The 72,089-nt window shown below is 43.1% G+C and overlaps 2 protein-coding genes across 2 annotated transcripts; both read left to right on the forward strand.

Annotated features, from left to right (window-relative positions):
* The first annotated feature begins 27,996 nt into the window (after nt 1–27,996).
* On the forward strand, nt 27,997–32,889 carry LOC144270102 (uncharacterized). Its single transcript, XM_077826341.1, has 2 exons — nt 27,997–28,706; nt 32,437–32,889. The coding sequence occupies exons 1-2, from the start codon at nt 28,104–28,106 to the stop codon at nt 32,560–32,562; spliced, it is 729 nt and encodes a 242-aa protein (XP_077682467.1). The 5' UTR covers nt 27,997–28,103; the 3' UTR covers nt 32,563–32,889.
* LOC144270371 (uncharacterized) lies at nt 29,247–32,346 on the forward strand. The gene is made up of 2 exons (XM_077826831.1): nt 29,247–31,604; nt 32,308–32,346. The coding sequence occupies exons 1-2, from the start codon at nt 29,247–29,249 to the stop codon at nt 32,344–32,346; spliced, it is 2,397 nt and encodes a 798-aa protein (XP_077682957.1).
* Nucleotides 32,890–72,089: the final 39,200 nt, after the last annotated feature.

Consider the following 72,089-nt stretch of genomic DNA (forward strand, 5'->3'; position numbering starts at 1 on the left):
CTCTCATTTAGGGAAGCTTTTTGACACTTTGGGAAGAAACTAGCTCCACGGAAGTAAAAGGAAAGTAATAAAGATGGAAAAGTGAGGGGAAAATACTAAGTGTGCTATGAACTGCTTCCCTAACACTGTGTGGGAGGGCAGGAGAGAGGGACAGAAGGAGAAGGGATAAAGAATATGCAGAGAACATCAAAATGTTTGTCCAGGATATCGAGCCTTCAGTAAGGCAGTGAAGCTAGTGAACAGAGAACTGGGCTGGGGCTCAGGTGAAGAGGTTCTCTATCCAGTTCTACCTCTAACCCGCTGTGTGACCTTGGGTGAGTCATTTCACTTTTATGTGCCTCTGACTCTCCTCCCGCCCTTCATCAGCCTTGACTTTTTGGATTTAAGCCCTTTCGGGGCAGGGACTATCCTTCACCTTGTGTCCATGCACTGTCTAGCACAACAGGGCCTCTGGCTCACTTGATGCATCAAGGTGGTATCACAATACAATTACTTTTTTTAAATGAACAGATAAGTGAAACTATCACCACAAACATGTGTGTCAAACTATACAAACCAAGTCCTTTCACAACAAATGTGTCATGTCTGATCTACTGTTTGTTTCTACTGACAGCTAGAGAAAAGCCCCTCTGGCAGGCAACCGGTTTTTCTTTCCTTGCCAAACACATGGTATTTACCTCCATCGTGGAGATTTTGTGTTCCCTCATTCACATTTGGGAAGTGCGATGACATCTTGAATGAAAGGTGCTCTAGCGGGCAAAGCTGTTGTTAGAGAAAAACTAAATCTTCATAAAGAGAGAAGAAAACACTTGAAGTGTGACAGCTGTTTATACTAGATTCAGTCTCTCTAGTCTCCTCCCTTAGTTTTCCCACATAAAACTGAAGTTTCAAATGTGTTCATAGCCTCATGGGCCCACGCTTTTTTCTTTTTTGTCTGGTCTTGAAATAAAAACCAACTTTATTTCAGATACGTCTTCAATCTTCCCCACATTACAAACACAAAAGAGAAAAATAGACTCTCTGAATGTGGAGTCTTTTGTCATGCTCTCTCCCTGCCTACCTACTCAAGACTAAGCAAAGAGAGTTACTTAAAAGCATTTTTTGAGACTAGCTAAGTCTGACAAGAGGCTTCAAACAACAAAAAACACAATGATTTTGGAGACTGAAGAGCTTGTTTCAGTGTAATTTAAATTAATAATATTGTTCAGCCCACATTATGATCAGTCCAGCTCTCCCACAGCAAATGAAATCACATTTAGAAAAAGTATGGCCTGGCGATTTCATTACCCCGCTTTAGTGGTGTAAGCGGAGCTTCCAAAGCAGTTTTCTTACATCCTCTCAAAATCTGGAGGACATTACACTGAAAAAAATGGTGCCCTCTCATTTGCAGTCTGATCAAAGTCAATGGGAGTCTTTCCATTAGCTTCAGTGGGCTATGGATCAGCGCCGAGCCGTAAATATGTTTGATTTTGTCCATCATGTTTTATTAAAGCTTATACAGCCAACATTGAAAGTAAGTAAGAGTAAGGCAATGTACTTACTGTATCACTAACAAAAACATTGTTAAAGGGGAGTTAGGTTTGTTTAGCAGTGCCTCATACTCTTCCAGACCATGGGAGTTGGAAGCCAAAAACTGAAATCTCTGAAATCCAGGAAATACACACGCGCACAAACCCAGAAATATTAAAAACCCAGGAAAAGCAAAGTTAAGAGAACGCCTTCCACACCACACTCCTACACATCCTTAACTGCGCCCCAGCCGATATGGCAAAAAGGATTGGGAAGAACAGAACCTTTCCCATGCCTAATGAAACCTACTATTTTCTGTGTCCGCCTGCAATGCCAAATCATGCTTGAAAAATGCCATTTGTTTGGATTGTTGCCACCGCTCTGAAGGGGATACTTCTTAGGTGCTGTCTTGTGTCTAACTTCTCCTGTAAGATTCAAGATATCCTCTTTCTCACATCATTCTCTGGCTTTTCTAGTTAATACTTTTTAAAATAGGTTAATCTCCAGTTTTAAATCATTTAGCAGGAATTACATGTACTGGGAAAGAGTTGAGTATGAGTGCATCACTTCTCCTACATAACAGGGAAAAGTCAATTGTGTATGATGTGGGGAGGGGGAAGGAGTGAAACCTGCAAGTTTTGTGTCCCTTGCTGAGGCAGCAGGGAAAAGAAAATAATCCTCAAATCTAAAATGACAGATGAAAATCCAGAGAAAAGAGATAGTAGCTAAATTAATTTTTTTCACCTTTCATTTGACTTACTTACTTCTAGCCAGTTGTGAGCAAAGCTCATATCAGTTTTCAGGAAAGCTTGAATGTAAGCTCAGACGAAGGCTAGGACAAACCTGTCAGCTGAAATGTGAACTTCCACGTAGGCATTTTCAATTTCCAGCATCACAAATCAATGCTGGTAGGTATTAAAATTCAGCTCATCAGTAAAATATGATGAGGCAAAATATAAGCTTGTTCTAAAATGTTTTCAGCTTAATCCAATTTTAAAATCAGGATCAATTCAGACATGTTCCCTGTTTGGTAATTCAGGTATGGACACTGGTTCAGTTTATATTTAAAGCTTTTTTGTACGTTGTTTGTGTCTATTTGGTTCCACATAATACACTTGACATTTTGACAAGAACTACTTTCTGTTACAGACAAGATGACTGCACTTTTTCTTTTTAATTGGTCGTTTGCTTCACCAGGTCATAAAAGTGATAATGATTGTATTAAATATGATGCATGTTCTTTAATAGGCGGTCCAGGAGTGTTTTCTCTCATAATAATGTTACCTAAAACTGTAGTATGAATAAAATTTGTGTGGTAAGTGTCTGTAAGAGAACTAATGTATCTTATATGACAGTTATTGACAGTAAAAAGAACTCACAACTGACAGCACATCCTAGTTAATGGTACCTTTTGGCTCAAAGGAGATACAATGAATAAATGTTTAGCATAATTTCTTTTTGTTTGAAATGTAATAAGAAATTTGTAGTGACCAATCACCTTCAGTTTCAGATTTTATCACCAGCTACTTATCATCTTTCCTTAAATTCCACTTATAGGTGTCTTGTACTGTACCTTTGGGAAAAATTTCATTACAGAATCCTATATTCAAGTCACAAGACAGTCAAGTAGTTCCAAAATGAAATTCCAAACTGAGAGGTGTGTACGCAGGAGGAGGGGTGATATTTTAAATCTACACACTGGAACATGAACAAGTATAAAGAGGATAATTGTTCGCTCTGAGATACAAGGATGCAAGTCCCAGCAATGGATCCTAGGGACATTAAAAAAACCTCATGAAAACAGAGCTCAAGTGGTTTGTGACCAAAAATCAATTTATAAAACTGTTTTCTGTTGGACTGTTCCAATTTTTTTATTGTTAAACAATGTTAATAAACGACTATTCCAAGGCAACTGCTAAATGAATAGAGCCCCTGAACAGACTTATGCACAGGCTCAACTTTACACCTGGTGCATAAACTTAAAACACATGCAAAGGTCTTAGCAGGATCTGAGCCCAAAATTGCAGTAAGTAACTAATTTTCCAGGACACTTTACAGAATTATAAGAAAGGCAGTCCCTGTCCCAAACATTCTACAATCTAAATAAGGCAAATAGAGAATGTGACGGTGACAAACCAAGGGGTAAGGCAAAGACAAAGGCTGGAACAAGTAAAAGAAATTAGTCATTTTATAGTAAGCATATCATCAACATTCTGATAGTTTAAAGCAGTGTAGAACACACAGGTGTGGGAGTCAGGAAAAAGCTGGGGTTAGAGGAAAGATTGACAATGCTTGGTGGAGTAGATAAGAGCTATTATGCCAAGGGTAGGGAGCAGTAGGAAAAATGACCCAACTGCAGGAGAACGAGAAGGCTATGAGCTTGAGCCTACAAGGTACTGAGCATTCCAGCTCCAACCCAACAAAGCACTTAAGAAGATGCTTCCCTTTAAGAGTGTGAATACCTAAGTAGTGCCATTGAAGCCATCAAAGCATTGCCTTCCCCCAGACTATTCAATGTGCTTAAAGGGAAGTATGTGCCGAAGTGCTTTGCTGGATCAGGGCTAGAGCCCTCAGACCTTGCAGGATGGAACCCCAATGGGAACAACAACAGAGTGTAAAGGTGAGATGCGAAGTAAAGGGAGTTAACAGGAACCTTAGAAGGGAGGATGAGGACTTCTGACTTCGTGCTGAAACAGGCATGGAACCAACAACATGGTCAGTGTATCAGAGAAGTTATCCCTTCAGGCTGTGGCTGGTCATTAAGGTTACAGAACTCATTTTGAAAACAACAGGAAAAAAAGCTGGAGTCTTGGCAAAAACTTTCCTTCTTCATAAAACAGGTTTCTATGTATATGGGAGCTATTATTGATCTGTTATTAATGATATGGCTACTCATAGGTAATGCAAATGATTTTAATATGAAGTTACATCCTTTATTCTAAAAAGCCACACAATATTACAGGGCGAGATTACTCACTTTTCTCCAAAATTGTTCTTCTCTAGGACATTTCTAACAACCAAATCAGTAGCAGCTTGAGTGGTTTTTCGAAGCAGAAAGGTAGTATTTTAAGGTCATAAGCCTGCAAAAGTTAGACATAACCACCTGCAAAAAAAATCCTAGACTGTCTTTGATCTGAGGAATAATGGCTCATAAGAGAAAAAGCTTTTCCTGTCTCTCTCTCAGTCATGAAGAGAGTTATCTACATTTTCATTCAGTGGCAGCTAATGATTCTGTTTATCATTTCAGAGTATTTAAATGTAAATAATTCTTCAGTAAGCTGTAGGAAGGAGACAAGGTTGATTAATCATTAACTCTTGTGCTAAATTATGATCAGGCATCATTTTTTAAACATGACCTCCCATAACATTTACATTAATGAGAGGATGGGAGAAAGGAAAGTTAATACTTTCCTGAGTAAACAACATATGAAGTCAGAAAGAATAAAGAAAAAATTGAAGAATATACAAGTCTTCATAAAAAGAGAGAGGTGGCTTATTGCTCACAGTGGAAGTATATTGTACATACAATTCTGTAAGCTCCACATACAGTCAATAATGTTGTTTGAGCTGGTCAAACTCTTTGTTGAAATTTTATCAGACTACTTTCCTCCTTTTTTCTGTTCACAATAAATCGCTTTCTCTGATGCTACAATAGATGCTATATAAAAAAGTTAGTGGTACAAATTGATGTATCCATTAATTTTTACAAATTAGTAATTATTCAAATATCTTTATGAACAAATTTTGGCCTACTGCTTATTCACAAACTTTTTTTCACATGTACTCAACAACTGCTGCATTGACAGGTGACTTTAGTTACATGATTTATTTCTGTTCCCTCCTTAAATGATCTACATTTTGTAAATAGGATGTCATTTTTTCTGTTCGCAAATTGTCCACAGGCAGGTTGTGATTTTCATGACTTTGGTCACTGTTTGTAATTGTTTAATAATATTTTGTGCAAATGGAAAAAGGCCTTTTCAAAAGAGCTGGAAGAGCTTTTCTGGTGTAAATACTGTACCCTCCCAAACATGTGTGAATATTCCTGGCACTTTTGTCTTCCATGTTTTTTTCTTGTGAATAAAAATTAGCTCAACTAGCTGTTCACTAATAAATAAATAAAAGGGGATGTGTTAACAGCAAATCAAATTATCAGGTTTCATTTGCAAGAACACTCTCAAATATGTTATCACGATATTCACTCAGCGCCAATAATTGCCTTTTTGTTTTGTGTATTTTTCTTGCAGCCTCTCTTCTTCTTTCAACAGGTTTGTCAAATTTCCATTCACAATTATAAGTCTCCATTACTCTATGGATCTGGTTTTGTGCTGGCATTTTAATTCCACAACTGACACACCAGCGTAGTGGTAGTTGTGAGTCTTCTGAGTTGTTCAGAGATGTTAAAAAAAACAGGAAAGGGCACACTATTGTGGGAATTGGGGGTTCACATCAGAAGACAAGCACAGAACAAAATATTGGACAAAAATAAGACTGAAAAGGTATTTATGCTCTGGGCCTTCAGAATCCCTCTGTACCTTAAGGTCCAAATCTGTGTCAGACACTAGTGAAATCTGCCGCAGAAACTGAAACCTCTGCAGCCTGTTTTTAATTTTCTCTTTGGCTCAGCAACTTAGTCTGACAAAAAAAATTAATGAAGTGGAAAAAAAAAACCCACAATCCAGGAATAATTAGCCAGACTAAAATGAAACAGCAGCACCCTTATTTCCTTATGCATCAGCTAAAGGAAAAACAATAATATTAAACTACACTTTCAATAACTGTAAGTGGGAGGAATGTTGTTCAGGTTAATGATGATAGTTTCACATTGAAGCAAAGGGCAGTTTGAAGCCCTGAATGACACATTAGGAAGATGTACTTTGGAGCAGAATCCTGCATGCACTTTTTTGTGAACAATGGTTCACAGCAGACCACAGGAGTAGCTCTTTAAGGAATGAAGTCTTGCTAGAAACATATGCTATATATAAAACTTAAAGGGGTTAACCGAGTAAAGTTTCTTCTTTAAAGCCAGTTTTATAGAGCTTTGTATGTAGTTAAAAGTTCAGCAAACACTGGAACTTAATGATTTGTAACCAAAATGAAGTCTATGTCTTGTATTGATTTTACTTTAGTTACTTGGAAACAATATTGATCCTTAAGAGATACATTTCAACACTTTGAGTTCAGGGCACAGAGCATTTCCATCCCATTGATTAACAGATGCTATATATAATTTTTGCTTTTAATGAGACATTTTCTCTTCCATGAGACTGTGTTCTCAAATGAAAGACCAACTCTGGATTCTGTATCTAACAAAAAACAAACCACAAAAACCAACCCAAACATTTTAACTCCATCTTAAATTAAACTATGAAAAATTATTTTCCTGCCTGCCCAAAATAATAAGTTATTTCCTGAAGCTGTCTTGTTCTGTCTGTATCCACCTGATTTTTTAATCTTAATAAAAAGACTGGAACCTCTCTGTCATTTTCCTCTGGGTTTGTACAGTTGGATCCATGGCAGAGCTTCCTATGTGCCACTGCAACACAAATATAGATGGATCTAATAATCATTTAAGATATCCCAATTGAAAGACGAAAGACACCCAGCTGGGTAAAGCTCTAAATGCCAGGTATCATTATCAGTGTAATGCAACTAAAAGTGACTGGCAATACAAAGATATTCACCAATAGCTTGGTAAGATTACATCACGGCAAATTCAATAAATGATACAGGTGTTTGTTTTTTATATATATAGTCTTGACATCTTCAAATTTTTTACAACTCTAATTAGAGGGCATGATTTATGTCAGTGGCTCTCACACTGTGGGTCGGGACCCCAAAGTGGGTCACAACCTGTTTTAATGGAGTCGCCAGGCCTGGTATTTGACTTGCTGGGTACTGGGGCCGAAGCCCAAGCCCCATTGCCCAGGGTTGAAGCCCCACCGCCCGAGGCCGAAGCCCAAGGGCTTCAGCTCTGCATGGCGCGGCTCAGTTTACAGGCCCCCCGCCTGGGGCTGAAGCCCTTGAGCTTCGTCTTTGCCCCCCTCTCCCCAGCCTGGGGTGGTGGGGCTCAGGCTTCTCCCCGCCCAAAGCGGCAGGGCTAAGGTAGGCTCAAGCTTCGGTCCCCCCTCCTGGGGTCGTGTAGCAATTTTTGTTGTCAGAAGAGGGTTGCCGGGCAATGCAGTTTGAGAACCCCTGATTTATGTGATTCCTTATGAATTAACATTTTGGGTTGTACATAGAAAGTTATGTATTAACATACATACAAAACATACAAGCTACCATAATGAAGAGTCTGAAACTAGAGAACTCATGCTGTGGCCCAAGGAAATAATGGAGAAACGCAGAGCACACTAAGAGTACCACAAAAAGATGCAACCGGGGCGTGATCCAATACACCTTGGACGTCAATGGGAGTCTTTTCACTTTGTCTTGCAGACTTGAGACCACTGGTCCCTCTAAGATGTGCGCGTGTGCGTGCGCACACAGATCCTAAACCCCGCGCACATGGCGAAACACCATGCGCACAAAAATTTGCACAGAAGCACAATTTGCTCAGAAGAAATTTTTTGCGCACACAGCCTGTCAAAAATTAGACGGACCATTGCCCCAGGAGAGGAATCACTGGGATCTTCTGGATGAATTTAAAAAACATGAGATGCGTAATGCGTGATGTCATGTTTGAAGTACAGTAGCTAAAATGATTATTTGTATTACTGCAGCACCTAGAAGTCCTAGTCATGGACCAAGTTCCCATTGTGCTCAGTACTGTACAAACAGAACAAAAAGATGCTCCCTGCACCAAGAAGCTTACAAAGTAAGTGGCCAGTGTTTGCTTTCCAAGAGCAGAAATAGAATGAATGAAAGGAGTGGGAAAGGGAAAAAACAGGAAACATCAATGGCAAATGTTGGAAGAGACAGAGCAACCTCTGTCCAGATTTCCCTTTCCTATGTTAGGAAGAGGAGGGAGGAGGAAAGATGAGAGAGGAATAACAAGAAGAAGAAAAAAAAGTTTACTCTCAGCTTTCTGGAAAAAATTTAATATCCCTTGTCCCTGCTTCTCAGGAATAATTGGCAAATATCAACCTTGATTTCACCTGCCTACATCAGAACTACTGCCATAAAGGAAGGTGATAAAAGAGCAATAAGAAAACATAACTAGAATAATGTGTTTAATTATACACTCAATAAAGGTGGATTTGCAAACATTCAGGTTCCTTTAATCACGGGTTTCTCATAATGACTTACAAGAGGAGCAGGTACTAAGCATTTACTGGATCCATAGAAGGGCGCTGCTATATCCTTTGTTCTCATGATGGAAATGCCTAGAGTGCCAACTCATTCTGACCATACTTCCAGAAAAAAAGTTTCACCTAAAGAAATACCAGTTCCTGACACTGAGGTCCCAGCACAACAAATTACTAGAGTACCTGCTTAATTTTAAGGACACAAGCAACTCCATCAAAAAGAGTGGGATAGATGCATTGATAATAATGGCACAAGCCCTGTGCTTAAAGTTAGATGCTTGTGCACGCTGGTGAACTGGGGGCGGGGAGGGGGGCAGGCAACAGACCATGTCTGAATTTGCTGTTTTAAGCCCTGAACCAGAGGCCATTGACCTCAGTGGAAAGACTCTCACTGAAGTCATAGAATCATAGAATATCAGGGTTGGAAGGGACCTCAGGAGGTCATCTAGTCCAACCCCCTGCTCAAAGCAGGACCAACCCCAACTAAATCATCCCAGCCAGGGCTTTGTCAAGCCTGACCCTTAAAAACATCTAAGGAAGGAGATTCCACCACCTCCTTAGGTAACGCATTCCAGTGTTTCACCACCCTCCTAGTGAAAAAGTTTTTCCTAATATCCAACCTAAACCTCCCCCACTGCAACTTGAGACCATTACTCCTCGTTCTGTCATCTGCTACCACTGAGAACAGTCTAGATCCATCTTCTTTGGAATCCCTTTCAGGTAGTTGAAAGCAGCTATCAAATCCTCCCTCATTCTTCTCTTCTGCAGACTAAACAATCCCAGTTCCCTTAGCCTCTCCTCATAAGTCACGTGTTCCAGTCCCCTAATCATTTTTGTTGCCCTCCGCTGGACGTTTTCTAATTTTTTCACATCCTTCTTGTAGTGTGGGGCCCAAAACTGGACACAGTACTCCAGATGAGGCCTCACCAATGTCGAATAGAGGAGAATGATCACGTCCCTCGATCTGCTGGCAATGCCCCTACTTATACATCCCAAAATGCCATTGGCCTTCTTGGCAACAAGGGCACACTGTTGACTCATATCCAGCTTCTCGTCCACTGTAACCGCTAGGTCCTTTTCTGCAGAACTGCTGCCTAGCCATTTGGTCCCTAGTCTGTAGTGGTGCATGGGATTCTTCTGTCCTAAAGTCTGTGAGCTTTGGATCAGGCCTTAGTAGTCAGTGTTTATATAGGTAGTATTTCAGGTGGTAATTTCATGACTGAAGAGCATTATCCATGGGAAGTAAATCAGCAACAGGGAGGGAGGGGGGGTCCAGACACATTTCTATTCCAATCACTTTATCACCTTTAACTGCAGTTTCCAAAGGCGAAGAGCCTTCAAGAAAACAACACCAATGGCTTCCCCAAAACATGCCACTGAAAAAGCAGTCATTCCACTGCTTTGTTAAAAGCATAGTGTGCCAAAAATATATTTGTGACTTCATGTTGATTTATTTGACACCCTCTAAAAAAGCCGCGTGCCCGAGGTGTGTGAGGGTTCAGACTCAGAAAGTCACTAGCTTCACTTGCACTATTTTTTCTTGCTAAATGCTTGAACTTGGGGCTAATTTTTCTTCCATCCTGTGCAGCATTTCAGTGTTCTTAGATCTTACCCCTTCAAAGAGCAGTTCAGTCTCCTCTTGGGGACAAAAGTTTAAGTTACTTCACAAGAGATTCTACAGCAAGAATTCAGACAGCTATATCTGACTGAAATGTGCTTTACTCTGTATACATGCTATAATCAAACATATTGACTGACAAGGGCCATTGCAATCAGTTTACTAGAAAAAGCTTCTTTAGCCCTTTGTAGCAAGGGTTCTTAGCATACTTCACCTGATTCAGAAGAGATGATATTTTATTAATAGGTTTGTTTCACCCTGTATGTAATACAATGGTTCAACTGAGATCTTAAACATTTGGGGGCATAGCCTCCCCTTGATACGTACATGAAACTCCTGATAGCTCTAATTAGAATTATAGGCACATAAAATAAAGTAGATTACATGACCTGTGACCTCAGTCATCACAGCATCAAAAAACTAATAGTAATTTCTATTAGAGGACAAATTACTATTAGTTTATTAGAAGCTTTCAGTGCAGCTATGACAGAGATGGCCCACTGTTATAAAAGATGGAGACTTAAAGCAAATGCAAAAAAAAGACAAGTTCCAGTTGTTTCCATCTAAATCGCACAAAGACCAATGAACAGTTCAACATGAGGGTATGTCTATACAAGATCCTCAGGTTTAATCCCAAATCCCCCTTCCATGCACACAGGCCAGGAACCCCACTCAATTACTGCCAGAATCCCTCTGCAATGCAACTCAAAGCTCAGACATTTTGCAGTGTGGACATAGCTCAAGTCTGGGTCATCAGACTTGGTCTGGAGAGTCCACCAATGCTATCCCACAGTCCCCTGGGGCTGCCTTTCCCAGTCCTTCTATACCAAAACTTCCCACTGGCTTCACAGGAACTGGAAGCAACCTCTTGGTTCAAATTAACCTGCTCAGCATTTAACCCTTTTCAACTGGAAACACAGTTGATCCTCACTGGTATTAGCATGGTCAGCACTAGGAAGTCCTGCATCAAGTGCACTGCTAACTGGCCAGAGGAACACAGCCAGATTCTAGTTAATATCTGCTGTGAGGCAAGCAAGAGGTTTGACTTCAGCAACAGCACCAGAAATGATCATGTCTGCAAAGCTATATCTGAGCAGCTGGCAGCGCTGGGGATCAACCAGGCAACAGAATAGCACAGAGCACGAAGCAGGCAGCTGAAGACAGACTACTGCAAAGTGAAAAGATTCTAACAACATGTCTGAGAATGCCCCATCTTCCTGTCACTTTTAGGAGGAATTCAACCAGCTACTGCAAACTTTAGTGAGCACTGAGCCCACAGTGGTATATGACAGTCTGCTGAGTGGGGATGGCACCCCAATAATCCCTCAGTCGCAGGCACTGCTGGAGAAGAGCCAACCACAGAGCAAAGGGCAAAGGTTCGGAGGCCAGGAATCAGAGAGGCTACACCACCGGAGCAGCTACAGCACATCCTGGGTCTGGTCTTGGAGGAGCTGTTTGGGGACAACCCTGGGGAACCACCCACTGCAGAACCAGCATCAGAACAAGCACCAGAGCTGGACCCTGATAATAGGCAACAGTGCAGCAGAAATGTAATATATGGATTTCCAGCTTATAGCCCTATTAATACAAGCTGAGGCTTTACTGTGCTTCCATTCATAGCAGAACCCAGTCCATTCACCTAGCATTCCTTCTTCTCCCCAACACCACATGGGATTCAAAATGGTCATCACAAAACGAGGAAAAAAGTTAGACAAGCAGTTATGAAATTTTTACTAGTTACTCACTGATTGATATAAGTATGGATTGGGGACCAACAATTAACATATTCATGTACCTCTTCCATCTAATACAATGCCCCTTAGAAGTCAGCCACACGTGCACTGTCCAAGACCACCTGTAAACTGAGTCGCAAAAATCCGGGCTGTTATAAGTCCAGAAAAAAACAGAGTATGTATCTGGTCCATAGCTGGCTTAAACATGAGTCCAAATTACAGCAAAGAGTGGCTGTTTGTGCATGGATACAGGATGCCTGTACAGCGTCTCCATGCTAAATCAGCATCTTGTTGATTTTACCATGAATTTTCATTCATTGCTGGCTGGTAATTAAAGTGATTTTCTCACAGAGTAGGAACTCCAGAGAGTCCACACGGCATGAGAAGAGCTTGGCGGAGAGGGTCATGGAGCATGACCGCAGGTTGGAGGAGGAAGACAGAAAGCCACAGAAGGAGCTGTTCAAACTATTATTTGCACTTGTGGCTACCAGACTGCAGGTCCACTACCACCTTCAGCTCCTGCTCCAGCCCTACGCCCTGAGTCCCTTCCACGCTATTGTGTTCTGCAGACTATGCAGCCTTTGGATAACACAGAGGTTGGCTGGACCATGTTACAGACAATGAAAGTAGCACATGAAACGGACAAGTATATTCTGTGTATTCATCCACTCCAGTCTTGATGTAGCCCCCCACTTGCAAAACACACCAGAAAGGCCCAGGAGAACAGAGGGACCGGGAACACCCAGAAATAGTTGGCCATGTTATTTGGTAACATGCACCTGTCACTGTTTTTGCACAGAGTTTGGTTATTGTTTGTACATTTTTATGGCAATTGGTCTCCCTTTCTGTGGTATGTAAATACATGTGTAAAATAAAGTGTTCAATTTATACATAGGGCTACACTTGCAAGTTTTATTATATGCAATGTTTAAAGTGGCACAAATGTTAATACAGGTCATCCTATGCCCTTTCTCGATAATGGGTGTCACGGCACTGGAGGGTTGGGGCAAGCTGATTATAAACCTCCAGGAACATCTGCTTCTTCATGCAAAAGTTCTGGAGGCACTGCTGGTCTGCAAGATGATGGGATCCAATTAGTCTATGCTTGTGGCTCTGCTACAGAAGCACCGGTCTACACAGGAGGAATCTGTGGCTAAAGCAACAAGCATGAGCCGCATCAGCTGAGTCGCAGCTAGCATGTTGGTGTCCCCCCTTGAGTGCCTACACCAGGTCAAAAACTGCTGTGAAAACGTCCACCTGATGCTCTGCCTGATTCCCAAAATAGGACGGAGTGTCAGGTGGAGAAGTTCTTCCACTGGGTTGGAATCCTGTTGAAGGCTCCAGGTGCTGGAGTGTGGGAACACAAAATGGCTAAATGGATGTGTTGTGGGCTAAAACCACCCAGAACACTTCCAGTCAACTTCTGCGGGACGGACAGACAACCTGCTATGAACCAAGCCCTAGAATAGCTACAGCTGACAAGGGCACTAGGAACCTTGAGATAGGGCAGCATATGTCCACAGAAGCTATTCTGACTCAGGTCTGTGAAATGCAGTATGGACAAGCCAGCACGGTTGTGAGGCCTGGCTTTTCAATGCTGTGCAGATACTCAAGTGCAGACTTGGAAATACCAAGTCTGCGGGCACAGGTCACACAGACTGAGACTTACTACGCTGTGTAGACATACCCCTAAGCCTGTACAACCCAAAGCCTGTGTATTTAGGTGTTACACTGGACACATCTTGACATTCAAAGAACAAGGTCTTGCTGAATAAACAACAAACAACCAGGTCAGCAAATGAGCTGGTTCAATGACCAGACACAAAGAAGCTTTGGTCTTGCTTTGTGCTATTCTGTAGCAGAGTATTGCTCCCGGTGCATCTCAGCTCCTCTCACACAGGATTAGCGGACACCCAGCTGAATGAGACTATGCATATAACAACTGGCGTCACGAGACCAGCCAATCTAGCCTGCCTGCCAGTCATGTCCAACATTGTCCCTTCTGACATCACGCAACAAGTTATCTTACAGAATCTACTCCTTCAATTGGAAGACATGCCACATCTACTCATTTAAAGAGGTGTCTAATCTACCATCTCAGCTCAAAGCACTCTGTTTGAAGATCTTTAAAGGAGGTGTCCAATGTCACCTCCAGTTGAGGTACTGGGTGGCAGGAACAAGCTTCGAACATAGCCAGTGCACAGCTCATGATAGATCCAACAGTCCAGGCCCCTGGTTTTGATCTTCCACACCACATCGCTTCAGATGCAGTGCACTTAGATGTGCTGCTAATGCCTGTAAGTGGGGACGTCCTGCCTCTCCCGTTTACTGCTGTGGCTAGTTGGAAGATCTAGATTGGATACTTGCAGTATCCATTGCCAAGGGCAGTCTGGTTTTGCATGGACTTGCAAAATTCCCTTCCCTCAGCTATTGAATGGTTAAGACAGTCTAACTCATTTGACTTGAACATCTGTGTGAATGCAATCACAATAAAAAAATGACAAAGATCAACATACACATTGTTATAGCAAAGTATGTTAATTAGCCATTTTCACACTTAGATTAGGGTTGACATAGGACATGGCAATGTTAAGTAGAATACTGATTTCTTCCTACCTGAAAACAGACAACACACCAGACGCAAATGGTACGAGAGTCAAATGTCTTTGGCCGGCGAGGCGTGGGCACCAAGCGAATCATAATCTTAGTACGTAAAGACAGCAAAGGCCGAGCAGGCCACTGACTCCATTCTTCTCTATGGGGTATTTGGTGTCTGACCTTCATAAAGTACACCAGAATTCTGACCAGCTTTTCTGCCTTACATCACTTAGACTGGTAAAAGAAAAGGAATCTCATATATTATATATATGACCTGTATTAATGTCAATACTTGGCAGTAAATGGTAATTCACCAGGGTCATCCAACAGTATTTAGTGACCAAAATTATGAAATACTAACTGAGTACCATATTGCATGCCAGATACCACTTTAGTTGCTAATCAGTTTGGAACTAACTAATGTGTTAGGAATTAGCACTGAAAGAATAAATGCTTGCTTTTTCCAAATGGTGTACTAAAGCAAATGTCACCAAAAAAGTCAAACATATGATAGCAACATGAACAATCGTATTCTCCCTGGAAAACTGATTAAGAATATAAAATGTGTATTTAGTTATATTTTGGCAGTTCCATTCATGCTAATACAATTAAATCCCATCAGCAATTCCATCATAACCCCACTTCAGATTTACAATTTTTCTATAGAAAGGTTTTCTAGGCCAAAAATTGGTCTGTATTACTGGCCTGATTGTTGGAACCCCTATCAGAAACCCCTATCCAGGACTTGAATGGTCAGGCAGACTTCGCTCTCCACTACACAAAAGTACATTTTTCTGTGCAGTTCTTTACAGTTCTACAAACACAAAGAAATAGCAGGAAAGGGAAGATGATTAACTAGAACACAGCCCAAGTTAAGATGACTGAACAGTTAGCAAGTCTCAACCCTCTCCAAACAAACCCAGCAAAGGGGAATGGACACACAATCAGAACTAGCTATCTCCCAATTAAATGCAACACTTCCCAAGTGTCTATAGGTGAGCACTCTACAAACAACTGCCCAGACACAGCCAATTAATCCCTAACTCTTTGGCTGTGAACAAACACAAACACGCAAACTTTTTTCTCTAAACTGTTATTATATTTTATAGGTAAGGATTCATAAACCATATAGTCACACAGATTGCATTAAACAGCTTTCCCGACAGTCCTGTAGAAAGGATTTTTTAAAATTCCCATTGAAAATGTTTTATCTTTTAAAACTGGTGTGTATGGAAGTTCCTCAATCTATTCTGTCCATCCATCCATCCTAGGGGTTTATACCAGTTCCCATCACTGAAGCACTCGAGCACCTTCCACATAAAATCAATAGCAATAGTGAAGTCCCTAGTTGACTCCATATAGCCTGTCACTTCTCCCTTTGTGGGGTCAAAACTGTGCTTGGCGTAGGGAGAGAAGGGGGTATCAGTGTTGTGTCGTTCTTACGGCGGAAAGGTACTTTTGGCTTTTCTGATAGATTATGGTCTCTTTTTTCAGAGTCACCCCAAAACAGCACCGCTCACATTTGCAGCCATGACCTGAGTAGGAAGTTACCTCAAAGGACATGAGCAGGCTCCATTCTTGCAAACAGGCCCAGGCCATAATTGGACATAGACAACACTTCCCTTGGATAATGCCAGTCCAGTATCTCATGTGAACATCATATTAGCCAGACATAGGGTTGCCAACTTTCTAATTGCACAAAACCGAACACCCTTGCCCTGCCCCTGGCCTGCCCCTTCTCCGAGGCCCCGCCCCGCCCCACCACTGAAAGGAGAAGGGTTTAAGACGGAGGGGGAGGAAAATTACATGGGGCATTCACACTACTGTCAGCCCCTATATACTGTCCTACCCCCACAATGGCAGCAAATCTCACCAGTGGGAAACAGCTGCCAAGTGAGCCAACAGATACTAACGCGGCCTAGAACAGCAGACATGTTAGTGCAATAGATATGTTCTTACATCCGGCTTTTCTGTTACATCATGGCTCTCAGAGTTCCTGTACAAAGGTGAGTAAACGTTATTATCCCCACTTAACAGATGAGGAAACTGTGGCATACAGACATTAAACAGCTTGCCCAAAATCACCCAGCAGGTCTATGGCAGAACTGGAACTAGAATTCAGATTTTCTGAGTCCCAGTTCTGTACCTATGCCACTAGGATACAGCTACTCCCTAAGATCTAACCACTCGTCCTCAGGATGTTTTTCTAAGTGTCAGAACAGTTGTTATTTTCCTTTTAAAAGCCCCACCTACTGAAATCTGGGAATTCTGTGAGAATCTCAGCTTCCAGTTTTAAAATGAAGGTAAACCTCTGGCTGTCCAGATTACAGAGAAAAACTGGAAGATGTGACCTCTAATGGCTAGGAGACCAGAGAGCAAATAAACACACCCCATGCTTTAAGCAAAATCTCATGACTTTTTGGGGCCCTGCCCACGACTTTTGTTTTTGTTTTTTAAAAACACTGGGGTTGGCAATACAACAATACTTTAACAAGACTGTAGAGTTTTCATTAACACTACCAATACATTACAACAATGTACAAGACACACCGTCCAGGTACTCACTCTTCTTGAGTGTCTGACTTACTGTTGTTTAATCAGTTACATTATGAATTATTAAGGTATTTTGTGTGCAAAGTATCTAAGGTTACTGAAGTAGGCCAGTGCACACAGGGAACCAAATCTTGCTCTCACCATCACTGGTGAAATTCCATGGCAGACAATGAAGGTATATGGGTGTAAATGAGAGCAGAGTTTGCCCCATAACTTGTGACGGAGGCTCGGAAGAGGGGAAAACTGATTCCCCAAGTTTTGGGAAAATCAAGTAAATCACAAGTCTGCAATTCATATGTGAATGGTGCGCGACACAGTTGAAGAGTCAGAAATTCAAGGTGGAACAAAAAATATAATAAGGTTATTAAATAATGCAAACTCTGTGGCAACAACTAATAAACAGATCAGTGACCATCCTCTCGGAAAGGACAGAACTACCGAACAAGTCGTTCCGCAAAGGTCTGAAGAAGCAGAAAGGTAAGTGTCAGGGAAATGTTCAGAATAAACAAAAGCCAAAGTGAATGGGAGGAGAGACTAGATCCTGCAAGATACTCATAGCGAGCACCCCAGTTCTGCCAATGGGGCTCTGTGCAAATGCAAAGGGTCAGCTCTCAGGCACCTAATTCTAGGATCAGGGCCTGAGGGCTCTCCACGGGGTCAGGAGTTGGAGATGTTACATGCATAGTTTTCCCCAGTTACCAGTGGGGAATCCATTCAATAGTTAAATTCTGCAGCTCTATATACTTTAGCAAGGCCCTCCTCTGTGCTGTGGTTTCCCCTCTGCAAGGGCAGAGACAGACATTAAAATAAATCAACGTACTGCAACAGTGAGAAAAAATTAAACTGAGATGATGATGCAATAATAAAACACACAACTGAGGATATTGACAAAAGTCATTAGGAATAGATGACCAGACACCAGGAAACTCCCTTGGCTGCACACAATTACTGGAACATTCAAGATGAGTTATCTAAAAAAGACAGCATGCTAATGCACAAAGACAAAATGCTAATTCCAGGCTCGGTGAGAGATGACGTTCGTGGAAGAGAACATTTGGGCGAGATAAATGCAAATACCAGGCAAGAGATGTGATGCACTAGCATAGAAAGGCAGCTGAAATTGAAGTTCTAGTGTCAAGATTTTCAATCTGTGCCTATATGACAGAAATCTGCAAAAAAGGAAACAATTTATGAATTGGGAAATAAACGAGGGACTGGGGCAAGTACTGAAACACATTTATGTGGGAGGGGAAATGATGAATACTCAAGATAGCGTGAAAAAATAAACACAGTGGTCAGTAATAGCTGAAGATACAGTTATTCCAGAACTATCCTTACAAGGCACAAGTTTTAGGAGAAATGAAGTGTGAAGGCACGTGTGTCCGTTTTAGAGCAAAGAACTGTACAATTTTAAAAGGAATGAGATTTCAGATGTGTTTATCTGGATATCTACCCAGAAAGACAACACCATAGAACCCCATCCTTCATTTCATACACACCTAAAAACTCCCAGGAAAAACCTGATCCTTGTATAGCTCAGTGGTGGCAGTAATTGATTATTAAGGGATATGTATTAACCCAGATCTGCACAGGACTCGTGATTATGCAGGGTTAACTGCACCTTTGACCACCCCTCCCCTCTGGACTTCCTTGAGGGCACCGACTTAAAGATTTCAGGCTTCCAGCTATCCCTTCTCTTGGGTGAAGATCTGTGTCTCTATCCCTCCCGACCAGGTGTTTAGACTGTGTAAGCTCAAAAGCTTGTCTGTCTCACCAACAGAAGCTGGTCCAATAAAATATATTACCTCACCCACCTTGTCTCTCTCGTTGTCATTAGTAAAGCAAGACTCACCCTCACTAAGTTATTTTAATATTCAAGCATCAACAGTTTTTAGTACATTCCCTCCCCCCACACACACACACAAGAAAAAGGAAATCTAGTACTGAAAAATCTTCATATTCAAAACATAATGGTGAATTTATGTTATTAGTGCTTTTATTGCTAGGTTGTATTCTTCAGTGGCCTTCTTAGAGCTCATCAAGATGCTATTTTAACTGAGGACTCCACTGTATTTATGTCTATATAATATTAACCTGATTTTCAGAGGTGGTGAGCACCTACAACTCTTTAGCAGCTACAGGTATTAGCCTTTCTGTGCCTAACTACATTCTGCTGGCTACCACAAAGCCTCACCAATCTACTAGAATAATTTGAGGGGGTCAACAAATAAGCACATGAACAAGGGGGAATCCAGTGAATATAGTGTACTTAGATTTTCAGAAAGCCTATGACAAGTTCCCTCAACAAAGGCTCTTAAGCAACATAAGCTGTCATGGGATAAGAGGGAATTGGAAAAGATTCAGAAAAGGGCAACAAAAATTATTAGGGATATGGAATGGCTTCCATACGAGGAGAGATTAATAAGAGTGGACTTTTCAGCTTGGAAAAGAGATGACTAAGAGGGGATGTGACAGAGGTCTATAAAATCATGATTGGTGTGGAGAAAGTAAATAAGGAAGTGTTATTTACTCCTTCTCATAACACAATAACTAGGGGGGTCACCAAATGAAATTAATAGGCAGCAGGTTTAAAAACAAACAAAAGAAAGTATTTCTTCACACAACACACAGTCCATCTGTAGAACTCTTTGCCAGCGGATGCTGTGACGGCAAGACTATAATAGGGTTCAAAAAAGAACTAGACAAACTCATGGAGGATAGGTCCATCAATGCCGACTAGCCGGGATGAGCAGGCTCTGTTTGTCAGAGACTGGGAATGGGTGACAAGGGATGGATCACTTGATGATTACTTGTTCTGTTCATTCTCTCTGGGCACCTGGCATTGGACACTGTTGGAAAACAGGATACTGGGCTAGATGGACCTTTGGCATGACCCAGTATGGCTGTTCTTATGTTTCATGGCTCAGTCACAGAAGACAAATACAATTATCCAAGGCTACCATGTTATTTCCTGTTTGATGGCTGGCACTGTGCTTTATATTGGGTGGGGATCAAATATTTGTGGGAGTAGGGGGTAATTAAGAGTGCAAATGTGTGTATTAAATAGTCCCAAACTACATAGCATTACAATTTCTCAATAGCTACTGATTAGTTACTGTATAATTACAGAGTAATTGTGCCAACCTTGATATCTTATGAAACCACAGTAAGAAACCTGTTTTTAAATTATTTTTAAAATTCCATATGAAGGATGAATAAGAGGAAACTACCAACATCCCATAACTTTGCTCATGTAAGTAGTGTTACAGATACCACAACCACAGGCAGTATCTTTGTGGGCCTATATTGTATTAAGTTTATGAATGGTCTATGCGGCATTGCAGGCCAAGGAGTGTATGCAGCACCATGGAGGGAGGTTACCACAGCTCCTCCAAGAACTAAAAACTGTGGGAGTTATCAAGGCAAATCACAGAGACCTTAAACAATTTCAGAGTGGGACCACGCCCCAGGAGGAGATTTTCCTATACTGGTTCAAGCTGGCTTTTCTAGAGACTAGGAAACAAAGAAAGGGTCTTTGGTATCAAAGGATGAGCTTGGGGTCTTCCTTTTTATCCAGCAAACAGACAGGGTTTTGAATTCAAGGGGGATCCCAACCATTACTGAAAGGTTGGAAAGACTTTAGCTTATACCCCTGTTAGGCTGATGCATGATCTCTGGTAAGCTTTCAGCATGCCTATAGAAACTCGGTTTTTATATGTTTTCTTTGTAATGCTTTTTCCCTAAGAATAAATGTATTTTGCTTTGTGAAGGCAGGTTGGTAACTGCTATATACTTTAGTAGGCCCTGGAGAAAGGTTAACCACAGGTGCTGGACACACTTGTCCAACCTGCTGGGGAAATCACAGGGGGACTGCAAGCCTAAACACCTGGTTGGGAGGGAGAGAGACATGAGTCTTTACCTGAGAGAGGGGATGACTGGAAGTCTGAAACCTTTAAGTGGGTGCCCACAAGGAAGTCCAGAGACAAGGGGCAGTCAAAGGTGCCTTTAACCCTGAAAACATGAAATATGGTCCCATGGACTTCAGTGGAATTATTACTCAAGTGAGAAAAAAGTTATATACCATGTGACATTTTTGCAGGACTGGGCCCAAATCTGCTGTACAGTGCTACTTTGCAATAGGAAAATGTGGCCCTCCAGCAGAGACCTAACTGAGCACTCAGGAACACAAGGGGAGCAAGAACAGCAGAATCTGGCTCAGAAATTTCACCTCACTGACAAATAGAAGAAAATGCATTAGAGTTCAAGAAATCCAAATGGAGAACAGAGAGCACGTGTTATTAAACTCCAGATAGTTAGCAGCAGTGCAGTTGCACTGAGAAGGAAAAAATTCTCAGAGGGTATGCATGATTTTTCCTACTAAAAAATCTGAGCAATTTGTGAGTTACATTCGTATCCAGCAGGCGCACTCAGCTTGTCACTGAATGGCACAAATAATTTTCACTAGATCTGAGGGTATTGGTTGAATTAGCCTTTTTACCTGTTTACAGATTTTGTTTACAGATACTGTTCAATGTACCATCTGTTTTACCAACATATTGCAGGTATTGATCTGAAAACTCAAGCTGTATTGATTGGGCACACAGGTAACATGGTATGTTCCTCTTCCCAGACTGGATGTCGGTCATGTTTCCAGTGTCAATACTCATTATTAGAAGCTGCTTCCTGTAATTATCCTGCAATATTCACTTAAAATTCACTGTTCCTATGAGCATTCTTGCCAGCAACGGTGCTCTCTAGCATATTCAGACATATCTAAGGCAAAAGGGTTGGAAACAGTTGAAGCCAATTTGTTTTGGGCGAGACTGTGAGTGGCCCTTAAATGGGCTAATGGGGACAGGCAAGGAAGCCCACCTCTTGTGCAGCTTGCCTAGGTTTACTTGGTCCTGCCACAGCACAGAGGGCTTGACTTCTTATGGTCCCTTCCAGCCCTATGTTTCTGTGATTCTATGATGAAAGCTGATCACTGTGAACAGGGGTTGCTCACTCTCTCCTAAGGCAGCAGAATTCCCCACAACAGGGTTGGAAGGAAGCAGGACCATGACCTATCCCCTTTCACTCTCTCTTACACACACTCCCACATGCCAGCCAGCAGGGCAGGGTTGGCACACCTGAGGATGAGCAATCTGTTCTGTCTATTAGACTGGAGCAAAGTGTAATCTCCCCATGCACACCCAGCAGCCTCAGGAAAGTGTGTGCCAGCTGAGACTCCCACCCTGCCCCCTCGGCAGGGCTGAGTGAAAAAGGCACAGTCCAGTCCTTCCAAATGGGAATCTTCTCACAGCAATAATTTTCCACAAATGCTTGGGGAAAAAACCCTAAAGGCACCGTTCAATACCCTCTCAATAGTCCTGCGATGGAGAGGAGCAAGTGAAGACCCATTGACTATGACAAGACATACAAATAGCAAACTGCATCACAAGGCAGCCTCGGATAAGCATCCATCAACGAGCATTCGAGCCCAAGCAGCTGCATCTGGTGGCAGAGTTATTTGTAAATCTATAGGATTCAAAAATAACTAAGTGTTGCTCACAAGAGAACCAATTTAAACATGCCGCATCATGCATGTCTGAAAAACATTTGAAAAAGGGGTAACATAATAGAGGTTATTGATATAAAAACACAGCAACATGCACTATGCTTCATTTCATTTTCCTTAAACACCATATTAGGAACAGCAAACCAAAATAAAAGGTAGGATCTGAAGCAAAATAGAGTAGGTTATTTTTATGGCTGTGTTATAGAGCTCTGTGAGCAGATGCCTTTCCCAAACTCTCCAGTCTAAAGCAAGTCCACAATGACGGGGAAGTCACAATTCATACTCCCTGGGATTTGGCTTTAACAACAAAAATTAACAGCACGGCAACATTCAGACAAAGCCACCTCCGCATGCTTGTCCGCTCATAGGGCTCCTTCCTCGGGACAGCTCAGACCACCACCACAGAAAGTCATTTCTGCCTGCTTTATGGGGTATGGACCTGCACCAGGCACTCAGAAGAAAGCACTTACCCCTTTCCCACCATCTGGCCTTAAACCATTCAGATCTGGTTAGTTATGAACACAGCACCACTGAGACTGTCTAATATACATTGGCCCCAAATCCTTTGCCACCAAAATCTTTACACCGAGAACATAACAACTCTTCCCCATGTCTCCGTGTGTCTGAGATTCTCCTGTTGGGAAGCGAGCTGTGTTATACAAATTAACGAGGACCAACCTTACAAATTCAACTTGCCCCTAAAGAAGTGAGCCCATATGAGGAATGTGTGAATGCCCATAGCGATTGGGTGTTAACTTACAATAGAGCTAAGGGATGCTTTGAAAAAGATGCTTCTATATTAATATGTGTAGCCCCTCTCCTGTGGTGAGGCTCAAGCCTCTTCCCGGGTGCTTATTACTTGGAGAGGTTTCTCTCCTCTCATGGGCTGTGTTCTGGATTTGTTTTGGTTATGCCTGGGCAGTGCCTCCACCCAGGGTAACGTCTCACCATGCCTGAGACAAAAGAGGTGCTAGCCCTTGGGAAAGTGAATATTGGTACCATTGCTGGCAAGGAATATAAAACCCAGTAAACAGGATATAAAAAACACCAAAATAAACCCCAGCAGAGAAATGACACATCCCAAAATCACCATATAACAAAGGGGAACTTTATTGGGAACAGGCAAATAGGATCTGGGGAAGCAAATGTTTAGGTTCACGGTACAATGGAGAAATCCAGTCCTAAGCCCTGTTGCAGTGTGGATGGAGGGCACGATTTACAATTATGTGTAACTTAATTTATTAATTAGATACAGCAGTGAAACATGAAATCCTTGTCTATAATTTAAGTGAAAAGGTATCTGTGTGAGTTGGGAAAGGACTTTACATTGTTTGAAGGATCTTCAGTTGTCTCTTTCTCAATTACCTTCATGTTTTTCCACAGGCAAAAACAAAACAAAAACCACCACTCCTGTCAATGTAAAAATGCAATAATTTCCCACAGCAAGAGAATACTCTAGAGGTGCTTAAAACTAAGATGACAAATTGTACAGACAGCTTCTTTTCAATTTACAGAAAGTGTGTGTTCTGGACAGATACTTAACAACAGACTATGTATTTCACAGAAATAAAGTATAAGAAAGGCAACTTGGAAATAGCACTAGCATTAACATTTCATCTTTTTGTCTTTTAAACAGGATTGTGAAATGATGGATGTGTTGCTGACATTCAGTGTTATATTGGTTGCCACTTTTAAACATCATGTTTTAATGTTCTAAATCTACTGCAAGTGCAGAAACAGCTACAGTATCGGCACAAATAAATAAATAAAAAGATCTTTTGACAGCTACAAAAAGGGAAAGTTAGAGAGACACTGCCAGATTGAATTAGACCCCAAATTCAGGGCTTATAACCCAAGTTTGTACACAGCCGACGATCAACAGAAAGCTTCAAGATTTTATTTCTTTTTTTCCCCAGTAAAAAATAAATAGTGCTTCACTTACCCTCTCATCCTTGGATTCTCCGCTGAGGCAGCCACCAAAGGCATCAATGGTGATGGTGTATTTTATGATGTGCACACTACACATTAGGAAGTGTAAAGACCACCAACTTACACTGTACAACTATCAAATGATAACTTCATTACTACTCTGGGTCAGAGTCAAACCAGCACTCTGAAGGTGGCACATACCATATGCCATCACCACAATGCTTTATTTACAGTATTTGTATGTTACACTGATTCTCCTTCAATATTTTAGAGAAGAAAATTAGTGAAGTTTAGGTTTTTCTTCACTTGCATACTCCAAGGTTGTATATCCATATCAGAAATTGGAAAATACCAGAAAGACCCTTTGTTCTATAAAATTGCTGTGATAATACGTATTTGACAAGAAGAACATTCAGATACTTATCAAGTAATAGTTGCAGTTTGTTTAGAGAGATGGAAAATAAAATGAGCCAAGTATATAAAGCTTCTGGTGTATAATAGGATGTCACTGTATTAATAAAAAGGTGATTCAGTGAGTATCCTGGAAGCTTTGGAGCAAATATGACTTTACAACTAAATAAGAACAAAAAGGGTTGTGAATGGCTTGTGGCAAAGTGCCGGCACTACTTTGACGGGTCTCGCGCTTTCTCTTCTTGGGGAGGGGTCAGGGCACCGTTTCTCGCCCCTGAACTGGGGTACTAACTGCCCCACTAGTGTCCTAGAGCAGGGGAGTGGAGAGGGAGGGACCCGGTCCCGCCCTCTACTCCGCGTCCCAGTCCAGGGGCCCTAGGGATAGCGGTAAACTGCTTGAACTATTAGTTCCTTCCCCTGAACTACTTCCCTCTCCTGCCCTTCAGCTTGTGGGGCTTCCTGCCCTCCCTCTGCACAAACCAGGTGTCCCTTTACCTAGGGTCTTGGTCTCCTTAGCCCACTACAGCACTTCCCCAAACTCTCCTCTGCTTCCCTCCAAACTGCTCTCTGCTCCAACACCAATCCACTCTGCTTCAACTCCATCACCAATCCACTCCACTTCAACTCCTCCAAACACCAATCCACTCTGCTTCAACTCCTTCCCTTGTCTGATTGAAGCAGGGGGGGTTTATCAGGTGACTGGCTTCAGGTGCTCTAATTGGCTTCAGGAGCTTTAATTAATCTATAGCAAACATTCTTCCCTCTACAGGGAAGAAGGCTCCCTTCTAACACTCTCCTGCTGCCCTCTGGCCATGCTCTATCACATATCTCCGCCCCCCGCTCAACACCATGGGGCTGGGCTACTTGGGACGAGAGGCAGTGCTGTCGTAATAGGCCACCAGCGTTGCTGTGTTGGCTTCCAGCCCTAAGCTGTACCCTGAAATGGAAGGGCTGCAGGGATAGGAACCACCTAGTCACTCTTGTGTTCTTCTCCTTGTTTCTGTGCATCCACTGGAGTGGGGCGTGGTCTGTCACGAGGGTAAACCGCCACCCCAGTAGGTAGTAGCGGAGATTCTCCATAGCCCATTTTACCGCCAGACATTCCTTTTCAACGACGGCATACTTTTTTTCCCTGGGGAGGAGTTTCCAGCTGAGGTACAAGATCGGGTATTCCTCCTCCCCTACCATCTGCAAAAGGATGGCTCCTAGCCCTACCTCCAAGGCATCTGTTTGTAGGAGGAATTCCTTCTCGAAGTCTGGGGCTATGAGTACTGGATGGCAGCAAAGGGCTGTCCTTAAATCTGTAAATGCTCCTTCTGCCACATCAGACCACTTTACTATCTCGGGGCCTTGAGCCTTTATCAAATCCATCAATGGCCCTGCTCTTATGGCGAAATGAGGGATGAATCTCCGATAGTATCCTACTATCCCTATGTTAAGGAAAAGTTAGCACATGTGACTCCATTTTGGTTTGGGGCCCACCATTGTTTAAATGCCAGCGCATCATACATCAGGAGGAGTAATCCTTAGATATTGAATCCCTGTGAAAATCCTCCTCCTTGTCTCCAGCCTGCCTTGTCTCCCAGTATCTGGTTTTTGTCAGTCTCTAACTCCCTGTCTCTTGGCCTTGATGTGAGGCCTCCCATCCTGATAATAAAAGTTACTGATGCATGGCTTTAGGACCATGCTGTGTAATTAACATACTGGTATAGCACGAGGAATGCACCAAGCAGGGATAGGTGGTAGATAAGACAAGGGTTTGTTTATTGGCTAAGGTTTCCGATGCACGAGGGCAACATGCTTTGCTAAAAGGTATATAACCTTTGTATAATCTGCATTCAGGGTCCCCTCCTGGCTAGCAGGGGGGCACCACGCTCGAGCGTAATAAACTTAGTGTCTTTTGGGAACTCTGCAGTTGTGGACTTTGTTTCTGTGCCTCAGCCTAGATTCGAACTGTGCGTGACCTATCAGGTATAATTCGCAGCACTGGTGTGCGTGTCCTATCAGGTATAATTCGCAGCATTTGTGTGCGTGTCCTATCAGGTGTAATTCGTAGCACTTGTGTGCGTGTCCTACCAGGTGTAATTCGTAGCACTTGTGTGCGTGTCCTACCAGGTGTAATTCGTAGCACTTGTGTGCGTGTCCTACAAGGTGTAATTCGTAACAGTTTTGGCGACCACGAAGGGACTCTAGGCTCGCCCCAACAAGCGAGACTACACTCCTCCTCTCGGACAGCTCCAGCCGGCACAAGGTGAGTTCACCTTTGAGAACTCCGAGGAGGGGGGGGTGTGAGCCGTCGCTTAGGCGATAAGGTGGCACATTTTGTGTTCTTTTGGTAGCCCATTATGGGTTCTGGGCAGAGTGTAAGTAAGGGGACCCCTTTAGCTGAAATTCTCGAAAATTGGGGGAATATCTCTGGCACCCATGGGTTAGGCAGAAAGAAAGCTGTTATTTTATGTAAGGTTGAGTGGCCAGCACTAACAACTCAAACATCTGTTGAATGGCCACCGGATGGGTCCTTTGCTGGGGATACATTAACAACGCTTAGAAGAAGGCTGGAGGACAAAGCTCCAGCCCAAATGGATTATTGGTATGTATGGGACAACTGGGCTTATGCGCGTGCGAAAGGACGTCCTCTTTCCTCCTCCTTTTCCTATCTATCTCAGGGGTCTTCAGCCCCACTCTGTGCTATGCCTGTTTCTTCTCCTCCCCAGCCTGTTTCTGCCCCTCCCCCGGCTTACCCTCGGCTTTCTGACTTCTGCCTATCATCTCCTTGCTCACCACCCCCCTGCCCGTGCGGGCCCACCATTGACCCACCGGTTACTCTGCAAGCTCCCCTCATTCAGCAACCCCTTGTTACTCATAATACGGACGGAAGTGAACGGTTTGCTTTTCCCTATGTTCACCGCCCTTTTGGCCCAGGCGATTTAGTAACATGGCAACAGCAGATGCCTCGCCTGCGTGACGATCCAGAGAAGGTTCTGCAAACCATTCGGTCTGTATTTACCGCATTTAATCCTACATGGGGAGATGTCCAGGTAATCCTGGACACACTTTTTACCCCTGACGAAAAATATTCCATTCTGGATGCTAATAGGCGCTGGGCAGGGGAGGATAGTACCCGGGCTTCTTGGCCCCTGACTGATCCCAATTGGAATCCTAATGTGCCTACTCAAATGGGCCTTTTAAAGGCAGGTAGAAACGGCCTTTTAGAAGCTGTACGTAAAGCTGGTAGTAAAACGGCTAACTGGTCTAAAATTCGTGAATGTCAGCAAGAGCTTACTGAGCACCCCTCCGCCTTTTTGGCCCGGTTGTCCAAGCAAGTTCGTGTATATGGGGGCGGTATAAACCCTGAGGCAGAGGAAAACCGTCCTATGATGGTCTCCTTTTATGTTGATCAGGCAGCATCAGATATAAAAAAATATTTTTCTAAGCATGTGCCCGATTGGCCAGGAAAACCCCTCCAGGAGGTTGTCCGCCTGGCCACCTTTGTGTTTAACGGCAGGGACGAGGAAAAAGCACGGGAAAAACGTAAACAGAAGAAGGAGGAGGTAAGTATGTTAGCTGCTGCCTTGCAGGCTCCTTCGGGAAACCAGCAATGGCGAGGGCGCGGAGAGATGAGGGGAAGGGGGCATGGACAGGGGACAGGAGGAGGGGGAGGTTGGGATAGAATGAGGGACGGGAATTGTAATTATTGTAAACAACCAGGGCACTGGAGGAGGGAGTGTCCCCTGCTTCCCCGAGGGGCTCCTTGGAAGAACCAGGTAGAGGCTAATCCTTCTTTTCCCCCTAACGCCCCCCAGAACCTTGTTAACCCCCAGTGACTAGAGGCGGAGGTTTTGGGGACTTTGGGAGAGTTGGAATGGGACTTGGGATTACAGTCACAAATTTATTTAAAGGTTGGGGAACACCTTGTGCCTTTTCTAGTAGATACTGGGGCCACTCTCTCCACTTTAACTTTTGTTCCGGGCTCTCTGTCCGATACCAAGGTTTGGGTGCAGGGTATAGAAGGTAATCCCTGCCCGGCCCCTTTATCCTACCCTGTCCCTATCGAGCTTGGTTCTTTAAAGCTATCACATAGATTTGTTGTAATGCCGGAGGGCCCCGCAAACCTCCTCGGGCGGGATGTGCTGGGCAAATTGGGGGCGCATATATATTGCGCCCCCGAGGGGCTCCGCATGTCCGTCCCAGACTCGGCGGTTGCTTCTCTTATGACATCGGTTACCCCTATTCCTGGTGTGCCCTCTGAATTGTCCAGTGTTCCCCACGCTTTGTGGAGCACAAATTCTACTGATGTGGGTCTTCTTAAATCAGCAGTTCCAGTGAGTCTGAAAACAGGGGGCGGACCGCCTCCGTCCGTAAAACAATACCCCTTGCCGAGGGAGGCGGAAGAAGGCATCTCACTCCTTATTGACAGTTATTTGACTCAGGGGGTTTTAGTCCCTTGCAGTTCGCCCTGTAATACTCCCATTCTTCCAGTAAGAAAGCCTAAACCGGGACCAGACGGGCGTCCAGTCTATCGATTTGTTCAGGATCTTCGGGCTATAAATGGTTATGTTATAGCCCCCCATCCAGTTGTCCCTGATCCGAGCACTATTCTAACGCTAATTCCTCAGTCAGCCACTTGCTTTACTGTCATAGATTTGTGTGCAGCATTTTTCAGTATTCCTTTGCACCCTGATTCTCAATATTTATTCGCATTTACCTGGAAGGGTCAGCAGCTAACATGGACGCGTCTTCCCCAGGGGTTCTCAGGATCCCCTACTATTTTTTCCCGGATTCTCACCGAGGATTTAAAAGACATTGTTTTGCCTAGTTCGTCTGTCCTGGTTCAGTATGTGGATGATTTGCTAATCGCTGCCTCAGATTATAACGCATGTTTAATTGACTCTGTTGTTTTGCTTACTGCATTAGCTAATAAGGGTCATCGTGCTTCCCCATCCAAGTTGCAGCTGTGCCTAGATCAGGTAATTTATTTGGGCTTTGTAATTAGGCCTGGGGAGCATTTACTCTCCCCTGATAGGGTGCGGGCAATCCAGGATTACCCACGTCCGACTACAAAAAAGCAGTTACGGGCTTTCCTGGGGGCTGCGGGGTTCTGTCGACCCTGGGTTGTGGCTTTCGGAGAATTGGTAAAACCGTTAGTTCAAGCTACTACAACACTGACCCTCGATCCTGTCTCCTGGACCCCGGAAATGGAAAATGCTTTTAAATCCGTCAAAAAGGCTCTGATCTCTGCGCCTGCCTTGGGATTCCCGGATTACGGTAAACCATTTTCTCTTTTCACTCATGAACGACAGGGAGTGGCTAGCGGCGTCCTTTTGCAATATCTGGGGGGTCGCCCACGCCCCGTAGCCTATTATTCAGTACAACTGGACCCTGTGATTCAGGGCTCTGTCTCCTGTGTACGGTCTGTTGCTGCTGCTGCTGTCATGGTTGAACGGTCACGACCTATTGTTTTGGGGCACCCTTTGACTGTCTGGGTCCCTCATGAGGTTGAAATTCTTTTAAAACAGCATTCTACACAGGCATTGTCTCCACAGCGGGCTCATAAATATGAACTAATCCTGTTGGCCGCTGACAACGTTACTTTACGCCGCTGTAACATCCTCAATCCAGCCACAATGCTACCCCTCCCAGAGGACGGTACCCCTCACCATGTATGCATGGATGTCGTCGCGCAGAATGGTAAGCCCCGCCCGGATTTAGCGGACTCCCCTTTAGTAGAGCCCGATTTACTTCTTTTCACAGATGGGTCCTCGTACTATTTAAATGGCCACCGGGTCTCGGGCTATTCGGTTACCTCTCAGGCAGACGTTATCGAGGCTGCCCCCCTACCACCTTCCTTCAGCGCCCAGGGTGCAGAGTTACACGCGCTTACCAGGGCTTGCTTATTGTCTTCAGAAAAAACTGTTACCATTTATACAGACTCTAAGTATGCTTTTGGGGTTTGTCATGCTACAGGCCAGCTCTGGAAGCAACGAGGATTTTTAACCTCCTCAGGCACAAAAATCGCTAATGGCCCTCTAATCTCTGCCCTTTTGGAAGCTATTCAGGCCCCTCGTCAGGTGGCGGTGGTTCATTGTTATGCGCACAGGCAGTCTAACAGTGTTGTGTCTCAGGGCAATGCATTAGCTGATTCAGCCGCAAAGGCTGCAGCCCTACAGCCCCTTCTGGTTTCGGCTTCCCTCCCCCTGGATGTGTCCTTCCCACCTGCTGACTGGACACTGCTGTATGCTGACGTATCCTTGGAGGAGCTGCATGACTGGAAACGCTGGGAGGGATCTAAGGGCTCCGATAAGGTTTGGCGGATCGGGAACAAACCTATTCTCCCCCGTCGTTATCTACTCGCAGCTGCTCATTATTTTCATTCCCTGGGTCACGCTGGTATTCAGGGCACGGTGGCTGCCATACTAAAGTTCTGGGCAGCACCGCATGTTTATCCCGTGGTAAAGCGAGTTCTTGGCTCCTGCCCTACTTGCCTGGCCTTCTCTGCTAAGACTCGGCTCGATGCCAACTCAAAAGGGGGGAGACCCTGGGCAAACTTCCCGTTTCAGCGCTTGCAGATGGACTACGCAGAAATGCCTAAATGCTCAGGGTTTCACCACCTCCTTGTTATAGTGGACCAACTTTCCGGATGGCCTGAAGCAATACCAACCAGAAAGGCAGATGCAAGATCTGTGGTCAAGTTCTTAATGAAAGACATTGTACCCAGGTTTGGTGTCCCTGAAGTCATTGATTCAGATCGGGGCTCACACTTTACTGCAAAGATTTTGGAGGAACTGTACCGGTGCTTGGGGATTATTCGACAATTACACACCCCGTACCACCCCCAGTCTGCAGGTCAGGTGGAGCGCATGAACCGAACAATAAAGACAATGGTAGCAAAGTTTTGTAAGGAAACTGGACTTAAGTGGCCAGAGGCCTTGCCTATAGTTTTATGGCATATAAGACGAACGCCACGCATGCCCCTAGGCCTGTCCCCATTTGAGGTACTGTTTGGGAGACCAGCTTTGGTCCCGGGAACTTATGTTCCTGTACATGCTAGCCTCTTGGATGGAGATGAAACTTTGGCCAGATATGTTGCTAGACTGCAAAAGGAGCTGACTGAAAACCAGTCTGAAGCTCAGTTGTTTCAAACCGCACCCTTAGGGTTACAAGTTCATTCCTTTAAACCAGGGGATTGGGTAATGGTAAAAAAGATCCCCCGCACCGACCCCCTGGAACCTCGGTGGGAGGGGCCGTACCAGGTTCTGTTATGTACTTATTCTGCTTTAAAAGTTGCAGGTAAAGGTTCCTGGATTCACCATAGCTACGTCAAGTTGGCAACAGAACCCCCACCTGACCCTGGCAAGCCAGCAGACGAGCCACTTCACGAATGAACACTACAGCCAACCCATGGACTGAGCTTTCCAGCTACTGGGACCTTCATAGCCCACCAGGACTTTTTGTGTTCCTGTTTATTGGACTTACATTGGGGGTAGTGTTTTTTGTATGGTACAGGGGAGGATGTCAACATTGGTATGGTTTGCCTGGGGGATCCTCTCCCTATTCCCAAGTCCAGTACAAGGATGGGAGGGCAATAGCTTTTTAAATTTAACCCGTGCTATCAAACAGGGTGTAAATCGAACGCAGTGTTGGATTTGTATTCATACCCCCACATATTTAGGTCAGGGCGTCCCGTTGGTAGGGGTACCTATCCCCCTTAATCGAACGCTCCAAACCAAGCTATGGGCAAACACTACATTTAACTGAAATGTTACAATTCAAATATGGTCTATTGATATGGTGGCCCAGGGTAATTATGCTTTATGTGTGTCACGACGTAAGGGCATAGAAAATACAGTTTTTGTAGGGAATTTTGTAGGGTGCAAGGACACCACCCAAATCAGCTCTGGTGCGGGAGGCCCCTCTACCTACTCCAGAACCCCGTGGCCAGTCCCCGAGGGGTCTGGCTGGTATTGGTTATGCAATCACACAGCCTATAAGGTTCTCCCAGCAGGATGGTGTGGTACATGTACCTTAGGGGCTATAGTACCCGCCGTGACAGTACACCAGAACCTGACCCGGGGAGAGATCCGCAATCTAGTATGGAGGGACCGACGAAGTATTCCTTTAAACCCCCTTTCTTATCGGCCCAAAGGCTTTCACTCCTTTGTGCGTTGGTTTCTGCCATGGTTGGAAGTAAGCAAGCTGGAAAAAGCTATAGTTAACATTTCAGCTGCTTTGGAACTAATGGCAAATGCTACTGCAGATGCTCTATCTGCCCTTCAAATTGAAGTCACCCAGCTATCCCAAACTACATTGCAAAACCGCCTAGCCCTGGATTATCTCCTTGCAAATCAGGGCGGGGTTTGTGCTCTGGTCAACTCAAGCTGTTGCGTATTTGTAAATCAGCATCATAGGGTGGAAACTGACATCCACATCCTCAAGCAACAGGCAGCCCTATTCCACCACATCAGCCTCGATACTACCAGCGCCGGATTCCAGGAGGTCTGGGACTGGCTCACCTCATGGCTACCGGATGTGGGGACTTGGGGACGGCGTATTTTGTATTTACTTTTTTTAACTGTTATTGTTTTTGCGTTATTTTTTGTATGCCTACAATGCTGCAGTATGTGCTGTCGGCAATTGCTAACCCTGCAGCGCGGTTACTCAGCCCCAATATAGCTTACTGACGTACAAAAAAAAAGGGAGGACTGTTAAGGAAAAGTTAGCACATGTGACTCCATTTTGGTTTGGGGCCCACCATTGTTTAAATGCCAGCGCATCATACATCAGGAGGAGTAATCCTTAGATATTGAATCCCTGTGAAAATCCTCCTCCTTGTCTCCAGCCTGCCTTGTCTCCCAGTATCTGGTTTTTGTCAGTCTCTAACTCCCTGTCTCTTGGCCTTGATGTGAGGCCTCCCATCCTGATAATAAAAGTTACTGATGCATGGCTTTAGGACCATGCTGTGTAATTAACATACTGGTATAGCACGAGGAATGCACCAAGCAGGGATAGGTGGTAGATAAGACAAGGGTTTGTTTATTGGCTAAGGTTTCCGATGCACGAGGGCAACATGCTTTGCTAAAAGGTATATAACCTTTGTATAATCTGCATTCAGGGTCCCCTCCTGGCTAGCAGGGGGGCACCACGCTCGAGCGTAATAAACTTAGTGTCTTTTGGGAACTCTGCAGTTGTGGACTTTGTTTCTGTGCCTCAGCCTAGATTCGAACTGTGCGTGACCTATCAGGTATAATTCGCAGCACTGGTGTGCGTGTCCTATCAGGTATAATTCGCAGCATTTGTGTGCGTGTCCTATCAGGTGTAATTCGTAGCACTTGTGTGCGTGTCCTACCAGGTGTAATTCGTAGCACTTGTGTGCGTGTCCTACCAGGTGTAATTCGTAGCACTTGTGTGCGTGTCCTACAAGGTGTAATTCGTAACACCTAGAAATGCTCTGACCTGCTTTTTGCAGACCGGTCGAGGCCAACCTTGTATTGCCTCCACTTTGTTCCATTGGGGTTTCACCAAACCTCTCCCTACTACACACCTGAGGTATCTGGCCTCAGCTAGTCCTATTATGCATTTGAGGGGTTGGCAGTGAGGCCAGCCTTCCGCAGGGCGTCTAGCACCGCTTCTACTTTTCCGAGGTGCGTTTCCCAGTCAGGGTTATGGATGACTATGTCACCTGGATAGACAGAGACATGCTTGGCATGGGGTCGCAGCAATTTGTCCATAAGTCATTGGAATTTTGCAGGAGCCCCATGGAGTCCGAAAGGGAGGACAGTGCATTGGAGGACAGGCCATCAGGTGTAGTGAAGGCAGCCTTTTCCTTGGCATTCTCGGCCAGGGAATTTGCCAATATCCTTTGGTCAGGTCCAGAGTGGTTAGGTATCGGGCCTTGCCTAACTGATCAACTAGCTCGTCAATGCGTGGTATCGGCTAGGCATCAAATTGGGATACTTCATTTAACTTCCAGAAGTCGTTGCAAAACCTCAGAGTGCCATCAGGCTTGGGGACTAGGACAATAGGGCTGGACCACTGGCTGTGGGATTCTTCAATAACCCCGAGTTCCAGCATCTTCTTCACTTCTGTCCTAATTTCTTCCCTTTTAGCTTCTGGTATTCGGTACGGCCAAGTTCTCGGAAGCCCTCCGTCGCATGCACACCAATAAATCTCCGGGCATGGACGGGCTGACCGTGGAGTTCTACCGCGCGCTTTGGGACATTCTTGGCCCAGACCTAGCCACTGTCTGGGCTGAGTCTTTGCAGGGCGGGGTCCTCCCTCTTTCGTGCAGACAAGTGGTGCTCACCTTGTTGCCGAAGAAGGGGGACCTCTGCGATTTATGAAACTGGTGTCCCGTCTCGCTCCTTAGCATGGATTACAAAATCGTAGCGAAAGCAATCTCGCTGCGGCTAGGGTCCGTGATGGCGGACGTGATCCACCCAGACCAGACCTATACTGTCCCGGGTCGCAGCATTTTTGACAACCTATTTCTAGTCCGAGATCTTTTGGAACTCGGGCGTAGAGACGGTCTGTTGTTCTCCCTCCTGTCTCTTGATCAGGAGAAGGTGTTCGATAGAGTGGACCTTGGGTACCTCCTGGGCACTCTGCAGGCGTTTGGATTCGGACCTCAGTTTGTGAGTTCTCTCCAGGTGCTGTACGCCTCCGCGGAGTGTCTGGTTAGGCTCAAGTGGAACCTGACCGAACCGGTCAGCTTCGGGCAAGGAGTACGGCAGGGGTGCCCCTTCTCGGGCCAGCTGTACGCTCTGGCGATCGAGCCCTTCCTCTGTCTCCTCCACAGGAGGTTGACGGGGTTGGTGCTGCGGGAACCGGAGCTGCGGCTGGTCCTGTCGGCGTATGCCGATGACTTGCTCCTCGTGGTCCAGGACCCGAGCGACTTGGCGCGGGTGGAGGCTTGCCAGGCCATCTATTCGGCAGCCTCCTCCGCCCGAGTCAACTGGGTCAAGAGCTCTGGCTTGGCAGTGGGGGACTGGCGGCAGGTGAGCTCCCTCCCACCCGCGCTTCAGACCATCCGGTGGAGCGCAGGTCCACTGCTCTACCTAGGCATTTACCTTTCTGCCACGCACCCTTCTCCGCCGGAGAACTGGCAAAATTTAGAAGGCGGGGTGATAGAGCGGCTCCGGAAATGGACGAGGCTACTCCGATGTCTCTCCCTCCGAGGGAAAGCACTGGTGCTTAACCAACTGGTCCTGTCCACGCTCTGGTACCGGCTCAACACCCTGGTCCCGGCCCCGGGTTTCTGACCAACCTCCGGACATCGATTCTAGAGTTCTTTTGGTCAGGAATGCACTGGGCCCCGGTTGGGGTTCTTCATCTACCCCTGAAGGAAGGAGGGCAGGGCCTGAAGTGTCTGCACACTCAGGTCCGTGCTTCTGCCTCCAGGCCCTGCAGAGGCTCCTTTATAGTGCAGGTAGTTCGACATGGAGCATATTGGTGCACGCCTTCCTGCGCCGCTTCCAAGGGCTCCGATACGACCGGCAGCTCTTTTATCTTTGTCCGAGAGGTTTTCCGCAAGACCTCTCCGGGCTGCCGGTCTTCTACCAGGACCTCCTCCGGACCTGGAAACTGTTTTCAACGACCAGGACCGTGGCAGCCACCATGGGAGCAGATCTCCTCGCGGAGCCCCTGCTACACAACCCCCAGCTCCGTGTGCAGGGGGCAGAGTCCCGCTCGGTGCGCCAGAGTTTGCTCCTGGCAGAAGTCACGAGAGTCAGAGACCTCCTGGACTACAACCGGGGAGACTGGCTGGATCCCCTGATGCTCGCTCGGCGCATGGGGCTCTCCAGACCTCGTACCCCCCAGCGCATACTTCAGGAGGTGAAGGCCACCTTGAAGCCCGCTGCTCGGGCTTATCTCAACCGAGCCCTGCGCGAGGGCACACCCCGCCCACCTTCTACTCCAGGCCCGCCGGACCTTTCAATTGGGCCCTTACCCCTTAGATCCCAACAAACCCCTCACCCTTTCACTGCGAGCCGGCTGCATGAACTGCAGCCAGTCAGCTTCCAAATCACGCCACGGAAATATTTATACACACTCACGCTTCACACCCTTCACGCCCACACCCTGGTGTCCCGCCCCGATACAAAGTGGCGGGACCTCCTGCCACCTTTGGAGGGTGAGCAAGTCCGGTGGGCCAGCCTGTATTCCACCTTGGTCCCGAGGCCCATCGGGGACATTAGTTGGCGGCTCCTTCACGGAGCTGTGAGCACGGGCGTGTTTTTGACATGGTTCACCCCATCCCGGATACTTGCCCTTTTTGCAATGTGAGGGAAACCCTGGCGCACGTATATTTAGAGTGTGCCAGGGTGCAGCCCCTTTTTCGGCTCCTCACGAATATCTTATTACGCTTTTGGCTACACTTTTCCCCCTCACCTTTTTATCTACACACTCCCCATCCGTGGCCCCACAAAATCGCGAGATCTCCTGGTTAACCTCCTCCTAGCCCTAGCTAAAACAGCCATTTATAAAACCAGAGAGGGGAGGTTGGCTAATGAAGCGTCCTGCGATTGTAGGGCCATTTTCCGATCCTCAGTACATTCAGGTATCCTGGCGGAGTTCCTCTGGGTGACGTCCACCGACTCCCTTGATGCCTTCGAGGAGCGGTGGGCGCTGTCCAAGGTTCTCTGCTCGGTGACCCCGTCCGGTTCCCTCCGTCTGACCTTTTGATTGAGGGAAGAGCGAGAGACCCCAGCCCCAGCTGTTGCCGCTGTGGATACCATCATCACTGTCACCCATGAGGGGTCCTATCACACGTGGTGTACGTCCCCCCGACCCCCAAACCGCCCACCCTGCAGCCGTGCCCATCTTGTCGGGCACTCTCAGGAGAGGAATAATCGGTGACACTGGGCGTGGCACTAGGTAACGCAGGGGGTGGAAGACCATGAGTGTCGAGGAAGCCCCCCCGCTCTAGGCCACCAGGTAATTCAGGAGGGTGGAAGACCACGAGTGTCGAGGAAGCCCGCCCCCCGGGTCTGGGCCCAGGCTAGCCTGAACACTTCTCCCTCCTGAAGGCTGCTGTGTTATACCTTGTGTTTGCTTTTGTTTTGTTGCATAGTTTTGCTTTATCCTTTTTGGTGATTCCTTGTAAGTGTTACACAAATAAAATTCTTTTCTGCTTCAAAAAAAAAAAAAAAACCACTCTCCTGCTGCCCTCTGGCCATGCTGTATCACAGTCTATATGCTCTGCCACATAAAGTCAGATTACAAAACATCCATTCCAGTAAAATGATGAGATATTTGTAATAAACTGTGAATGCTTATTTCAGAGAAGGATTGTGAACGTGTTTTACTAAATACCAGTATCTTTGCTCATTCTTCAAACAATGAAAACCCATTCCATTTTTATTCCTTGGAAACAATTATCCTGTTGTTAGCTATGAATAATTTTGAGTGCCTGTTGTACACAGTTCATGCATAATGTCAGTCCAGTTCTTTGAATGGATGTCACAGAAGAATATAGGAATAAGCAAAAAATGGACACAAATATCTTTATCTCAAACCTTGTAAAGTTTTAAAACAGATAAAAGTGATAGGCTATCCTGGTACATGCATTAGGCATTGTAACAACATGATTTCATGTGGTTATATTTAGTTATTAGAATCATAGACATGTAGGAGTGGAAGGGGCCTCAATAGGCCATCATTCTATCCAGTACCCTGCACTGAGCCAGGCCTAAGTATTATCTAGACCATCCCTGACAGGTGTTTGTCTAACCTGTTCTTAAAAACCTCCAATGACGGAGATTCCATAAGCTCCCCTTCTAAAGGACCCTACTTGATATACCCTTCCAGATGGATAGTGGCCCATTGATAACTACTCTCTGAGTACAGTTTTCCAACCAGTTGTGGGTTAATCTAGGCCAGTGGTTCTCAAACTAGGGCCGCCGCTTGTTCAGGGAAAGCCCCTGGCGGGCCGGGCTGGTTTGTTTACCTGCCGCATCCACAGGTTTGGCCGATCACAGCTCCCACTCGCCACGGTTCACCGCTCCAGGCCAATGGGGGCTGCGGGAAGCGACATGGGCAGAGGGACAAGCTGGCTGCCCTTCCTTTCTAGTTTGTTTATGAGAAGGTCATGCGAGACAGTATCAAAAGACTTACTGAAGTGCACAGGACTCCAGCTGCTAGTCTCAGCAGGGCTGAGGTAGGACAGGACTTCCACTTCCCCTCACAGCCACTCTCGGAGGGGAGATCAGACCCACCTCCAGGAACCTCCCCTGGCTGCAGAAAATAAGGGTGGTAATCCCACAACCCCCCTACAACTGTTTTGTGACACCCCCCCCACCTTGACTTCCTTTGTGATCAGGACCGCCCACGGTTACAACACCATGACAGTTCTGATGTAAACAGCTGAAACCATAAAAGTGACTAATTTTAAAATCCTATGACCATGAAATTGATGAAAATGGACCATGAATTTGGTAGGGCTCTACCCATGGATCCTGAAATCTGTGTTGTGGTGGGTGTTGATCATCATAGCAGTGCAGCTATGTCTCCAAAGACACAGTATAGACAGTCATTACCACAGGGTTTCCATGTGGCGCCATAGAAGAGATATACCCATTATCCTTCTCCAGTATTGCCAATCAATGGCTCTGCAGTAATAATAATATCTAAGATTTAGCCAAACATATTGTGATGGATATGGAGTTGCCTGTATATTATTAATACGGTATGTTGGTCTGATTGGTGGGATGGTGTTGAGGCAGTGTGGCCTAGTGGACAGACCACAGGACTGGGACTGAAGACCTGGGTTCCATTCCCAGCTCTACCGCTGGCCTTGCCAGTCACTTATGGCAGACACCAAATTTACACTAAAATTAGAGACCACCAAAGCATAGCCGTTAAGCTGTCGATTTCTTGCCATAGAGCTTCTGAACTACATTCTGTGCAATTTAGGATTTTTCAAACCTGCAAATGCAAACTAACCAAATCTGCTGCAGACAACAAATTTGTTTGTATTCCAGAGCTTATCAAATGCACTTACTTCAGCCATACACAAGAGTACTTTTTGCTTATACTCTCCTGCTAGCCAATTAACACCCCATTAACTTGCACACCTATGATTTAGGTGGCTCTATCCTCGAGCACCACACTGAAACATAGCTCTAAGAGTTACACATGAAAGTGTCATGTCCTGAAGATGCTGGGTAGCAAGTCTGCCTGCCTGCCTGCCTAAGGGCAGAGAGTCAGTGACCTACCTACTGGCCTGTGGATGGGAAATGGATTTTTTTTTCACCTCAGGGTCTCAGACGCTGGCACACAATAGCTCAGAGATTATTCACAACCCAATATGGTTATTAATTTTTACATTTTTTCCTTCCCCTTTTAAACAAGCACATTGTATAACCTGACAGGCTAACAATCCATGTGCGAATTTGGGTGAGGGTGACACCCAATCTCTCCAAGGTGTTCCAACTTTCATATGTCTCATATAGATTTATGTAATTTTCTGCTACCGTGTAAGGTTGGTAATTAAAGGAGCAGATTGATGCTAGTGCTTTACCAAGACCTATGACCCAAGCTCAGCCATTGTCATGTATAGCGCTCACAAATGCATAACCAGCACACCCGCTCAGCTATCTTTTTAATTATAACCAGTTTGAGGGGAGGAGGAGATTACATAGGCTATCACTGAAGTGTTTTTTCTTCCATCATACTGATTCACAAAAAGAAATCCCTTTCAAATTTACACAGCTTGACCTGTTTCAATGGCACAAACCCTTCCTTGTTACATGCATGAACAACTTTACACCTGTGTCCAATTTTACCACAAATCAACCATTCACCAACCATATTAATACAGGGGGCAGCTGTAACTCTCAAAGTATTACTGGTATGCAACCCTCTGAATTCACCCTGCTTGAACAGACTTCTTGCCGTTTTAGTCAACTGATTAACTAACCAGTATGCCACTGAACCAGCAGTATACAAAGCCTGTGATAAAAACTTTCAATGTAGAATTAACCCAAAGAACGACAGTGCCCAGTCCTGCATTCCTTGTGCATCAAAGTGACTCACCAGTTGGTGCACCCCCTTGTGGCTGGCTGTGGCACTATAGAGTTTTCCTCTCTGTAGCCCTGCTGACTGGCCATTTGGGTCTGCTAGTGGGCCCCTATGTCTTGTGACTCAACCCTCCATCCAGGTCACATTTAGTTTGATCCATGTCAGGGTAGACCAGAGCTCAACTTGACAATAGTTCCAAAACATGCCATCAGGTCACCAGCTCAGATCCAGCCAGTCCTTCTGGCCTTCATGTCCGGAGTCTTCATGCTGGCCTCCTCAGTGAGGCTGCTGGGGAACCCATCCCTCCCTCTAACCTCGGTCCGAGCACAGGGACCATGTAGCAAGTGGTTTAAGGTCTGTCTCGTCAGATCTCCTTTCTTCCCTGGACTTTACCAGTCTGCCTGTCTCCTAATGGGGCTCAGATTGTCGGTAAGGGTCTGCCCCAGGCCAGGCCCTTTGTCCCCATTCCCAACATAGCAAAGGAAAGAAAACTAACAGAAATAAGAAGCCTTCACTCTAATCTCAAACTGAACCTTTTCCTGGGATTCGGAAAAGTATGGTTAACTTTTGTTCCTGGCCTCCATTTTTCAGCAGTTCTGCAAATTCAGACCCTAGACTTGAAGTGCAACATGAGAAACACCACAAGGCAAACTGTTCTCCTGGTATTTCTTGGGAGTGACCAGGAATTCTTTAAGAAAGACTAGTCTCCATTTTGCACACCAAAGCATTTTGCATAGTTTGGGGAAGCAGCAACATAGAAACAACTAACCTACCAGTGTATCAGCTCAGAGCCTGGCTGTGCCCACTGTAGCCACATTGAGAGGGACTTTCCAAGCAAGGTTTTGACCTTGACTGCACAACGCAGGAGGCAACCACCCTAGTAGCACCATCCTCCTGTCCTGGAAATACAGAGGACTGTCTATGTATCCAGAAATCTGTCTGTGCGCAGGGTAGTAGCCAAGGTGATCTGCATTTCCCCTTGACCCCCAAGCTCCATGGGAATCTGAAGGGAGTATTCACCTTCTCGGGACCCCCTCTTCACTTGAAGAACACCCCACCCCAAAAAAGGAGAAATGTGGCTCCCAGGAGAAGCTACTATTTTACTTTCTAGGGTAGACGCTCTGCTGCTATTTATCTGTCATAGAGCCTGCAAGTTCAGCCTCCCACACAATTATAGCATGGCTTCATGTAAATGGGTCTGTTAAAGAGAAATGATCTGGCTTCAGAGACAGTACTTCCCCCTTCATGCTCTCTGTCAAATGTCTGTCATGTGGAATCCCAGCGTTTTTATGTGAAGCTGGTTGGTTTGTTTTTATGAAAGATAAAATACCTTGCTGTTGAGAAGCCTCAGTATTAAAAACCCGCTCACTGCATATGAAATTAATTTGATGTTCTAACCAACCATTTTGACAAACGGCAGGAAGAGACAAGTGTGAAAATTATAGTTATTTATATTCAGACAAATGGCAGACAAGTCCACACAACAGCCCAACGGCAAAATATCAGTGGCTCAGAGAATGAAACAAATTACACTGGCATTTTTAATTAAAAGGGTTCTGCTCCCCAGAATGCACTGATCTTCTTCCCTCCCTTTCTTTCACTACACATAGAAGTACTTAAAGTATGCTCTGTTTATTTAATAAAATATTCATGTATTAAATGTACGACAACATTTAAGTGAGTTAGCTTCTCTTTATTGGCTGTCCCCGACATATATACTGCAATTTAAAATGTTCATAAGTGATATGCTCTACAATAACATAGAAAGTGTGGGAAAGAATAGTGTGCTGGAAGCAACTTTCTGTTTCAATCATTTCTTTTTTAAAGTTTGGATGTTGCAGCTCACTCAGATCAGAGGGTTCATTTCAAAGCATATTATGAATATGAAGCTCTCTGAATAAAACAAAGCTTGCAATTTGCGATAAGATTTTATTTTAGTGCTCCTTGCTGAGAGGTCTGGATGCCTTCACAATGTTGCGAACGCTTGGGCTATTTTCAGTTTTTCTTCAAGCCCCAGCTCCTGCAATCCAATCACCTGAGAATCTCAAGTTTCATAATAAAAAGTTTCTAGTCTTCATGGCTTCCAAGAAAAGCTTGATAGTGTGAACTTTAAACACTAATATGAGAAGACAAATAAAAAGAACCAAACGTGTAATTATATTTTTTTAATCTCATGATTTTTAAGCCAATCTCATAATTTTCGAGGGCTTGACACAGGATTTTTTAAACAGTTGAGGTTGAAAATGCTGCTTATAAGTCTTGAGATACCTGTGATCTCAATAAGCCCTGGATCCTGCAAACACACTTGTGCTTAACTTTACTATCTTGAGTAATCCTATTGATTTCTACCAGGGTCTAAGAGAAACCAAACAGTGTTTTCCCCTGCAGCCTCAACTGAAACAACAGTTTAGCCCTGGTTTAGGAAAGCATCCCTATTCAGGAAGGACTCAAAACCAAATGCTTACATCTCATTGAAGTCAATGAGACAAGCATTATTTTAATACTTGTCTGCATCACAGCCTGGCAAAGTAATGAGTCTTCCAGTTTTTCCAAAGAACGCTAAATTAGCTGTTGTCACTCAAGAAAGAGATCTAGGAGTCATCGTGGATAGTTCTCTAAAAACATCTGCTCAATGTGCAGCAGCAGTCAAAAAAGCTAAGAGAATGGTAGGAACCGTTAGGAAAGGGATTGATAATAACACAGAAAATATCATAATGCCTCTTTATAAATCCATGGTACGCCCACATCCTGAAGACTGTCTGCAGATATGGTTGCCCCATCTCAAAAAAGATATATTAGAATTGGAAAAGAAGGGCAACAAAAGTGATTGGAGGTGTGGAACAGCTTCCGTATGAGGAGAGATTAGAAAGACTGGGAGTTTTCATCTTTGAAAAGGGACGACTAAAGGGGGATATGATAGAGGTCTATAAAATTTGGACTAGTGTGGAGAAAGTGAATAAGGAAGTGTTATTTATTTCTTCACATAACACAAGAACTAGAGGTAACCCAACAAAAGTAATAGGCAGCAGGTTTAAACAAACAAAAGGAAGTACTTCTTCACACAATGCACAGTCGATCTGCAGAACTCCTTGCCAGGGGATGTTGTGAAGGCCAAGACTATAACAGGGTTCAAAAATGAACTAGGTAAATTCATGGAGATTATAGGTCCATCAATGGCTATTAGCCAGGATGGTGTCCCTAACCTCTGTTTGCCAGAAGCTGGGAATAGACTACAGGGGATGGATCACTCTCTTCTTACCTGTTCTGTTTATTCCCTCTGAAGCATCTAGCGTTGGCCCCTGGCAGAAAACAGTATACTGGGCTAGATGGACCATTGGTCTGACTCAGTATAGCCATTCTTATGTTAAGCTCCATTTGTGTTTACTTGTACTGCTGCAGGAAGTGAGAAAGCTCTCCTGCCCCTTCAGTGTAGGCTATATAATGTTGGTCAGAAATGGTAAGGCCTATGGTAGTGGCTAGCCTATGCCTAGAACATTTAAAGTTTGTGTATGTTGATCAGTATATGGAATTTCAGCTAACTGACAAGTGGTGACTACTGAAGTCAACCTGGTCTACTCAGGAAATGGCTGGCTGCATTCTGGCTTAGCCAGAGCTCCACAATGCCTCTTGGTTTATTGTTGTCAAATTCTACAACAGGGCAAAAAATCAACAAACAAGGATCATTGGAGACTTTCATTCTGTGCAAATTTTTAATTGTCATCTAGTCTCCATTCCCCTGCCACAAAATAGGCTCAAAGAGACAAGCAATTATTTCTAAATTTAAGAAAACATTCACCTGCTGTTTCTGTCCATTCTTGTTTGAACACAGGCCTCAGGGGATTTCATCGTTTAGTTCACAATAGTTGGCATGATACAAAATGTGTTTATTTTTTTCTGCACTGCCTCTTGAGAGGAAAAAAAATAAGGCAGAACTGTAGTTCCGAGACTGGGTAATTACGCGGATCTTTGGGATTAGGAATATACTGCTACTCTTGGCTTCTCCATAGTAAAGAATGAGTTCTATTTTTCCCCTTAAAACAGGCATTTGACCTATTTGTTATGTATGAAAACCAGTGTGTCTGCCCCAAATTTTCAGTATTCCTTAAGTATAGGATAAATTTTCTGTGCATTCACATGTAAATCTGGTTATTAGTTTGGAATTACATTTAAACTAGTTCCTTAAAGAAATTTAGCATATAAAGACTTGTCTTTGTCTCTTACGATCTTAATAACAGTCTCTTCCAACTTTCTATATAATTAGCATGTATTGAAATATTGTGCATCAGCAAGATTTCAGTGAGTTAGTTTAACTGTAACCTAAATTAAGTGTTGTATCTAACTGTTACAATTATTTAGGCTAAAGAGAGGGTCAGGCCAGCAGCTCAGCTAATTTTTAAGAAACGCCATTATGACATCAGAAGGAACAACCACTCCCTGCTCTTCACCCACAGCAAATTTGCATGCAATTATTCTAATGGTTGTGATGAATCAGAGATATGCTGGAGTCTGGACTCCCGTCAACAATTTTATTGGTAAATTATTTGGCCCGATAGTCACTGCTCTTTAGAAGTTCCAAAAGTGCATGCAAGTTTGGGCATCAGTGCTTCAGATGCTTTTCTTGGCACTATTACCTCAACTCCACTGTGTCAGTGACGTGGGCAGTCATAACTAGTGGTTAGAGCAGGCATTGATAGCCAAGAATCAGAGCCGAGGGTCAGAACCAGGTTATCTGGAGTGAGGCAAGGGAGGAGCAGGGCTGGAATAAGTCAGGAACAGGAGCTATCGCAGCTGTGGGCAAATGCTTTGAGCGGCCACTGAACTGCTGTTTGGTTTAAGAGCCCATCTGATGACTCTTCCAATAAGGCAGTGTAGCCAGTTAAGCACCCTACTACAGGACAGCTGCATTCATTACGTTAGCCAGAGACTGGCTCTGTAGCAGGCCCTGCTTCCTGACAGTACCCCTATTCTGCCCCTCAATGGCACTTCCTAATACTGAGTACCAAGTACCAAAGAGTATCAATCTTTTTATTGTGAAAGTGCAGCTTACAAAGGAGGATTTCAAATTTTTTTTTTTTACATAACTACTTTCAAACAAAACAATGTAAAACTTCAGAGCCCACAAGTTGAAGCATGAAGGGGCATACGAATGTTTAGCATATCTGGCAATGCCGACTACAACAGTGCCATGTGAATGCCTGTTCTCACTTTCAAGTGACATTGTAAAGAAGAAGCAGGCAGCATTATCTCCCGTAAATATAAACAAACTTGTTTGTCTTAACAATTGGCTGTACAACAAATAGGACTGAGTGGACTTGTATGAGGAGAACTGAAAAATACTATTTCTTTCATTTATCTTTTTTATGGTGCAAATATTTGTAATCAAAAATAATATAAAGTGAGCACTGCACACTTTGTATTCTGTGTTGTAACTGAAATAGATATATTTGAAAATGTAGTAAGCATCCAAAAATATTTATAACACATTTAAATTTGGTATTCTATTATTGTTTAACAGTGAGATTAATAGCAACTATTTTTTAATATAGTTAATTTGTTTTGCATTAATCACATGAATTAACTGCAATTAATTGATAGCCCTACTTGCAATACCACTTTGTTTGTATTTATATTAAAAGAGTCCTGCTGCAATATTGCTCCCAGCTGAAATAAGTAGATGAAGAACATGTTCATAATTCATTCCTTATCAAGCCTTACAGAGAAAATGTGCTCCATTCTAACTAAAATTTAAAGCACACCATTTTTCTGGTCTGCTATTTCCCATTATCACACCTTTATGGGAAGCTTCCAAACCTTCCTGGCTCTTTTTAACCCCTTTAAGTTTCTCTTCTCTTTCTAGAGAATTGAGTATCTTCCTAGAGAACTGAGGATAGAGTATTGTGCCCATCACTATCATTTCTGGTACTGTTTTGTTCTCTGTTTTTTTCAAGCAAGATCACAAATAAATGTGCCAGCAACCTAGATGGTTGCTGCAGATTTGTAAGAAAAATCTTGTCTCTGACAGAATGTTATCCCCTCCCTGTGGATATAATGTTTAGTGGTAACTTTAAACTATGCAGAGGATAAAGTCTCAGATCTCGTCTACACTTAGGGTGACCAAATGTCCCAATAAAATCGGGACTGGGTCCCGATATTTAGTTGTTTGTCCCGCGTCCCGACCGATGTACAATTGGGATGCCACTTGTACCGATATTTTGCTTCGGTGGCACTCTTTTTTTTTTTTCTTTTTGCTTGGGGAGGCAAAAAACCTGGACCTGGCCGTGGCTGGGGGGGTGAGCCTGTAGCCGCCCCCCCACGTGTCCCGATATTTTGTTCTGGTCATCTGGTCACCTGCATTTTCGTCATTAAAACTTTTGTCGGTCAGGGTGTGGGGGGAAAAAAACCTGAATGACTAAAAGTTTTAACGACGAACGCACCAGTGTGGACAGTGCTTTGTCAGCAGGCGATGTTCTCCCGTTGTCGAAGCTACTAGCTCTCATTGGAGGTGGTTTTATTTTTGTCGACCGGAGAGCTCTCTCTTGGCGACAGAGCGGCTGCACGGCGTGCCTTACAACAGCATGGCTGTGGTGGTACAGCCGCGCCATTGTAAGGTGTGCAGTGTAGACATACTCGCACTCATGCAGCGATGCCATGAACCTATGCTTGACTCACCAACACCTAACTGTGATGCAGCATATCTCACTTCACACAGGACATTGGAAAATCTAGGTCTGGTCCTAACTGCATTATACACCAGTCTCTTTCAGGAATTAAAGTTAGCAAATCAGTAATATTGTGATTACTTTTTTGTATTATGGTAGTTATTAGAGGCTACAGCCAAAATCAGGAACCTATTGCACTAGGTATTCATACATATAATAAGAAACAGTCACTGTCCCAAAACCTTAAAATCTAAGGGCTTGTTGATGCACAAAATTTGTACTACTAACTATCCTGGCACAGTGAAAGCAGTACAGCCCTCCAGAGCGGTCAAGGCTGAATCCCCACTCTGGCACCTCGAGTGCAGGAAGTGGGGGCCAGCAAGGATTTTAAAAATTAATACTTGCCACTCCAGGCTTGTATTACACTCCCAAGGTTACAGCTTTTCTCTGACTTGGCTTGGTAAATGCTGCCACCACCCAAATGCAAAAAAACCCCTTTGAACCCAGGTAGGAGCACTTGGGAATTCCTCCCTATGGGGTACCCTCAAGCCCTTTCCCCTTTTCTTTGCTGAGAAAGAAAACAAAGGAAATTAGCTGTGGCTACCAGCTAATAAACAACATGCACAAACCTCTTAGGACACCAAAAATCCAATCTTGTTCTTAAAAAAAGGTAATTTTCTTTTAAAGGGAAAAAAAATACATCTGGAACTTGGGCTTTTTGGTAGATCTTAAAAGAAACAATTACAAAAATTAAGCACCCAAAAATAGCTTTCTTGGGGGTTCAGCTTAAAGGTTACAAGCAAACAAAAGCATCTGGGGTTAGCACAGAGAAGATCCCCAAGCCAAAATAAGAAATAAACCTGATAATGTCTAACAAAAACATTCCCTATCCAAATTATTTCTTCTAGGTATGGAAGATACTTTTTCATACCTGGTTCAAGCCTTACACAGCATTTTTGCTTATAACATTGCTGCTCCGTGTCCCTGCAGCCCAAAGAACAACACAAAAAAAGGGAAGTTTCTTTCCCCATTTTAAAAAGTTCTAGCCTTCTCACTGGCTCTTTTGGTCAGGTGCCCACTTTTTTTTTCCTTTACCTGGGGGACTTTTTAACCCTTTACAGGTAAAGCAAGTAAAGAACAGCACCAAGAGGGATTTTACAGCTAACTGGCTGGCTGGCTGTCCAGCAAAGGGAGCTGTCCCCCCACTTTATTTATCACAAAAGTGGATTCAGTTTTACTGTATACATGGGCTTATACCAATATAAGTTATAGGGAAATAGGAAATAGTTAAGGATTACCAGAGTTCAACAACACTCTTATGTAGCTAGTGGCTAAGGAGAACTCTATCCCTAAGACAGTCTATGGGTTTCTTTCTCACCACCTGATAAAGTTGTGTCACCTGCTTGTATTCTTCAGCTAACATTACTAAACTTTTGTTGCTTCCCACAACCCCAGCTGAGTATAAATCTTTGCACTGAACTACGTTTTGTTTATCTAGAGTTTGCATATACCAGAACTTTGATATTCACACAGTGAATTCTTCATCCTGATTTGCATGCAAGGCCCATAGGAACTGCGTAAGCCATCTCTCTATGTAACTTTATCTCATGAATCCAGCCTTCAACCTAACTCATATTAGATGAAAACAAATCCTAAAATATTCCACCCAGCGCCAATGCAGCATCTTTACACTGCACCACCTTTCGATCACACTTTATTTCTCTTTGCATTTAAGTGGGTACTGCCTGTAAAGTAATCATTCAACACAGGGACACTTTTCCATTATTTCGTCTCTTGTGTAAAAAACACAACCCTAGCAAATTAAATAGGAATGTAATTGCCAGCAGTGAAAGTAATCAAAATGTGTTTGCCAGATAAACCATTACGTACTTAATCAAATCAAAACCACTTAAACAACAAATTCAAATAGAATCTACACTTTTCCAGTCCTATATCATACCATATCAAGAGGAAACCTCTATATGGCAGCAGTAATACAGTTGAATCTGCATTAGAGAACAACATGAGAGCATATACAAACTATAGATGAGTGAAGTTGAAAGGGTTATGAGGTTCATTTCAGAACATATCTAGAACTCTTGGCTCTCTAAGTTGCATCAAAAGTCTCACAGAAACAGGATTTCTTGAGATTGCCAGTGCTTCTTGCTTCCAGATGGGCTAAACATAGTTCTATAGATGGTATTATATAGGGAATGGGACCACGTGCCAAGTTTCCAATCAGAATATGAACTATATCAGAGACTGTGGGTTTATTCATAGTCATGGCTTGGGTTCAAGCTAGTTAACATTTCAACACTTCTGCTTCCAGCATCAGGTGAAAAGAAAAGGAAAATAGGAAGTGTTATCGCATGAAAAAGTAAGCTAAAGGCAGGAAGGACACCAAAACTTCATGGTATTCTTTCAGACTACTAGGAAGTTTCAATTCAAGCTTTGAGCAAAGGGCAGGTTTGATTTTTATTTTCTCCAAACTGGTTTGCCTATCCTTAATACAAATCTACACATTATAGAGCTTAACACTGCACTTTGCTAATTTGAGAAGTAGTTGGCAACAGAAAGAAGAGATATTTCCTAGACTCCAGTATGTAAACTAAAAAGAAGAGTATCTTTGTAAACAGACCAGAAATTAACTGACCAAGAAGTACAACCTGTAAAGTATTTTCATAGATTCATAGATTCATAGATATTTAGGTCAGAAGGGACCATTATGATCATCTAGTCTGACCTCCTGCACAACGCAGGCCACAGAATTTCACCCACCACTCCTACAAAAAAAACCTCACACCTATATCTGTGCTATTGAAGTCCTCAAATTGTAGTTTAAAGACCTCAAGGAGCAGAGAATCCTCCAGCAAGTGACCCGTGCCCCATGCTACAGAGGAAGGCGAAAAACCTCCAGGGCCTCTTCCAATCTGCCCTGGAGGAAAATTCCTTCCCGACCCCAAATATGGCGATCAGCTAAACCCTGAGCATATGGGCAAGATTCATCAGCCAGATACTACAGAAAATTCTTTCCCAGAAAATTCTTTCCCAGGTAACTTGGATCTTACCCCATCTAAAACCCATCACAGGCCATTGGGCCTATTTACCGTGAATATTTAATTACCAAAACCATGTTATCCCATCATACCATCTCCTCCATAAACTTATCGAGTTTAATCTTAAAGCAAGATAGATCTTTTGCCCCCACTACTTCCCTCGGAAGGCTATTCCAAAACTTCACTCCTCTGATGGTTAGAAACCTTCGTCTAATTTCTAATCTAAATTTCCTAGTGGCCAGTTTATATCCATTTGTTCTTGTGTCCACATTGGTACTGAGTTTAAATAATTCCTCTCCCTCTCTGGTATTTATCCCTCTGATATATTTATAGAGAGCAATCATATCTCCCCTCAGCCTTCTTTTAGTTAGGCTAAACAAGCCAAGCTCCCTGAGTCTCCTTTCATAAGACAAGTTTTCCATTCCTCGGATCATCCTAGTAGCCCTTCTCTGTACCTGTTCCAGTTTGAATTCATCCTTCTTAAACATGGGAGACCAGAACTGCACACAGTACTCCAGGTGAGGTCTCACCAGTGCCTTATATAACGGTACTAAAACCTCCTTATCCCTACTGGAAATACCTCTCCTGATGCATCCCAAGACGACATTAGCTTTTTTCACAGCCATATCACATTGGCAGCTCATAGTCATCCTATGATCAACCAATACTCCAAGGTCCTTTTCCTCCTCTGTTACTTCTAGTTGATGCGTCCCTAGCTTATAACTAAAATTCTTGTTATTAATCCCTAAATGCATGACCTTACACTTCTCACTATTAAATTTCATCCTATTCCTATTACTCCAGTTTACAAGGTCATCCAGATCCTCCTGTAGGGTATCCCTGTCCTTCTCTAAATTAGCAATACCTCCCAGCTTTGTATCATCTGCAAACTTTAGTAGCACACTCCCACTTTTTGTGCCCAGGTCAGTAATAAAAAGATTAAATAAGATTGGTCCCAAAACCGATCCCTGAGGAACTCCACTGGTAACCTCCCTCCAACTTGGACAGTTCACCTTTCAGTAGGACCCGTTGTAGTCTCCCCTTTAACCAATTCCCTATCCACCTTTCAATATTCCTATTGATGCCCATCTTATCCAATTTAACTAATAATTCCCCATGTGGCACAGTATCAAACGCCTTACTAAAATCTAAGTAAATTAGATCCACTGCGTTTCCTTTATCTAAAAAATCTGTTACTTTCTCAAAGAAGGAGATCAGGTTGGTTTGGCACGATCTACCTTTTGTAAAACCATGTTGTATTTTGTCCCATTTACCATTGACTTCAATGTCCTTAACTACCTTCTCCTTCAAAATTTTTTCCAAGACCTTGCATACTACAGATGTCAAACTAACAGGCCTATAATTACTTGGATCACTTTTTTTCCCTTTCTTAAAAATAGGAACTATGTTAGCAATCCTCCAATCATACGGTACAACCCCTGAGTTTACAGATTCATTAAAAATTCTTGCTAATGGGCTTGCAATTTCTTGTGCCAATTCTTTTAATATTCTTGGATGAAGATTATCTGGGCCCCCCGATTTAGTCCCATTAAGCTGTTTGAGTTTCGCTTCTACCTCAGATATGGTGATGTCTACCTCCATATCCTCATTCCCATTTATCATGCTACCATTATCCCTAAGATTTTACTAGGACTTGTTTTATAACAGATAAATTTGAGCTTGAACGTTTGGGAATATTTTTCAGAAGCATACATCACATCACGGTAAAGCTGTTGGAGGGCAAGCATTAAGTTAACTTTTCAGTCAGATGGGTATTGATGGTGCTTTAGATTTTAACAAGCATTAAGACATGTGGTCATGCCCAGTTAAGAATGGCCTAAAGCAGACTCTCCACACAGATAAGTGACAGCTGCACAAATATACAGGAGCAAAATGTCACACTTGGATTCATATGCAATCTTTTTGATCCTCCCATTCACCAGCCAACCAAGTTTTCACACAACTCTGGGGTGGTTTTTATTTATTTCTCTCATTTCTTAGTAAAACCAAATCATTTTTAGTCATTGAGACACGGTTGCCTTTGATGGAGATGAGAGACAATTCAACAAGAGTTATACACATATCTAACTCTTGTCCATACTATCTGCCTTTCCAAAAGTATGTCAAATCCCAACTCATCAGTTCCTACTCAACAGTATCCCGTTGTTTCACCTTGCAAGTTGTATATTGATCAGATTTGTTAGTACAGAACAGACTACTGAAGTACAGAAACAGAGAGTTGGGTGAGACATGGAGTGGGATTTTCAAAAGTGCCTAAGTGACTTAAGAGCACAAATCCCATTGAAGTAACTGGAACTTGCACTCCTACCCTAAGTCACATGGGCACTTTTGACAATTCTGTCCATGGTTAGTGACTGAATAGGGAAAACATACTGAAGATAACCTTCAAAGCTTTTTAAAATGTGCTGTGTGTGACACAAAGGCCCATTGGTACCAGCTGGCAAAACGTTCGTTGTTCTAAAACAGCAACTCCTACCAGGCCTGACAAACTCACTGCACCTAGCACACTGCGTTCATAGTATTTATCCAAAATGGACCATGTGAGGTGCCTTATAAAAGCTTATTAGACAGACAAGGTGGGTGAGGCTATATCTTTTATTGGACCAACTTCTGCTGGAGAGAGAGTGAGAGACAGACAGACGGACAAGCTTTGAGCTTACACAGACTCTTATTCAGGTCTGGGAAACCTACACAGAGTATCAAAGCTAAACGCAAGGTGGAACAGATTGTTTAGCATAAGTAGATAACACATTTCAATCTGCTCCACTTTGCAGTTAGTTGTGACACTCTATGTAGGTTTCCCTGACCTGAAGAAGAGCTCTGTGTAAGCTCAAACTTGTCTCTCTCACCAACAGAAGTTGGTCCAATAAAAAAATATAGCCTCACCCACTTTGCCTCTCTAATATCCTGGAACTGACCTGGCTACAACACCACTACATATAAAAGCTTATGTCATAACTCACAATGATTATGAAATAGAGTATGTGTATAGATGATATTTAAGGAGTTGTACATATGTATGAAAAATATATTTTAGAGTCTGTGTTCCAGCCAGGATTGTCAATCACATTTGCTGGACAAAGTGGTGTAGACTTACCTATCTACCTAGATCCTTTGTAAATTAAGTATTGCAAGCCAACACAATGGAAGCCTGTTTCACGTATGGAGTCAACAGGAGTATGTAGGACAAGTTGGAGCCAGCACCCCAGGAAAGGAACAATGGGGATCGTCCTGATTCTGGGTAAGTAAACGGGCAGTGCAATTACATTCATGGAAATGGGATCCCAACCTGTCTTAGTTGGAAATGCTGCAAGGAACTTTGGGTGAAATAAGACTGCTTTTAGACAAATAACTTTAACAGTCTAAGTTTAGACTCTAACCAGTGTGTTATACCTGTGTTTTATATGTAACCATTTCTGCTTCCACTTGTTATCCCTACTCACTATCTCTAAGATCGCAATCTTTGATAATGAATATATGATAATAACGGAGATGTATTCATAGTGAAACAAAGGACCTGATCCTGAGTTGTACCCAGTCAAGCTGTGTGCATACTATTCCTTTGGGGACAGCTTAACTTGTACCTGAGAGTGTCCACTGACAGGGAGGACACTTTCAGCGGGGCTGGGGTACCCCTACCGTTGACCTGCAAGGCAAAGTGAGGGCTGGCAGAGCCATGAGGAGAACATCTGGGTGGCTACGCAGACTGGTGGTGTCAGGAAGATGACACTCAGTTTAGCAACAACAAACCTTTCTCAATCCTGGGCACTGTGAGAAACCATCACAAAATGTAGTGTAATGATCTGTAAACTATAAGAATAGTCATAACTGTCCAAGCTCTCCAACTCCCATTGAAAGTCAAGGTTAGGCATCTAATGCCTTTGGGCTCCTTTGGGGGTTTTCAATCTTAAAAGATCACTCTTTATTGCAGTGGTGGGCAACTTGCAGCCCACGGGCCACATGCAGCCCGTCAGGGTAATCCACTGGCGGGCCACCAGACTGTTACTTTACATTTGCACGGCCACTCACAGCTCCCAGTGGCCGCGGTTCGCTGTTCCCAGCCAACGGGAGCTGCGGGAAGCAGCACAGGCCACAGGGACATGCTGGCTGCCGCTTCCCACAGCTCCCATTGGCCGAAAACAGCGAACCGCGGCCAATGGGAGCTGCGGGAGGCCATGCAAATGTAAAGAAACTGTCTGGTGGCCTGCCAGTGAGTACCCTGACGGGCTGCTTGCAGCCCGTGGGCCACAGGTTGCCCACCACTGCTTTATAGCAAATTGGTAGGTTCCTTTTTCTTCATAACATATGAAAGTGGGCAAGGGTACATATCATGGACCAAAGCATGGAGCAGTCCACACAATGAGAAATTCCATATCACCGGAAAACTTTGGTTTAATAGCAGTGATACATTTTAATTAAGCCCTCGCAAATTTAACTCCAAAGGGCCAGATACATAGAAAACAGTGATATCTGGAGAGCCTCTTCATTGAAGGTGCAAATACTGTCACTCACTCAGCGCTTGGACTTCTATGGAGAATGTCTGTACGCTCTGGAACGACCACATGGATCTATGCAACATTTTTAAACACAGCCAAACATTGCTTTAAGGGAAGCACTGACAGGCTCTTTAGCTACATCTTCAAAGGTCTCCAAACAAACACCTTGTTATCGGGAGGGGTTTGAGAGGATAAAATCCTTCATTTTTCCAAGAAAGACTGAACTTTTAGAGGGACCGTCACACACATTGCTGTATTACCCATAAATGGTAACTCGCACTCAGCCCCTCTTTTTCCCTTCCTTCCTCTGCTATTACGGTTAACTGTTCTCAGAAGGTTAACAGCCCTTCAGAGGCTAGAGGGGTCAGTGGATAAAAACAGATCAAGGGCCTCAAGATATTGCAGGTGCTCACCACCCCTTCAGAGTTTGGCCCATTGAATTCAATACTGGACTCAGTATGAGTCAGTGAGGATAGAGGGGGAAAGCAGTAACGATCTCTGGTTTAGGCTCACTGTTATCTTCAGAATAAGACAGAGTCAAGTTTTTCACTCTGAATCAGAGGGAGGATGACTAGCCCACTGTGGGGACTCCTACCAGGAAAGAAATGCCCCCCTTAAAATTTCTATTTCAATTTGTTTTTCGTTGAATTCTTTTATGAGGGTCTTAGCAACAGCATTTTAAACACAACTGGAATTTCCCAGATTTAATTTAGCTCTTGTGATCAGCTATAATCAGACATTTTAGCTTCCTAAAGTGGGACACATAATTAAAGCTAAATCAATAAAAGAGGCTCATTTACTTCAAAGCAGCTTGCAGAAAACTTTCTCCCCCCACCTCTCCTATAATCACAATTTGTGATTTAATAAATGTGCCTAATTAAATGGAGGATGCAACTGATCTTAAAAGAATCAAAATTCAACTTGTCTTGGTATTCATGTGAGATGTTCTAATTTTATAGATTAATTGACCTGAAACATTCAGTAGAAGATACTAAATTTTCTGCTGGTTAGTGTAGCCTAATATAACTATTGTGGCATTAGCAGTTGCACAAGAGCATTTTCATTTCAAAGCCTTATTTCCAGTGCTTTATTAATCTTTTATGATTGTGTAAAAACTACTAAGCTTACAAGCTTTAGATACATTCAAGGCAAGGTTAGGTAGAGGAAAGCACCCAGAACCTCCCTTCCAATTCTACTCTTTATGTTTTATTATAATAATTAAATGGGAGCCAAAAGGAATAGAAATTCACAAAGTTTTGATTCAGCATTTTGTTCCTCTGGCAGACAGAGAGGTGGTCTGAGCATGAAATATTAGGTTTGAAAAGCAGACCCATGCATAGGTAGCCATAGGGCTGGCTGGGAAAGAATTCCATCTTCTGAAAAGTTTCTCAGTTTGTTATGCATAACAGAAATGAAATGAAAGCATTTTGTGAAAAAACAGGAGAGACACCCCATAATATCCAATAGGCCAGTGGTTAGATTACTCACCTGGGATGTGGGCTTGGGTCTCTGGTCTGCTTGATTCAGAGCATTGACTTGAACCTGGACCTCTTACATCCCAGATAAGTACCTTATCAGCCAGTCTAGAGTCAATCTCTCTCTCTGGACCAATACTTAATTATTTGTACAAGGTAGAACAGCTTCAACAGGAGAGATTGGGAGAGGCTGACTCCATAGCTTCTGGGATTTTTTTCTTGTTCTCATACTGTTGAGAAGCCTTCCCAACAAATTCTTCATTGAAATCAGTATGTTTCTGCAAAACACTTTGGTTTAGATGAAACAGCATTTCCACAAAAAAATTTCCACCAGCACTGGGCAACAACTGTCCACAAGGACTGTACTGTGCATTTGGCATTATGGTAGCATAACACACAATTCATACATTCACAGCAGACACCCCAATAGCATAAGTGATGTGAATTTCTACCTGGAATACTATACAAGATTTGGTTACTTTTCCATGAGTCCATTGACATGAGAGCTGGCCTGAAGGAGTCTTTAACCTCCACAGTGCATCTCTGGAATGCGGTCTTTATTAATATCACTGTACACACACACACACACACACACCCCCCAACCAGACAAGGCTATAACATACTGACTAAGAATGAGTTGCATCCACCTCCTAATGCTAGTGCAAACACACCCACACACACCCCAGATGAGGCTATAACATACTGACTAAAAATGAATTGTATCCACCTCCTAATAATGGCTAGTGCAGACAGAAGACAAAAGCCTACTACTGCTGGAGTTACCACATTAGCCTAAGTAGCTGAGGCTTGTACTTTTGGTACCAAGGGTCTACCAATAGAGGCTGATCTTCCCTATTTGACATAGCACCTAGACACAAAATGGAGTGAGTGAGTTAATTAATGATGAAGTTTAGCATTTAACTCCATAATACCTGGCTATACAAGGAAGTCTCTCTAGCTGGGTGTCCTATTTTTGATTAGGCAGCGATCAGTTTTTCCTTGCTAAATGTAATTTTACTCAATTTGGCTTAATAAAACAGGAACTAAATAATAATTTATCCAAAATGAATCACTGATTTATTTATAGATACATGACACACAGGGTAACAGTTGAAGCTAAAATACTGCAGAACAGTGGCTGGTAAATTCTGAAGGTGAAATTCATTTAGCTGTAGAAAACCTGCACAAAGTTTATGAAACACTTGGGCCCCTCTTAAATGGGATCCAAGTGATACATGGGCCTTGTGCAAACTCTCTTTACAGGAGCAAATTTCACCCTGATGGGACAAACTTTAACTTAGCCCCAAAACTTTGACTTTTGCCAGTACTTTTGCCACTTTACACTGGCTTTCTTGCATTCTGGAGTGAGTTTGGGATTGTTGGAAGCAAAGGATAATGGTTACTGGTAAGAGCCAGTTAGAACAGGCAGGTGAGCAAACACTGGAATATTCTCCACACATCTGCCAAAGAGCCCCTTTTCTGACTAGCAACAAGCCTGTTATACCTGTACCTTCACAGATCACCAGGCACTTCCAAAAGCCTTGATTTCTAAAATCAGCGGGGACAAGGCCAGCCTTGCTCTAGTTGTAATTCCACCAACATTTAGCAACTGTCCAACTGTGACTTTAGCCCGTTGTGGAGGAATAGACCTGCACCCTTAGAAATTAAAGTCACATCTGATATTTTCTGCCCATTACACAGTATTTGAGAGGTAACTGTCAGCAGACTTATGGACCCAAACCTAGAGCCATGGTAGCTCTGCACAGAGGCCTCACTCCAATGAGCGTGGCAGTACAGAACACTGACGTGAGAGGTTCAAGCCTGAGCAGTTATATGTCCAAAGCTGGAAATGGGAGAAGTTCAAAATAAATCCATTTGAGTGGCAACTTGCAGCAAGTAGAACCATGCTCAGCATGAAATTGGTTCTGACTAACTCTGATGATCGCTTGCTCCTGTCCCAAATCATTAGCTCTACAATATCACACAACTGATTGCTTGTTCCTTTTCTCTGGGGAAACTTTACATCTAGTCTGACACATAGCTTCCATTGCAATAGTGGAGAGCTAGCCCAGAAAAGCCTGTGTGAGTCACATTACCGCTCTCACAGTCAGTGGCATTACAGAAATACATTCAGAACTAAAAAGTTGGGAATCTGGAAACTGCAATAAAAGAGAAGCATTTATCAATTTTAAGGTTTCCAATGGACAACCTGATCCAAAGCCCAATGAAGTCTTCCATTATTTTCAATGAACGTTGGATCAGGCTCAGAAAAAACTGAGGTAACAAGAGAGGTCCCACTCTCTACCGTCCCACTGAAGGACACACCTAACTTCCATTGAACTCAACGGGTATTAAACTCAATGAAAGTCACTGAGACCGCAGGGCAGAAAAACTGAATGTAGACAGTACGTTGTGTGTGACACTGGTCCCCCAATGACCCATCATTCTCACAGATCTTGGGAGACAGGCCAGTCCTTGCTTACAGATAGCCCCCCAACCTGAAGCAAATACTCCCCAGCAACCACACACCACACAACAGAACCATTAACCCAGGAACCTATCCTTGCAACAAAGCCCATTGCCAACTGTGTCCACATATCTATTCAGGGGACACCATCATACGGCCTAATCACATCAGCCACACTATCAGAGGCCCGTTCACCTGCACATCTACCAATGTGATATATGCCATCATGTGCCAGCAATGCCCCTCTGCCATGTACATTGGTCAAACTGGACAGTCTCTACGTAAAAGAATAAATGGACACAAATCAGACATCAAGAATTACAACATTAAAACCAGTCGGAGAACACTTCAATCTCTCTGGTCACGCAATTACAGACCTAAAAGTGGCAATTCTTCAACAAAAAAACTTCAAAAACAGACTCCAGCGGGAGACTGCTGAATTGGAATTAATTTGCAAACTGGATACAATTAACTTAGGCTTGAATAAAGACTGGGAGTAGATGGGTCATTACACAAAGTAAAACTATTTCCCCATGTTTATTTCCTCCACTTCCCCCTGCTGTTCCTCAGACTTTCTTATCAACTGCTGGAAATGGCCCACCTTGATTATCACTACAAAAGGTTTCCCCCCCCACCTCCCGCCCTCCTGCTGGTAATAGCTCACCTTACCTGATCACTCTCATTACAGTGTGTATGGTAACACCCATTGTTTCATGTTCTCTGTGTATATAAATCTCCCCACTGTATTTTCCACTGAATGCATCCGATGAAGTGAGCTGTAGCTCACGAAAGCTTATGCTCAAATAAATTTGTTAGTCTCTACGGTGCCACAAGTACTCCTTTTCTTTTTGCGGATACAGACTAACACGGCTGCCACTCTGAAAACTGGTCTGGAATTGAATCTCTTGGTGAGCATAGAGAAAGCATTCGTAATCACCATGAGATACTCAGTCTATATAATACCGTGACAGACCCTTGTGGATAAGGGTGAGGGGAACCAAACCAGACAAGGAAGAAAATATAAACACACACGCACACAAAGAGCTGGCTGCTTTAGAAAGGAGAGAGTGATTATTCCTGGACGTATCTTCAGTGGGTATCACTCTGTTGTGGAGGCTGGCTAGAAAGAAAATTTTAAAAATCCTCCTTCAGGGTACATGTCAGATCCACATGCTCCCTGGCATTATCCATATACTATTGTTTTATAAGAAGGTGCAAGTTTATCATAGCAAGGCCAAAGTCTGCTCTTGATGCACTAGCATAGAGCTCCCATTGCATCCACTGAGAAAACAATGGGAATCCCTATAGCAGGTTTAACCAGACTGAATTAGGTGCTTCACTAGTTTCAGTGACTATTATGTACCCTGCTAACCATTCTGTGCTACATAAGGGCTTTAAATATTAATTCTACTAAAGCAAGAAACAAAATTCAAAGAAATTAGTCAAATGAAGGCACATTACAAGAGGAAGAAAGGGCTGGAGGAAATGGAAACTCAAACTCTTCTCTGTTTTGATAAAAATAGCAGAAATTGGCCTGAGACACAGATTCATTTTGATTTCTCATTCCGTATTCCTTAATACCTGGAGTTCAGTTTTTAAATGCTGGAATTAAAGTGCTCAGGGTGATGGGTGCTAAATACAAAACCATTAGTGAGATAGAGATAATTTGGGAATTGTCTAATACACCTACTTATTAGCAGTATATTAATATTTTTATATTCATTTGATTTTTACTTGATGTCAAGGTATTCACAGGCTCAGACAATGGGTAAAAGTCTTTGTAAGTGCAAATGAGTATAATTATTTTATAGATGAATCATGTTATTACACCACCAAGGACTACTCAAAAGCAGTAGTTAATGCACAAAGTGGCTGTTGGCTTATTTAGTAGATCCTAAGAACTAGAACTAGGGCTGGTCAAAACTTGGAATTTCCATTCTGCATAAGCCAGGGTTCTCAGGAATTCCAGGCTCCTTGTTATGGAGGGGGGAGCCTTATAGCCTTGAGACCTTGGAAGTCTGCAAGTTCTGGAAGTTCAGGCTCCCCAGATGCCCACCATGTGAACTGGCAGTAAACTAGGGTGGTTTCCCACAAATTTGTCTGTGGTTCACCCAAAGTTTGCCAAACCCAACATATTTTCGTGAGCCATTTTATGGTTGCCAAGGAGGCATATTTCAATTAAACCCTGTTTCATCAGAAAATTCTTTACCAGTTCTAATTATTACACCAATTCTGCAAAGTCTCCTCCGCTTAACCATTTTTTTCTGGGTGCTACATCAGAGGATGTTTTTGCTCATTTATGGTTTGGGTCTGTTCCTGGGGAGTAGGAATTAATCTCTTTTATCCTGGGATAAGGGAAGAGTCTCTCTTTAGGACTGATATTAGTCCAGCATATTGAATATTTTTTGTATTTAAGTGCGCTTATTCATAGATTTTTAAGGCGGGAAGGAACCATTCGATCATCTAGTCTGTCGTCCTGTGTAACATAGGCCATAAAATTTCACAAAGTTACTCCTGCATTGAGCCCAGTAATTTGAGTTGGATTAAAAAAATATCATCCTGAAAGGCATCCAAGTTTGAAGACATCAAGAAACGAAGACTCCACCGCTTCTCTTGTTAGTTTGATCCAATGGTTAACACTGTTCACTGTTAAAAAATTGTGCTTATTTCTAATTTGAGCTTGTCTGGCTTTAACTTGGTGCCACTGGTTCTTATCAAACTTGGGACAAAATTTGCACAGCCAGGAATCGTTTGAGATGTGGTCAAATTATGTCTGACTCAATGGAAATGAAAGAGATGGTGTTCAGTGTGGTATTGATATATTTCAGTATCACCTTTCCCTGTCTGTTGAGCTAGTAAAGATCACTGCAGTTTAGTAGACAGATTTATTTCTTTTGAACTCTATTGAGCTGTCCAGCTGATCAGTTTTCCTGTTATGGAAAATTAGATGCCCAATGGTTTCATTTTTCAGGGAGTCTGGTGAGTTTGGTACATAGTTATCTGTTAGATATAATGCATCTGAAAAACCTTTATTTAAAGCCACATGTGGGATTTGGAGGGCATGATGTGATGCCTGGATGGGTTTGTTTATTCATTGTTAGTTTTGAAATTTGTGCCTTGCTATGCTAGAGTGAGCTGGATCAAACAGGTGTTAAATAGAACTCTGTACTCTGCACCCAAAGCAAAACGGGCAATTTTGGTTTGTTTTTTCACCAGTCCCTCTCTGGATGCATACTTTTGGGGTATTTTGTCAAATCCAGATATTATGGAAAAAAAAAATTGGGGGGGCGGGGGGGGAATCCTTTTTTCCCCTGAAAACAACCAATCCATTTTCTCCCAGCAAGAAAAACTGAGTGCCAGTTATAGAGTTTGCAAGGCCTGGTCAAAGGTCATCAGGATACCTCTATAACTCTGCCTCAACTAGCCCATCCACTGGAAAGGCCCTGATGAGCAACTTCCTTAATAATGCTCTCCTGTTTCTTTTTCTTCTGCCCACATTGTTTTTCCAGCACTTCTTTCACCCACTGCCTCATTCACTGCAACTCAGTGTTCATTCTAACAGGGAGATATAGCCAGTACAACAACAAGTGAAATTACAAATGGAATCAGAACACCCAATAATCACAACCCTTTGTGTCCACCTGATGAATTCAATTGCTGTGAAGAAATATATCGAAATACTGATTCAGAAACACAAGAAGTCAGCCAATCACCATCACTGGTAGCAACAGATGTTAGAGATAAATAAGATAACGGTTCAATACACATAGCAGAGCAGGACCACCATGTCCCCACTCCACTCTAAATAACAAGAATCTGGGCATCCTTAAGGGTCTCTTTAACAGTTTCCACGGTATGCATCCAATGAAGTGAGCTGTAGCTCATGAAAGCTCATGCTCAAATAAATTGGTTAGTCTCTAAGGTGCCACAAGTCCTCCTTTTCTTTTAACAGTGGAGTTTTTTATGGGCCTTCGGTATGAGCCTCTACAGCTGCTCATAAAATGTAACTTCATTAGCTGGCAGCAGTAGTAGACCCTTTTTCTCCAGTGGCTAGTTCCTATATGAGGATGACAAAGATGTATGCTAGTGCAGATTACATATGCACTGAGTCCATTACTCCATCGGTTTTCAAGAGCACTGAATTCATTTATCTTTATAGGTTTCAGAGTAACAGCCGTGTTAGTCTGTATTCGCAAAAAGAAAAGGAGTACTTGTGGCACCTTAGAGACTAACCAATTTATTTGAGCATGAGCTTTCGTGAGCTACAGCTCACTTCATCGGATGCATACCGTGGAAACTGCAGAAGACATTATATACACACAGAGACCATGAAACAATACCTCCTCACACCCCACTGTCCTGATGGTAATAGCTTTAGATATGCTATTACCATCAGGACAGTGGGGTGTGAGGAGGTATTGTTTCATGGTCTCTCTGCAGTTTCCACGGTATGCATCCGATGAAGAGAGCTGTAGCTCACGAAAGCTCATGCTCAAATAAATTGGTTAGTCTCTAAGGTGCCACAAGTACTCCTTTTCTTTTATCTTTATACTTACTGATACGGGGAAGATCCTTCAAATTCGTAATTAAAAAAATAAAAGTAACTACTCCACTAAACTATTAACTATTGCATTTTTTAAAAGCCACCCTTTTTGTGTGGTCTACCTTCTTGAATCTACAGCAACAGCTAGAAAAGAAACACTATTCCCAGAACTATGCTAACACCACTGATGATGCGAGTGCACAAATAGGAACATAAACCAAAGAACTATATTGGTACCTAATCCATTTGAGACAGACGGAAAGGGATAGAGTAACATTTGCCAAAGGTAACCAGACAAAAAATGATCAAGGAAAGATGGATTCTGGTTCACATTCGGAAAACACATTTCCTCAAAATGGCGGAATAAACACAGGTACCTACACCATGAGAGAGAGAGAGAATGAGAATACAGGCCAACCACATGTCCGGTCACAAACATATACCTTACTGGTGCTAAGCAATCACTTCCACAGCACCTGAGGTCAGACCTTTCTGTGGCCAAGGAAGAGGAGGTTAGGCAGAACAGGGGTGCAGTGCCTGTTTACTTTGCTATTTGCTCAACCACCTTTATTACTGTATGTGTTTGGGGCCTTCAGCAAGATTTTAGCCCCTAATTTTCAGCTTTCAACGAAATATTACGATCAATGGGGAGCAAAAAAATAAAGCCTATAAATTATTTAAAATTAAGAATTACCAATGTTCCTTTCCTCCTTCCTTAACCCTTAACATGGGGGTTAATTTAACGCAGTAAATTACATTTCACAGATTTTGACCTGCACTTGTCTTTCTAGTCAGTCCTTAGATATAGCCTTCCTTCCTTATTATTATACTGGGAAAAGGGCCATGAGCACTTTTCTCCAACAAATGAAGAACATTTCTGTAAAACATTAGCTAGCCTTTAAGTCATTTTAGTGATAGATTTGGCTTTTAAAATAAATTATAGCACCTCTGAGAAAATTTGAGTTAAAAAGAGTTGGATCTTTTTGTGGGAAGGGGGGCGGTTTATAAAAAAAGATTCACTTAAGTTAAGAAGAGTTTCCTACTTAGACTGAATGAAGAGGAACACTATCTTTTTTATTTTAATTAAAGAATTTCCTACCAATAAAATTTTTCCCAGAGACACTTTACAGTCCTTCTATTGAAAAGCCAATTTCAACTGCCATACCAGCACTCCTACATCTTACAGTACAGCCTGAATCTAAAAGGACTTCATTAATTATACATTGTTCTCAATGCATAATTATGTAAAGTAACAAATTTGGTCTGATAGAGTTGTTTTGCCTTACGTGGCAACATTACATTTATATTTAACAAGGCCCCAGTAACAAAAATGGAAGGCTAAAATCCCTATATTGTCCATGGTTATGAAGGAAGTAAATTAAAGATTTTCCTTTGGGTCCTTTGAGGGAAATATAACCATTAAAGAGTACAGGTAAAAAATGACTTTTTGTAGTGGCAAAAAAACCCACAAAATTTCTAACAATGCCATAACAAAAAGGGTTGTCTCTCCTCTCTCACCCTGCCCACCCAGGAAATTGCATCAAAGCCATTTATTAAATATAAGCTTTTGGCTGAACACTCAATATTGTTTTACTTTGCCAACAGCCTACGTATTTTTAAAAGCATTCTGCAGAACATCTTCTAGCAATCTTCCCAATAGCCTTACAATTGACTTCCCTATGATGTTTCAACATCCAGAGCTCACCTAAATATCCTCACCAAAATTCTCAGTATATATATGTAAACTACTTTAATTGCTGTTTTGGATTAAAAAAGGAGATTTTGGGTTGTTGCATGCCAAACACCCAGTGTACACAAAGGGAGTAGCAGAGAAATAAGCATATTAGCAATAAAATACAGAATTATTATTTATTTGTGGTGGCACCCACTACATGATAGATAATTTCCCGAACACTAAAGAGAGATGGTCCCTCTTCTGAGGAGTTCACCACCTAAGGACAGGCAGCAAGGGGAAAAGAAACAGGGAACTTACATAAAAGTCAACTCAATTTAATGTAGGCTAAGTGGGTTTTTTTCAGAAACACTTAAATGAGGATGGGATAGAGACCTTGTAGATGAACTCAAAGAGCTTGTACCAGGCATAGGGGGCAGCACGGAAGGAAGCCTAGAGGTGACTGTGAGAATCTGGCAAAGAGGCAGACGAGGCTGGGAACATTAGTGGAGTGCAGGAAGATGAGGTGGGGACAATGGAAAGCTTGACAGGGGACTAGGAAGGAGCAGCATTATATAGAGCCTTGAAGACAAAGATGAGAAGCAACAGTGTGCGATTGGGATGGTATGGAGGTTACTCCTGTCCCAAATATTAATGATAGCCATGAGCACAAGTAGAAATTCACTCAGATATACCCAAAGATATTCACTGCCTCAGGCTTAGTCCAACCAGCAGCCCCTAACCCCTTCCTTCAGGAAACTTTTTCTGCACCTTAAAACAGTGACATTTGTTGACAGCGGGAAGAAGTAACTTCCTGTGAACATGGGTGTGAGAGGAGGCTGGCATAAGGGCAGCAGCTTTCTCTTCAACATTACTGCGAGGATGGGACTTGACAAACAGGTAGTATGTGTCCTGATTTTCACACTGAATGCTATGGAAACCTACCAAAAACGTATTTAGTACAATGGAGAATGTTAGGATATAGATATTCAGGCCTGTCTGCAAAGGCCTGTACTTAACGAATTTAGGTGTATTCTCATCACTTGGCTAGTTCTAGAGGTATAAAAGAAAGAATCAAAATCACTGTCTGCTGTAAGTAAGGGCCTTCTCTTACTGTGACAGTCTGAGGTCCTGTTCTTAGGCTAAGGCCTTTGGCTAAGCAGCAGAGGCAGCCATAAGCTAGGAAGCGACCGGTCACCTCCTCACATTCCAAACTAGTCACATTGAAATAAGGTGCTATTGGGCTGTTAGACACTATCAGGACAGGATGGTATTCCTATCACCTCCAGAGAAAGGGAAGTGCCTAGAAAATGTAAAAGGAAACTTAGTTTGATAGCATCCTGTCTGGCAAGAACTCACTTATCAATAGCTGGGATGTGAAATCCTCACTTCTGTATTGTCTTGTCATTATAGTTCCCACTTTGCTATTGTTTGTCTGTATAATCTCTGTCTGGTTCTGTGATTGTTCCTGTCTGTTGTATAGTTAATTTTGCTGGGTGTAAACTAATTAAGGAGGTGGGATATAATTGGTTACATAATCATGTTACAATATGTTAGGATTGGTTAGTTAAATTTCAGGAAAATGATTGGTTAAGGTATAGCAAAGCAGAACTCAAGTTTTACTATATAGCCTGCAGTCAATCAGGAAGTGAGGGGGTGGGTGTGTGGGTGGGTGTGTGTGGGGAAAATGGGAACAGGGAATGTGGGTAAGGAAATTGGAATCATGTTTTGCTAAAGGGGGAGATGGGAACAGGAAATGGGGGTAAGGAAATTGGAATAATGTTTGGCTAAGGGCAGGAATGGGAACAGGGACACAGGTGTAAGGCTCTGTGGTGTCAGAGCTGGGAAGGAGGATACTAAGGAAGGAAACTGGAATCATTCTTGCTGGAAGTTCACCCCAATAAACATCGAATTGTTTGCACCTTTGGACTTCGGGTATTGTTGCTCTCTGTTCATGCGAGAAGGATCAGGCAAGTAAGTGGGTGAAGGAATAAGCCCCCTAACAGAGAATAGTAATTAAACTATCATCATCTATCCTATTTACACTGCCTTTGATGGTTGAATCTCTCTCATTTCAGCCAATGTTGGGGCACTCTGTGTTCCCAAGTCTGTTAGATCACTACAAGAACTCTTCTCCTGAATCATTTCCCTTTTTTCTATCCAGGCAGTCCTTGGACTTACGACACAATGGTTCCTGAAAATCGTGTCATAAGTTGAAACGTCATCACTTGGAACCACAATCCACTCCATTTCGGGACCGAGCATCGTAAAGTTGAAACCAATGGTCGTAAGTCAAATCAGGGCTCCAATTCAGAAATGTCGTAAGTGCTGTTCATCATAAGTCAAACGTCATAAAGTTGAGGACTGTGTAGGATATTTTTCCTACTGGTGTAGGATTGAAGATTTGGTTACAGTATACCTCTGAGTATCTTCATCTAAGTCAGCTCAGGATCTGGCATTTTCTCTCTTCCCTCAATTTAAGAAAACAAAAATAACTTCAGTCCACTCCTGGTGCATAAAATTCGGCATCACCGCTTCATTTTTTCCTTCTAAAATTCACCTTCAGGTTTTCAAGAACCTTACCTGTGTGTAAAGATGGTGACAATCATTTTGTTCTAAGAGTTGCTTCAGCCTGTTGCAAAGTAGACACACACACACTGTGCTCTCTCATGGAGACTTTACTTTTGTACTTTGTTATTTTTCTTTCAGATTCATGGTAGACTGAAAGTTTAGATTTTGCTCTGTGTGTGTGGAAATAGAACACACTTCATCCCTGCTTCCTCTGCTTCTTTCCAGTGAAAGATCTTTTTCTACTACTCTAAACAACCAAGTGGCAAATTTTGCCAGGTACTCCATTTTTCTTAGAATTGGTAAAATATTTTTTCTCCCAACAACTGTTTGACCTCACTAAGCTCTCTTCACTTTGAATGCAAATATTCTATTCAGTTCTAGAGATAAAAGTCTACTTCCAAACTAAAAGTTTAACAAAAACTAAGATCATCAATATTTATACCTTTGTATTCACAAAAGAGGCTAAAGGAGATGGATAACAAAAATGTCTCAGAAGAAACCAAAAACGAACAGAACATTTAAAATATTAAATTAAAACCATTTATCTGAAGCAACAGATAAGTTAAAGGATTTTACAACAGAAGGAGAAGGTGACATTGATGAATGGAACAATTTGGTAACTGAAAGTTAGAGGCCATGAGGAGGAGAAGTTGTGGAGGAGGAGAGCAAAGGAGGATAAATAAGAACAGAGATATTGGAGGGTGGAAGGAAAATGAGGATGGTTCTGTGTGGGCAGAAATAATGGCAGAAAAACATAAGGGGCAAATTCATCTCTGGTGAGAGTAAAGGGACCTCAGTGAATTTAAAAACAGATAAGTTTCAATTCAGTATTTAGGGACCTAATTTAAGTACTACTTAGCTCCCACCAGCTGCAGACTTTCTGCTATTCCCTCTCATGGAACTGTTGGTTCTAAGAATCAAAGAGAACCAGTACCATTATAATGGTCATTTTAATAAAGACAACACCCCTTACCAAAATTAGGCATCTTTCCATCGACTCCAATGAGTTCTGGATCATGTCCTTTGTGGTGCAAGATAAGGAGACATGCAAAGTGCTATCCATAGAAAGGAAAAAAATCAGATGTGTAAGAGAGAGACTGCCCAGCAAGATGAAATTTAAACACATGCAACACTCTGGAGGGATTTTCCCCTCCCCTAGGTTCATACCATAGAAAACTGCAATGTGCAGCAGATTCATTCATTAACGTTAGCCTATTGTTCACATAAGTTGTCATATTTAAAAGACAGACTTTTGAATAGTTGAAGACCTCCAAACCATTTGAGCAGCTAACAGAAAAAGTTTACTTTGATGATTCCTTTTCTGGGAAGCAGATCCTAAAGTCACATAGCCACTTCCTCCCTCATTACACCTTGAGCTCAGGAACAAAACACAAATATTCAAGACTACCGGTATCTACACTTATTTAGCATCCGTCCACCTGATCAGCTGTATATTTCCCTGCACTACATATGGGAAGATTGACTGATTTGGCCATGTGTCTTAAGTCTCATCTTATTAGTATACAGTGAAAGAAAACATGGCCAAAAGTATTTACATTGCAAGAGCACCTGTCGCCTCAAGGTGCTTTACAATCTATTCTGTTCTACTCAGGTTTTTCTATTGTGCCCATTGCTATGGTATCAATGTCTTTCAGTGGCACATTAAGCAACATGAGTAGCATCTGTCATGTGCTGGGCCTGATCCAACCACTCTCACTCAACTCACAGGAGTAGTCGCTGCCATCCCTCTTTACTCCACCAACGATGCCAGTCTTGACTATCCATTTGTGTACATACCTCACAAACATCCCATTTTCTTCTATGCTGCCCTTTCTACACAGAATACCCTTACTGAACTAATATGGAAGGCTACAGTCTTCACCACAACACCAACTTACGCTAGGATGCCCACAAGAAATCAGCCAGCTAGATTGTGGGAGAACTTGTGATAACACTTCATGATCAGGAGCTGCAGACCCCCAGCTACTCTGAAAGTCAGGCATAGATATTATCCGTAATTGAGCACCCAAAAACTGAGGCCCACTAAATCAGTGACTGCTTCTGAAAAGGCTGGTCTTTAGTTTCTCCCATTATTCACACATGGAGTTAACTTTTTTTAAATGCTTTGTACTTTCTTATTGTCTACATTTGTGCTGTACTGCATTGAAGTGGTTCAACGTTTAGCTTCCAGCCCTCTCCCATAACTGATTTTTCAAGTAAGATTCAATACAATCCTTAACAGCAAATTATCTGAAAAGATGACTGGCTGAAGGTGAACATCTTTAGTCTACATATTACTGGAGTAAAAATGTAATCAAAGTAAGATCATGAAATGGAACTGGTGCTTGTCCAGATAGAATGCAAAGCTGTAGGAAGTGAAACCCAAACAAGCATTCTGAGCCAAATGGGGATTAATCACTGCTGGGTGTTTTCTTGTGGTCATGTCTGGCTAGTTCCATTCAAGTCTGATGCCCTCTTCTTTGCACGGAGCCCCTCCTCCTCTTTGGGGCACTTCCTCTTCTGACCAGGAGGCTGAGCTACGATCATTATATTCCTCCCCTTCTGGGATATCAGATGGCACTGGACAAGGTGCCCACATACCATTCCAGACAGTTTTCCAATCCAAGGCAAGGTCCTGAACCTCTTTCCCAGTGGCTGGTAGGAGAATCTGGGGACACCCACTACTCTGGGGTCCAGCCTAAGGACCCTATGTTCACCAACCATGGTTTGCTTGTTCCCAGACTCTGTAGCTATTTACCTGGACTCCTTCCTACTGCCCTTCTCTGTCTTCTGCCCCCTCCTCCACTTTCACAAGCTCAAATTCCCTCCTCCCAAGGAGTAACTGTAAATTACTTCTCCTCTTTGATTTCTTGCCCCAGACAAACTTCTCTTCTCTCAGGGAGCCACTGCAGACTGCTTCCCCTAAAGCCCCTTTCCGGTCTCAGCTAAGTAACTGAGGAAGAGGCCCAAGGATACTACTGAAGATACTACATATGAAATTCTTCTAAAGGAACTTTCAATAGCAGTCTTCCAATTTGGCTAACCAATTAAGAATTTTCACAGGTAGTGGATAGCTCAGACAAGTGAGTGGTTAGAGGAGGCTTTTTATCTTCAGACTTTTTATTTTAATAGCGTAGCCCTTAGGGCCAGCTTAGCCTTATTTTACTTAGCAGTAATGTAAGGAACCTACAGGCCTGCATCCTGTAAGACATTGGATTAAGGAAGTTAGCATAAGTGAAGCATAGGACTATGACCTTCAGCATGGATAAAGTGGCCTAATGGTCACCCTAGATTTGGGGGACTTGGGAATAGCTTGCTTAAGAGAAAAGTTGGCATAAAATGAGAAGAGGCAACCACAGGAATACTGAAGTGATACTAAGCTTGGATGATACTAAAATAGGATCATTGGTAGATGTCTAACCACAAACTTGCTTTAGAAATATGGTAATGAGTCAACAGGAATTAATATACTAGCCTATCAGGGAAAGGCACCCCAATATTATGAGGATGAGGCAGTTGGATATGGACAGAGGAGGTCAGATGTTTGTATGAATATTCATGGTGATTCCCAGGCCTTATATAAGCAAGAACCCGCATGAAGAAAGTAGTTAGCCCTCCACCCTTCAATATTTTAGTGCTATAATTTATCATCTATCTTCAAGCATTGGGGATCTGGACCATCAGAGCCATTTAGCATGCGAGACAGGGCTGGTCCTTTGTCTCTTACCACCAGGTCTTCAAGAAAGGGGTGTGAGTATATAAATCTGTGAGCATATACTATACAAGGAATAACCGTTAAGATTTCTCTAATATGCTATTATTGCTATTTGTTTATGTAATTTGGAGCTTTCCTGTCTCTATTAATTGTATTAATAAAGGTGGTTAAGGTTCTGTTTTACTCTCCGTGTAAATGCCCTTGCCATACACCTTGGGGTTCCCTACAAGATATTGAACTTGTCA

The sequence above is a fragment of the Eretmochelys imbricata genome, chromosome 9 (genome assembly GCF_965152235.1).
Source record: "Eretmochelys imbricata isolate rEreImb1 chromosome 9, rEreImb1.hap1, whole genome shotgun sequence".
NCBI lineage: Eukaryota > Metazoa > Chordata > Testudines > Cheloniidae > Eretmochelys > Eretmochelys imbricata.

Excerpts from the sequence above, each read along its gene's own strand:
- LOC144270102 (XM_077826341.1), top strand. The coding sequence starts at position 28,104 with ATGCCTCGCCTGCGTGACGATCCAGAGAAGGTTCTGCAAACCATTCGG. Across the intron at positions 28,707-32,436 it reads GTAAACAGAAGAAGGAGGAG|TTGCAGGTAAAGGTTCCTGG; the intron begins GTAAGTATGTTA and ends CTGCTTTAAAAG.
- LOC144270371 (XM_077826831.1), top strand. The coding sequence starts at position 29,247 with ATGCCGGAGGGCCCCGCAAACCTCCTCGGGCGGGATGTGCTGGGCAAA. Across the intron at positions 31,605-32,307 it reads CACCGCATGTTTATCCCGTG|GGTTACAAGTTCATTCCTTT; the intron begins GTAAAGCGAGTT and ends CCGCACCCTTAG.